A 72,089-nucleotide genomic window follows, 5' to 3' on the forward strand; every position below is an offset into this window, starting at 1 on the left:
CGTTTTCAGCCAATTTTCTGGATTTTTGAAAATTTCACTTTTTTGTGAAAATATCCACTAAATGAGGGAATAATATGTGTGAGGGTACCCCAGGAGAGTTCCAAATGTTTGTGGGTAGAATATATATCCCACGGGGGTAAAATTGAAAAAAGTTGAAAAAAATGTTTTTTTGGACTTAGTCATTTTTCCAGCGTTTATCAGACTTTCACATAGGGGAAATGTCAGTGAGCATTCCGATTTCAGTTCCAGAGCGATTCGCCCAATGAGTATTTCATATTTAGTCGTTTTCAGCCAATTTTCTGGATTTTTGAAAATTTTAATTTTGGTGAAAATATCCACTAAATGAGGGAATAATATGTGTGAGGGTACCCCAGGAGAGTTCCAAATGTGTGTGGTTAGAATATATATCCCACGGGGGTAAAATTGAAAAAAGTTGAAAAAAATTTTTTTTTGGACTTAGACATTTTTCCGGCGTTTATCAGACTTTCAGATAGGGGAAATGTCAGTGAGCATTCCGATTTCAGTTCCAGAGCGATTCGCCGAATGAGTCCTTGATATTTAGTCGTTTTCAGCCAATTTTCTGGATTTTTGAAAATTTCACTTTTTTGTGAAAATATCCACTAAATGAGGGATTAATATGTGTGAGGGTACCCCAGGAGAGTTCCAAATGTGCGTGGGTAGAATATATATCCCACGGGGGTAAAATTGAAAAAAGTTGAAAAAAATGTTTTTTTGGACTTAGTCATTTTTCCAGCGTTTATCAGACTTTCACATAGGGGAAATGTCAGTGAGCATTCCGATTTCAGTTCCAGAGCGATTCGCCCAATGAGTATTTGATATTTAGTCGTTTTCAGCCAATTTTCTGGATTTTTGAAAATTTTAATTTTTGTGAAAATATCCACTAAATGAGGGAATAATATGTGTGAGGGTTCCCCAGGAGATTTCCAAATGTGCGTGGGAAGAAGATATATCCCACGGGGGTAAAATTGAGAAAAGTTGAAAAATTTTTTGGGGGAGATTTAGTCATTTTTCCGGCGTTTATCAGACTTTCAGATAGGGGAAATGTCAGTGAGCGTTCCAATTTCAGTTCCAGAGCGATTCGCCCAATGAGTCCTTGATAATTAGTCATTTTCAGCCAATTTTCTGGATTTTTTAAAATTTCCCTTTTTTGTGAAAATATCCACTAAATGAGGGAATAATATGTGTGAGGGTACCCCAGGAGAGTTCCAAATGTGTGTGGGTAGAATATATATCCCACGGGGGTAAAATTGAAAAAAGTTGAAAAAATTTTTTTGGGGGATTTAGTCATTTTTCCGGCGTTTATCAGACTTTCAGATAGACAAATGTCAGTGAGCGTTCTGATTTCAGTTCCAGAGCGATTCGCCCAATGAGTCCTTGTTATTTAGTTGTTTTCAGCCAATTTTCTGGCTTTTTGAAAATTTTACTTTTTTGTGAAAATATCCACTAAATGAGGGAATAATATGTGTGAGGGTACCCCAGGAGAGTTCCAAATGTGTGTGGATATAATATATATCCCACGGGGGTAAAATTGAAAAAAGTTTAAAAAAAATTTTTTTTGGATTTAGTCATTTTTCCGACGTTTATCAGACTTTCAGATAGGCAAATGTCAGTGAGCGTTCCGATTTCAGTTCCAGAGCGATTCGCCCAATGAGTCCTTGATATTTAGTCGTTTTCAGCCAATTTTCTGGATTTTTGAAAATTTCACTTTTTTGTGAAAATATCCACTAATTGAGGGAATTATATGTGTGAGGGTACCCCAGAAGAGTTCCAAATGTGTGTGGGTAGAATATATATCCCACGGGAGTAAAATTGAAAAAAATTTAAAAATTTCTTTTTTTGGACTTAGTCATTTTTCCGGCGTTTATCAGACTTTCAGATAAGCGAAATGTCAGTGAGCGTTCCGATTTCAGTTCCAGAGCGATTCGCCCAATGAGTCCTTGATATTCGTTTTCAGCCAATTTTCTGGATTTTTGAAAATTTCACTTTTTTGTGAAAATATCCACTAATTGAGGGAATTATATGTGTGAGGGTACCCCGGGAGACTTCCAAATGTGTGTGGGTAGAATATATATCTCACGAGGGTAAAATTGAAAAAAGTTTTAAAAAAATTTTTTTGGGACTTAGTCATTTTTCCAGAGTTTATCAGACTTTCAGATAGGGCAAATGTCAGTGAGCGTTCCGATTTCAGTTCCAGAGCGATTCGCCCAATGAGTCCTTGATATTTAGTCGTTTTCAGCCAATTATCTTGATTTTTGAAAATTTCACTTTTTTGTGAAAATATCCACTAAATGAGGAAATAATATGTGTGAGGGTACCCCAGGAGAGATCCAAATGTGTGTGTGTAGAATATATATCCCACGGGGGTAAAATTGAAAAAAGTTTAAAAACATTTTTTTTTGGACTTAGTCATTTTTCCGGTGTTTAGCAGACTTTCAGATAGGCAAATGTCAGTGATCGTTCCGATTTCAGTTCCAGAGCGATTCGCCCAATGAGTCCTTGATATTTAGTCATTTTCAGCCAATTTTCTGGCTTTTTGAAAATTTCACTTTTTTGTGAAAATATCCACTAAATGAGGGAATAATATGTGTGAGGGTACCCCAGGAGAGATCCAAATGTGTGTGGGTAGAATATATATCCCACGTGGGTAAAATTGAAAAAAGTTTTAAAAAATTTTTTTTGGACTTAGTAATTTTTCCGGCGTTTATCAGACTTTCAGAGAGGGCAGATGTCAGTGAGCGTCCCGATTTCAGTTCCAGAGCGATTCGCCCAATGAGTCCTTGATATTTAGTCGTTTTCAGCCAATTTTCTTGATTTTTGAAAATTTCACTTTTTTGTGAAAATATCCACTAAATGAGGGAATAATATGTGTGAGGGTACCCCAGGAGAGTTCCAAATGTGTGTGGGTAGAATATATATCCCACGGGGGTAAAATTGAAAAAAATTGAAAAATTTTTTTTTTGGACTTAGTCATTTTTCCGGCGTTTATCAGACTTTCAGATAGGGGAAATGTCAATGAGCGTTCCGATTTCAGTTCCAGAGCGATTCGCCCAACGAGTCCTTGATATTTAGTCATTTTCAGCCAATTCCGTGGATTTTTGAAAATTTCACTTTTTTGTGAAAATATCCACTAAATGAGGGAATAATATGTGTGAGGGTACCCCAGGAGATTTCCAAATGTGTGTGGGTAGAATATATATCCCACGGGGGTAAAATTGAAAAAAATTGAAACATTTTTTTTTTTGGACTTAGTCATTTTTCCGGCGTTTATCAGACTTTCAGATAGGGGAAATGTCAGTGAGCGTTCCGATTTCAGTTCCAGAGCGATTCGCCCAAAGAGTCCTTGATATTTAGTCATTTTCAGCCAATTTTCTGGATTTTTGAAAATTTCACTTTTTTGTGAAAATATCCACTAAATGAGGGAATAATATGTGTGAGGGTACCCCAGGAGAGTTCCAAATGTGTGTGGGTAGAATATATATCCCACGGGGGTAAAATTGAAAAAAATTGAAAAATTTTTTTTTTGGACTTAGTCATTTTTCCGCCGTTTATCAGACTTTCAGATAGGGGAAATGTCAATGAGCATTCCGATTTCAGTTCCAGAGCGATTCGCCCAACGAGTCCTTGATATTTAGTCATTTTCAGCCAATTCCGTGGATTTTTGAAAATTTCACTTTTTTGTGAAAATATCCACTAAATGAGGGAATAATATGTGTGAGGGTACCCCAGGAGATTTCCAAATGTGTGTGGGTAGAATATATATCCCACGGGGGTAAAATTGAAAAAAATTGAAACATTTTTTTTTTTGGACTTAGTCATTTTTCCGGCGTTTATCAGACTTTCAGATAGGGGAAATGTCAGTGAGCGTTCCGATTTCAGTTCCAGAGCGATTCGCCCAAAGAGTCCTTGATATTTAGTCATTTTCAGCCAATTTTCTGGATTTTTGAAAATTTCACTTTTTTGTGAAAATATCCACTAAATGAGGGAATAATATGTGTGAGGGTACCCCAGGAGAGTTCCAAATGTGTGTGGGTAGAATATATATCCCACGGGGGTAAAATTGAAAAAAGTTGAAAAATTTTTTTTTTTGGACTTATTCATTTTTCCGCCGTTTATCAGACTTTCAGATAGGGGAAATGTCAGTGAGTGTTCCGATTTCAGTTCCAGAGCGATTCGCCCATTGAGTCCTTGATATTTAGTCGTTTTCAGCCAATTTTCTGGATTTTTGAAAATTTCTCTTTTTTGTGAAAATAACCACTAAATGAGGGAATAATATGTGTGAGGGTACCCCAGGAGAGTTCCAAATGTGTGTGGGTAGAATATATATCCCACGGGGGTAAAATTGAAAAAAATTGAAAAATTTTTTTTTTTGGACTTAGTCATTTTTCCGGCGTTTATCAGACTTTCAGATAGGGGAAATGTCAGTGAGCGTTCCGATTTTAGTTCCAGAGCGATTCGCCCAATGAGTCCTTGATATTTAGTCATTTTCAGCCAATTTTCTGGATTTTTGAAAATTTCACTTTTTTGTGAAAATATCCACTAAATGAGGGAATAATATGTGTGAGGGTACCCCAGGAGATTTCCAAATGTGTGTGGGTAGAATATATATCCCACGGGGGTAAAATTGAAAAAAGTTGAAAAAATTTTTTCTTTGGACTTATTCATTTTTCCGGCGTTTATCAGACTTTCAGATAGGGGAAATGTCAGTGAGTGTTCCGATTTCAGTTCCAGAGCGATTCGCCAAATGAGTCCTTGATATTTAGTTATTTTCAGCCAATTTTCTGGATTTTTGAAAATTTCACTTTTTTGTGAAAATATGCACTAAATGAGGGAATAATATGTGTGAGGGTACCCCAGGAGAGTTCCAAATGTGTGTGGGTAGAATATATATACCACAGGGGTAAAATTGAAAAAAGTTTAATAACATTTTTTTTTGGACTTAGTCATTTTTCCGGCATTTATCAGACTTTCAGAGAGGACAAATGTCAGTGAGCGTTCCGATTTCAGTTCCAGAGCGATTCGCCGAATGAGTACTTGATATTTAGTCGTTTTCAGCCAATGTTCTTGATTTTTGAAAATTTCACTTTTTTTGTGAAAATATCCACTAAATGAGGGAATAATATGTGTGAGGGTACCCCAGGAGATTTCCAAATGTGTGTGGGTAGAATATATATCCCACGGGGGTAAAATTGAAAAAAATTGAAACATTTTTTTTTTTGGACTTAGTCATTTTTCCGGCGTTTATCAGACTTTCAGATAGGGGAAATGTCAGTGAGCGTTCCGATTTCAGTTCCAGAGCGATTCGCCCAAAGAGTCCTTGATATTTAGTCATTTTCAGCCAATTTTCTGGATTTTTGAAAATTTCACTTTTTTGTGAAAATATCCACTAAATGAGGGAATAATATGTGTGAGGGTACCCCAGGAGAGTTCCAAATGTGTGTGGGTAGAATATATATCCCACGGGGGTAAAATTGAAAAAAGTTTAAAAAAATTTTTTTTTTGACTCAGTCATTTTTCCAACGTTTGTCAGACTTTCAGATAGGGGAAATGTCAGTGAGCATTCCAATTTCAGTTCCAGAGCGATTTGCCCAATGATTCCTTGATATTTAGTCGTTTTCAGCCAATATTTTGGATTTTTAAAAATTTAACTTTTTTGTGAAAATATCCACTAAATGAGGGAATAATATGTGTGAGGGTACCCCAGGAGAGTTCCAAATGTGTGTGGGTAGAATATATATCCCACGGGAGTAAAATTGAAAAAAATTGAAAAATTTCTTTTTTTGGACATAGTCATTCTTCCGTCATTTTTCAGACTTTCAGATAGGGGAAATATCAGTGAGCATTCCGATTTCAGGTCCAAAACGATTCGCCCATTGAATCCTTGATATTTAGTCATTTTCAGCCAATTTTCTGGATTTTTGGAAATTTCACTTTTTTGTGAAAATATCCACTAAATGAGGGAATAATATGTGTGAGGGTACCCCAGGAGAGTTCCAAATGTGTGTGGGTAGAATATATATCCTACGGGGGTAAAATTGAAAAAAGTTGAAAAAAAAATTTTTTTTGACTCAGTCATTTTTCCAACGTTTATCAGACTTTCAGATAGGGGAAATGTCAGTGAGCATTCCAATTTCAGTTCCAGAGTGATTCGCCCAATGAGTCCTTGATATTCGTTTTCAGCCAATTTTCTAGATTTTTGAAAATGTCACTTTTTGGTGAAAATATCCACTAAATGAGGGAATAATATGTGTGAGGGTACCCCAGGAGAGTTCGAAATGTGTGTGGGTAGAATATATATCCCACGGGGGTAAAATTGAAAAAAGTTGAAAAAAATTTTTTTTGACTGTCATTTTTCCAACGTTTGGCAGACTTTCAGATAGGGGAAATGTCAGTGAGCATTCCGATTTCAGTTCCAGAGCGATTTGCCCAATGAGTCCTTGATATTTAGTTGTTTTCAGTCAATATTTTGGATTTTTGAAAATTTCACTTTTTTGTGAAAATATCCAGTAAATGAGGGAATAATATGTGTGAGAGTACCCCAGGAGAGTTCCAAATGTGTGTGGGTAGAATATATATCCCACGGGGGTAAAATTGAAAAAAGTTGAAAAAAAATTTTTTTTTGGACAGTCATTTTTCTGACATTTATCAGACTTTCAGATAGGTCAAATGTCAGTGAGCGTTCCGATTTCAGTTCCAGAGCGATTCGCCCAATGAGACCTTGATATTTAGTCGTTTTCAGCCAATTTTCTGGATTTTTGAAAATTTCACTTTTTTGTGAAAATATCCACTAAATGAGTGAATAATATATGTGAGAGTACCCCAGGAGAGTTGTAAATGTGTGTGGGTAGAATATACATCCCACGGGGGTAAAATTGAAAAAAGTTAAAAAAAAATTTTTGTTGGACTTATTCATTTTTACGACGTTTATCAGACTTTCAGATAGGGGAAATATCAGTGAGCATTCCGATTTCAGTTCCAAAACGATTCGCCCATTGAATCTTTGATATTTAGTCATTTTCAGCCAATTTTCTGGATTTTTGAAAATCTCACTTTTTTGTGAAAATATCCACTAAATGAGGGAATAATATGTGTGAGGGTACCCCAGGAGAGTTCCAAATGTGTGTGGGTAGAATATATATCCTACGGGGGTAAAATTGAAAAAAGTTAAAAAAAAAATATTTTTGGACTTATTCATTTTTACGACGTTTATCAGACTTTCAGAAAGGGGAAATAACAGTGAGCGTTCCGATTTCAGTTCCAGAGCGATTCGCCCAATGAGTCCTTGATAATTAGTAGTTTTCAGCCAATTTTCTGGATTTTTGAAAATTTCACTTTTTTGTGAAAATATCCACTAAATGAGGGAATAATATGTGTGAGGGCACCCCAGGAGAGTTCCAAATGTGTGTGGGTAGAACATATATCCCACGGGGGTAAAATTGAAAAAAGTTGAAAAAAATTTTTTTTTTGACTCAGTCATTTTTCCAACGTTTATCAGACTTTCAGATAGGGGAAATGTCAGTGAGCATTCCGATTTCAGTTCCAGAGCCATTCACCCAATGAGTCCTTGATATTTAGTCGTTTTCAGCCAATTTTCTGGATTTTTGAAAATTTCACTTTTTTGTGAAAATATCCACTAATTGAGGGAATTATATGTGTGAGGGTACCCCAGAAGACTTCCAAATGTGTGTGGGTAGAATATATATCCCACGGGAGTAAAATTGAAAAAAATTTAAAAATTTCTTTTTTTGGACTTAGTCATTTTTCCGGCGTTTATCAGACTTTCAGATAAGCGAAATGTCAGTGAGCGTTCCGATTTCAGTTCCAGAGCGATTCGCCCAATGAGTCCTTGATATTCGTTTTCAGCCAATTTTCTGGATTTTTGAAAATTTCACTTTTTTGTGAAAATATCCACTAATTGAGGGAATTATATGTGTGAGGGTACCCCGGGAGACTTCCAAATGTGTTTGGGTAGAATATATATCTCACGAGGGTAAAATTGAAAAAAGTTTTAAAAAAATTTTTTTGGGACTTAGTCATTTTTCCAGAGTTTATCAGACTTTCAGATAGGGCAAATGTCAGTGAGCGTTCCGATTTCAGTTCCAGAGCGATTCGCCCAATGAGTCCTTGATATTTAGTCGTTTTCAGCCAATTATCTTGATTTTTGAAAATTTCACTTTTTTGTGAAAATATCCACTAAATGAGGAAATAATATGTGTGAGGGTACCCCAGGAGAGATCCAAATGTGTGTGTGTAGAATATATATCCCACGGGGGTAAAATTGAAAAAAGTTTAAAAACATTTTTTTTTGGACTTAGTCATTTTTCCGGTGTTTCGCAGACTTTCAGATAGGCAAATGTCAGTGATCGTTCCGATTTCAGTTCCAGAGCGATTCGCCCAATGAGTCCTTGATATTTAGTCATTTTCAGCCAATTTTCTGGCTTTTTGAAAATTTCACTTTTTTGTGAAAATATCCACTAAATGAGGGAATAATATGTGTGAGGGTACCCCAGGAGAGATCCAAATGTGTGTGGGTAGAATATATATCCCACGGGGGTAAAATTGAAAAAAGTTGAAAAAAAATTTTTTTTGGACTTATTCATTTTTCCGGCGTTTATCAGACTTTCAGATAGGGGAAATGTCAGTGAGCATTCCGATTTCAGTTCCAGAGCGATTCGCCAAATGAGTCCTTGATATTTAGTTATTTTCAGCCAATTTTCTGGATTTTTGAAAATTTCACTTTTTTGTGAAAATATGCACTAAATGAGGGAATAATATGTGTGAGGGTACCCCAGGAGAGTTCCAAATGTGTGTGGGTAGAATATATATACCACAGGGGTAAAATTTAAAAAAGTTTAATAAAATTTTTTTTTGGACTTAGTCATTTTTCCGGCATTTATCAGACTTTCAGAGAGGACAAATGTCAGTGAGCGTTCCGATTTCAGTTCCAGAGCGATTCACCGAATGAGTACTTGATATTTAGTCGTTTTCAGCCAATGTTCTTGATTTTTGAAAATTTCACTTTTTTTGTGAAAATATCCACTAAATGAGGGAATAATATGTGTGAGGGTACCCCAGGAGATTTCCAAATGTGTGTGGGTAGAATATATATCCCACGGGGGTAAAATTGAAAAAAATTGAAACATTTTTTTTTTTGGACTTAGTCATTTTTCCGGCGTTTATCAGACTTTCAGATAGGGGAAATGTCAGTGAGCGTTCTGATTTCAGTTCCAGAGCGATTCGCCCAAAGAGTCCTTGATATTTAGTCATTTTCAGCCAATTTTCTGGATTTTTGAAAATTTCACTTTTTTGTGAAAATATCCACTAAATGAGGGAATAATATGTGTGAGGGTACCCCAGGAGAGTTCCAAATGTGTGTGGGTAGAATATATATCCCACGGGGGTAAAATTGAAAAAAGTTGAAAAATTTTTTTTTTTGGACTTATTCATTTTTCCGCCGTTTATCAGACTTTCAGATAGGGGAAATGTCAGTGAGTGTTCCGATTTCAGTTCCAGAGCGATTCGCCCATTGAGTCCTTGATATTTAGTCGTTTTCAGCCAATTTTCTGGATTTTTGAAAATTTCCCTTTTTTGTGAAAATAACCACTAAATGAGGGAATAATATGTGTGAGGGTACCCCAGGAGAGTTCCAAATGTGTGTGGGTAGAATATATATCCCACGGGGGTAAAATTGAAAAAAATTGAAAAATTTTTTTTTTTGGACTTAGTCATTTTTCCGGCGTTTATCAGACTTTCAGATAGGGGAAATGTCAGTGAGCATTCCGATTTTAGTTCCAGAGCGATTCGCCCAACGAGTCCTTGATATTTAGTCATTTTCAGCCAATTTTCTGGATTTTTGAAAATTTCACTTTTTTGTGAAAATATCCACTAAATGAGGGAATAATATGTGTGAGGGTACCCCAGGAGATTTCCAAATGTGTGTGGGTAGAATATATATCCCACTGGGGTAAAATTGAAAAAAGTTGAAAAAATTTTTTCTTTGGACTTATTCATTTTTCCGGCGTTTATCAGACTTTCAGATAGGGGAAATGTCAGTGAGCATTGCGATTTCAGTTCCAGAGCGATTCGCCGAATGAGTCCTTGATATTTAGTCGTTTTCAGCCAATTTTCTGGATTTTTGAAAATTTCACTTTTTTGTGAAAATATCCACTAAATGAGGGAATAATATGTGTGAGGGTACCCCAGGAGATTTCCAAATGTGTGTGGGTAGAATATATATCCCACGGGGGTAAAATTGAAAAAAATTGAAAAATTTTTTTTTTTGAACTCAGTCATTTTTCTGGCGTTTATCAGACTTTCAGATAGGGGAAATGTCAGTGAGCGTTCCGATTTCAGTTCCAGAGCGATTCGCCCAACGAGTCCTTGATATTTAGTCATTTTCAGCCAATTTTCTGGATTTTTGAAAATTTCACTTTTTTGTGAAAATATCCACTAAATGAGGGAATAATATGTGTGAGGGTACCCCAGGAGAGTTCCAAATGTGTGTGGGTAGAATATATATCCCACGGGGTAAAATTGAAAAAAGTTGAAAAATTTTTTTTTTTGGACTTATTCATTTTTCCGGCGTTTATCAGACTTTCAGATAGTGGAAATGTCAGTGAGCATTCCGATTTCAGTTCCAGAGCGATTCGCCGAATGAGTCATTGATATTTAGTTATTTTCAGCCAATTTTCTGGATTTTTGAAAATTTCACTTTTTTGTGAAAATATCCACTAAATGAGGGAATAATATGTGTGAGGGTACTCCAGGAGAGTTCCAAATGTGTGTGGGTAGAATATATATACCACAGGGGTAAAATTGAAAAAAGTTTAATAAAATTTTTTTTTGGACTTAGTCATTTTTCCGGCGTTTATCAGACTTTCAGAGAGGACAAATGTCAGTGAGCATTCCGATTTCAGTTCCAGAGCGATTCGCCCAATGAGTACTTGATATTTAGTCGTTTTCAGCCAATTTTCTTGATTTTTGAAAATTTCACTTTTTTGTGAAAATATCCACTAAATGAGGGAATAATATGTGTGAGGGTACCCCAGGAGATTTCCAAATGTGTGTGGGTAGAATATATATCCCACGGGGGTAAAATTGAAAAAAATTGAAAAATTTTTTTTTTTGGACTTAGTCATTTTTCCGCCGTTTATCAGACTTTCAGATAGGGGAAATGTCAGTGAGCGTTCCGATTTCAGTTCCAGAGCGAATCGACCAATGAGTCCTTGATATTTAGTCATTTTCAGCCAATTTTCTGGATTTTTGAAAATTTCACTTTTTTGTGAAAATATCCACTAAATGAGGGAATAATATGTGTGAGGGTACCCCAGGAGAGTTCCAAATGTGTGTGGGTAGAATATATATCCCACGGGGGTAAAATTGAAAAAAGTTGAAAATTTTTTTTTTTTGGACTTATTCATTTTTCCGCCGTTTATCAGACTTTCAGATAGGGGAAATGTCAGTGAGTGTTCCGATTTCAGTTCCAGAGCGATTCGCCCATTGAGTCCTTGATATTTAGTCGTTTTCAGCCAATTTTCTGGATTTTTGAAAATTTCCCTTTTTTGTGAAAATAACCACTAAATGAGGGAATAATATGTGTGAGGGTACCCCAGGAGAGTTCCAAATGTGTGTGGGTAGAATATATATCCCACGGGGGTAAAATTGAAAAAAATTGAAAAATTTTTTTTTTTGGACTTAGTCATTTTTCCGGCGTTTATCAGACTTTCAGATAGGGGAAATGTCAGTGAGCATTCCGATTTTAGTTCCAGAGCGATTCGCCCAACGAGTCCTTGATATTTAGTCATTTTCAGCCAATTTTCTGGATTTTTGAAAATTTCACTTTTTTGTGAAAATATCCACTAAATGAGGGAATAATATGTGTGAGGGTACCCCAGGAGATTTCCAAATGTGTGTGGGTAGAATATATATCCCACGGGGGTAAAATTGAAAAAAGTTGAAAAAATTTTTTCTTTGGACTTATTCATTTTTCCGGCGTTTATCAGACTTTCAGATAGGGGAAATGTCAGTGAGCATTGCGATTTCAGTTCCAGAGCGATTCGCCGAATGAGTCCTTGATATTTAGTCGTTTTCAGCCAATTTTCTGGATTTTTGAAAATTTCACTTTTTTGTGAAAATATCCACTAAATGAGGGAATAATATGTGTGAGGGTACCCCAGGAGATTTCCAAATGTGTGTGGGTAGAATATATATCCCACGGGGGTAAAATTGAAAAAAATTGAAAAATTTTTTTTTTTGGACTCAGTCATTTTTCTGGCGTTTATCAGACTTTCAGATAGGGGAAATGTCAGTGAGCGTTCCGATTTCAGTTCCAGAGCGATTCGCCCAACGAGTCCTTGATATTTAGTCATTTTCAGCCAATTTTCTGGATTTTTGAAAATTTCACTTTTTTGTGAAAATATCCACTAAATGAGGGAATAATATGTGTGAGGGTACCCCAGGAGAGTTCCAAATGTGTGTGGGTAGAATATATATCCCACGGGGTAAAATTGAAAAAAGTTGAAAAATTTTTTTTTTTGGACTTATTCATTTTTCCGCCGTTTATCAGACTTTCAGATAGGGGAAATGTCAGTAAGTGTTCCGATTTCAGTTCCAGAGCGATTCACCCATTGAGTCCTTGATATTTAGTCGTTTTCAGCCAATTTTCTGGATTTTTGAAAATTTCCCTTTTTTGTGAAAATAACCACTAAATGAGGGAATAATATGTGTGAGGGCACCCCAGGAGAGTTCCAAATGTGTGTGGGTAGAATATATATCCCACGGGGGTAAAATTGAAAAAAATTGAAAAGATTTTTTTTTTGACTTAGTCATTTTTCCGGCGTTTATCAGACTTTCAGATAGGGGAAATGTCAGTGAGCTTTCCGATTTCAGTTCCAGAGCGATTCGCCCAACGAGTCCTTGATATTTAGTAATTTTCAGCCAATTTTCTGGATTTTTGAAGATTTCACTTTTTTGTGAAAATATCCACTAAATGAGGGAATAATATGTGTGAGGGTACCCCAGGAGATTTCCAAATGTGTGTGGGTAGAATATATATCCCACGGGGGTAAAATTGAAAAAAGTTGAAAAAAAATTTTTTTTGGACTTATTCATTTTTCCGGCGTTTATCAGACTTTCAGATAGTGGAAATGTCAGTGAGCATTCCGATTTCAGTTCCAGAGCGATTCGCCGAATGAGTCATTGATATTTAGTTATTTTCAGCCAATTTTCTGGATTTTTGAAAATTTCACTTTTTTGTGAAAATATCCACTAAATGAGGGAATAATATGTGTGAGGGTACCCCAGGAGAGTTCCAAATGTGTGTGGGTAGAATATATATCCCACGGGGGTAAAATTGAAAAAAGTTGAAAATTTTTTTTTTTTGGACTTATTCATTTTTCCGCCGTTTATCAGACTTTCAGATAGGGGAAATGTCAGTGAGTGTTCCGATTTCAGTTCCAGAGCGATTCGCCCATTGAGTCCTTGATATTTAGTCGTTTTCAGCCAATTTTCTGGATTTTTGAAAATTTCCCTTTTTTGTGAAAATAACCACTAAATGAGGGAATAATATGTGTGAGGGCACCCCAGGAGAGTTCCAAATGGGTGTGGGTAGAATATATATCCCACGGGGGTAAAATTGAAAAAAATTGAAAAGATTTTTTTTTGACTTAGTCATTTTTCCGGCGTTTATCAGACTTTCAGATAGGGGAAATGTCAGTGAGCTTTCCGATTTCAGTTCCAGAGTGATTCGCCCAACGAGTCCTTGATATTTAGTAATTTTCAGCCAATTTTCTGGATTTTTGAAGATTTCACTTTTTTGTGAAAATATCCACTAAATGAGGGAATAATATGTGTGAGGGTACCCCAGGAGAGTTCCAAATGTGTGTGGGTAGAATATATATACCACAGGGGTAAAATTGAAAAAAGTTTAATAAAATTTTTTTTTGGACTTAGTCATTTTTCCGGCGTTTATCAGACTTTCAGAGAGGACAAATGTCAGTGAGCATTCCGATTTCAGTTCCAGAGCGATTCGCCCAATGAGTACTTGATATTTAGTCGTTTTCAGCCAATTTTCTTGATTTTTGAAAATTTCACTTTTTTGTGAAAATATCCACTAAATGAGGGAATAATATGTGTGAGGGTACCTCAGGAGATTTCCAAATGTGTGTGGGTAGAATATATACACCACGGGGGTAAAATTGAAAAAAATTGAAAAATTTTTTTTTTTGGACTTAGTCATTTTTCCGCCGTTTATCAGACTTTCAGATAGGGGAAATGTCAGTGAGCGTTCCGATTTCAGTTCCAGAGCGATTCGACCAATGAGTCCTTGATATTTAGTCATTTTCAGCCAATTTTCTGGATTTTTGAAAATTTCACTTTTTTGTGAAAATATCCACTAAATGAGGGAATAATATGTGTGAGGGTACCCCAGGAGAGTTCCAAATGTGTGTGGGTAGAATATATATCCCACGGGGGTAAAATTGAAAAAAGTTAAAATTTTTTTTTTTTTGGACTTATTCATTTTTCCGCCGTTTATCAGACTTTCAGATAGGGGAAATGTCAGTGAGTGTTCGGATTTCAGTTCCAGAGCGATTCGCCCATTGAGTCCTTGATATTTAGTCGTTTTCAGCCAATTTTCTGGATTTTTGAAAATTTCCCTTTTTTGTGAAAATAACCACTAAATGAGGGAATAATATGTGTGAGGGCACCCCAGGAGAGTTCCAAATGGGTGTGGGTAGAATATATATCCCACGGGGGTAAAATTGAAAAAAATTGAAAAGATTTTTTTTTTGACTTAGTCATTTTTCCGGCGTTTATCAGACTTTCAGATAGGGGAAATGTCAGTGAGCTTTCCGATTTCAGTTCCAGAGTGATTCGCCCAACGAGTCCTTGATATTTAGTAATTTTCAGCCAATTTTCTGGATTTTTGAAGATTTCACTTTTTTGTGAAAATATCCACTAAATGAGGGAATAATATGTGTGAGGGTACCCCAGGAGATTTCCAAATGTGTGTGGGTAGAATATATATCCCACGGGGGTAAAATTGAAAAAAGTTGAAAAAATTTTTTCTTTGGACTTATTCATTTTTCCGGCGTTTATCAGACTTTCAGATAGGGGAAATGTCAGTGAGCATTCCGGTTTCAGTTGCAGAGCGATTCGCCGAATGAGTCCTTGATATTTAGTCGTTTTCAGCCAATTCTCTGGATTTTTGAAAATTTCACTTTTTTGTGAAAATATCCACTAAATGAGGGAATAATATGTGTGAGGGTACCCCAGAAGAGTTCCAAATGTGTGTGGGTAGAATTTATATACCACGGGGGTAAAATTGAAAAAAATTTAAAAATTTTTTTTTTGGACTTAGTCATTTTTCCGGAGTTTATCAGACTTTCAGATAGGGGAAATGTCAGTGAGCGTTCCGATTTCAGTTCCAGAGCGATTCGCCGAATGAGTCCTTGATATTTAGTCGTTTTCAGATAATTTTCTGGATTTTTGAAAATTTCACTTTTTTGTGAAAATATCCACTAAATGAGGGAATAATATGTGTGAGGGTACCCCAGTTGAGTTCCAAATGTGTGTGGGTAGAATATATATCCCACGGGGGTAAAATTGAAAAAAGTTGAAAAATTTTTTTTTTTGGACTTATTCATTTTTCCGCCGTTTATCAGACTTTCAGATAGGGGAAATGTCAGTGAGTGTTCCGATTTCAGTTCCAGAGCGATTCGCCCATTGAGTAGTTGATATTTAGTCGTTTTCAGCCAATTTTCTGGATTTTTGAAAATTTCCCTTTTTTGTGAAAATAACCTCTAAATGAGGGAATAATATGTGTGAGGGCACCCCAGGAGAGTTCCAAATGTGTGTGGGTAGAATATATATCCCACGGGGGTAAAATTAAAAAAAATTGAAAAGATTTTTTTTTTGACTTAGTCATTTTTCCGGCGTTTATCAGACTTTCAGATAGGGGAAATGTCAGTGAGCTTTCCGATTTCAGTTCCAGAGTGATTCGCCCAACGAGTCCTTGATATTTAGTAATTTTCAGCCAATTTTCTGGATTTTTGAAGATTTCACTTTTTTGTGAAAATATCCACTAAATGAGGGAATAATATGTGTGAGGGTACCCCAGGAGATTTCCAAATGTGTGTGGGTAGAATATATATCCCACGGGGGTAAAATTGAAAAAAGTTGAAAAAAATTTTTCTTTGGACTTATTCATTTTTCCGGCGTTTATCAGACTTTCAGATAGGGGAAATGTCAGTGAGCATTCCGGTTTCAGTTCCAGAGCGATTCGCCGAATGAGTCCTTGATATTTAGTCGTTTTCAGCCAATTCTCTGGATTTTTGAAAATTTCACTTTTTTGTGAAAATATCCACTAATTGAGGGAATAATATGTGTGAGGGTACCCCAGGAGAGTTCCAAATGTGTGTGGGTAGAATAAATATCCCACGGGGGTAAAATTGAAAAAAGTTAAAAACATTTTTTTTTTTGGACTTATTCATTTTTCCGCCGTTTATCAGACTTTCAGATAGGGGAAATGTCAGTGAGCGTTCCGATTTCAGTTCCAGAGCGATTCGCCGAATGAGTCCTTGATATTTAGTCATTTTCACCCAATTTTCTGGATTTTTGAAAATTTCACTTTTTTGTGAAAATATCCACTAATTGAGGGAATAATATGTGTGAGGGTACCCCAGGATAGTTCCAAATGTGTGTGGGTCGAATATATATCCCACGGGGGTAAAATTGAAAAAAGTTTAAAAAATTTTTTTTTTGGACTTATTCATTTTTCCGCCGTTTAACAGACTTTCAGATAGGGGAAATGTCAGTGAGCGTTCCGATTTCAGTTCCAGAGCGATTCGCCGAATGAGTCCTTGATATTTAGTCATTTTCACCCAATTTTCTGGATTTTTGAAAATTTCACTTTTTTGTGAAAATATCCACTAAATGAGGGAATAATATGTGTGAGGGTACCCCAGGAGATTTCCAAATGTGTGTGGGTAGAATATATATCCCATCGGGGTAAAATTGAAAAAAGTTTGAAAAATTTTTTTTTTCGACGTATTCATTTTTCCGCCGTTTGTCAGACTTTCAGATAGGGGAAATGTCAGTGAGCGTTCCGATTTCAGTTCCAGAGCGCTTCGCCCAACGAGTCCTTGATATTTAGTCATTTTCAGCTAATTTTCTGGATTTTTGAAAATTTCACTTTTTTGTGAAAATATCCACTAAATGAGGGAATAATATGTGTGAGGGTACCCCAGGAGAGTTCCAAATGTGTGTGGGTAGAATATATATCCCACGGGGGTAAAATTGAAAAAAATTGAAAAATTTTGTTTTTTGGACTTAGTTATTTTTCCGACGTTTATCAGACTTTCAGATAGGGAAAATGTCAGTGAGCGTTCCAATTTCAGTTCCAGAGCGGTTCGTCCAACGAGTCCTTGATATTTAGTCATTTTCAGCCAATTTTCTGGATTTTTGAAAATTTCACTTTTTTGTGAAAATATCCAATAAATGAGGGAATAATATGTGTGAGGGTACCCCAGGAGAGTTCCAAATATGTCTGGGTAGAATATATATCCCACGGGGGTAAAATTGAAAAAAGTTGAAAAATTTTTTTTTTTGGACTTATTCATTTTTCCGCCGTTTCTCAGACTTTCAGATAGGGGCAATGTCAGTGAGCGTTCCGATTTCAGTTCCAGAGCGATTTGCCCAATGAGTCCTTGATATTTAGTCGTTTTCAGCCAATTTTCTGGATTTTTGAAAATTTCACTTTTTTGTGAAAATATCCACTAAATGAGGGAATAATATGTGTGAGGGTACCCCAGTTGAGTTCCAAATGTGTGTGGGTAGAATATATATCCCACGGGGGTAAAATTGAAAAAAGTTGAAAAATTTTTTTTTTTGGACTTATTCATTTTTCCGCCGTTTATCAGACTTTCAGATAGGGGAAATGTCAGTGAGTGTTCCGATTTCAGTTCCAGAGCGATTCGCCCATTGAGTAGTTGATATTTAGTCGTTTTCAGCCAATTTTCTGGATTTTTGAAAATTTCCCTTTTTTGTGAAAATAACCTCTAAATGAGGGAATAATATGTGTGAGGGCACCCCAGGAGAGTTCCAAATGTGTGTGGGTAGAATATATATCCCACGGGGGTAAAATTAAAAAAAATTGAAAAGATTTTTTTTTTGACTTAGTCATTTTTCCGGCGTTTATCAGACTTTCAGATAGGGGAAATGTCAGTGAGCTTTCCGATTTCAGTTCCAGAGTGATTCGCCCAACGAGTCCTTGATATTTAGTAATTTTCAGCCAATTTTCTGGATTTTTGAAGATTTCACTTTTTTGTGAAAATATCCACTAAATGAGGGAATAATATGTGTGAGGGTACCCCAGGAGATTTCCAAATGTGTGTGGGTAGAATATATATCCCACGGGGGTAAAATTGAAAAAAGTTGAAAAAAATTTTTCTTTGGACTTATTCATTTTTCCGGCGTTTATCAGACTTTCAGATAGGGGAAATGTCAGTGAGCATTCCGGTTTCAGTTCCAGAGCGATTCGCCGAATGAGTCCTTGATATTTAGTCGTTTTCAGCCAATTCTCTGGATTTTTGAAAATTTCACTTTTTTGTGAAAATATCCACTAATTGAGGGAATAATATGTGTGAGGGTACCCCAGGAGAGTTCCAAATGTGTGTGGGTAGAATAAATATCCCACGGGGGTAAAATTGAAAAAAGTTAAAAACATTTTTTTTTTTGGACTTATTCATTTTTCCGCCGTTTATCAGACTTTCAGATAGGGGAAATGTCAGTGAGCGTTCCGATTTCAGTTCCAGAGCGATTCGCCGAATGAGTCCTTGATATTTAGTCATTTTCACCCAATTTTCTGGATTTTTGAAAATTTCACTTTTTTGTGAAAATATCCACTAATTGAGGGAATAATATGTGTGAGGGTACCCCAGGATAGTTCCAAATGTGTGTGGGTCGAATATATATCCCACGGGGGTAAAATTGAAAAAAGTTTAAAAAATTTTTTTTTTGGACTTATTCATTTTTCCGCCGTTTAACAGACTTTCAGATAGGGGAAATGTCAGTGAGCGTTCCGATTTCAGTTCCAGAGCGATTCGCCGAATGAGTCCTTGATATTTAGTCATTTTCACCCAATTTTCTGGATTTTTGAAAATTTCACTTTTTTGTGAAAATATCCACTAAATGAGGGAATAATATGTGTGAGGGTACCCCAGGAGATTTCCAAATGTGTGTGGGTAGAATATATATCCCATCGGGGTAAAATTGAAAAAAGTTTGAAAAATTTTTTTTTTCGACTTATTCATTTTTCCGCCGTTTGTCAGACTTTCAGATAGGGGAAATGTCAGTGAGCGTTCCGATTTCAGTTCCAGAGCGCTTCGCCCAACGAGTCCTTGATATTTAGTCATTTTCAGCTAATTTTCTGGATTTTTGAAAATTTCACTTTTTTGTGAAAATATCCACTAAATGAGGGAATAATATGTGTGAGGGTACCCCAGGAGAGTTCCAAATGTGTGTGGGTAGAATATATATCCCACGGGGGTAAAATTGAAAAAAATTGAAAAATTTTGTTTTTTGGACTTAGTTATTTTTCCGACGTTTATCAGACTTTCAGATAGGGAAAATGTCAGTGAGCGTTCCAATTTCAGTTCCAGAGCGGTTCGTCCAACGAGTCCTTGATATTTAGTCATTTTCAGCCAATTTTCTGGATTTTTGAAAATTTCACTTTTTTGTGAAAATATCCAATAAATGAGGGAATAATATGTGTGAGGGTACCCCAGGAGAGTTCCAAATATGTCTGGGTAGAATATATATCCCACGGGGGTAAAATTGAAAAAAGTTGAAAAATTTTTTTTTTTGGACTTATTCATTTTTCCGCCGTTTCTCAGACTTTCAGATAGGGGCAATGTCAGTGAGCGTTCCGATTTCAGTTCCAGAGCGATTTGCCCAATGAGTCCTTGATATTTAGTCGTTTTCAGCCAATTTTCTGGATTTTTGAAAATTTCACTTTTTTGTGAAAATATCCACTAAATGAGGGAATAATATGTGTGAGGGTACCCCAGAAGAGTTCCAAATGTGTGTGGGTAGAATTTATATACCACGGGGGTAAAATTGAAAAAAATTGAAAAATTTTTTTTTTGGACTTAGTCATTTTTCCGGAGTTTATCAGACTTTCAGATAGGGGAATGTCAGTGAGCGTTCCGATTTCAGTTCCAGAGCGATTCGCCGAATGAGTCCTTGATATTTAGTCGTTTTCAGCCAATTTTCTGGATTTTTGAAAATTTCACTTTTTTGTGAAAATATCCACTAAATGAGGGAATAATATGTGTGAGGGTACCCCAGGAGAGTTCCAAATGTGTGTGGGTAGAATATATATCCCACGGGGGTAAAATTGAAAAAAGTTGAAAAATTTTTTTTTTTGGACTTATACATTTTTCCGACATTTATCAGACTTTCAGATAGGGGAAATGTCAGTGAGCGTTCCGATTTCAGTTCCAGAGCGATTCGCCCAACGAGTCCTTGATATTTAGTCATTTTCAGCCAATTTTCTGGATTCTTGAAAATTTCACTTTTTTGTGAAAATATCCAATAAATGAGGGAATAATATGTGTGAGGGTACCCCAGGAGAGTTCCAAATGTGTCTGGGTAGAATATATATCCCACGGGGGTAAAATTGAAAAAATTTGAAAAATTTTTTTTTTTGGACTTATTCATTTTTCCGGCGTTTATCAGACTTTCAGATAGGGGAAATGTCAGTGAGCATTCCGGTTTCAGTTCCAGAGCGATTCGCCGAATGAGTCCTTGATATTTAGTCGTTTTCAGCCAATTCTCTGGATTTTTGAAAATTTCACTTTTTTGTGAAAATATCCACTAATTGAGGGAATAATATGTGTGAGGGTACCCCAGGAGAGTTCCAAATGTGTGTGGGTAGAATATATATATCACGGGGGTAAAATTGAAAAAGGTTTAAAAAATTTTTTTTTTGGACTTATTCATTTTTCCGCCGTTTATCAGACTTTCAGATAGGGGAAATGTCAGTGAGCGTTCCGTTTCCAGTTCCAGAGCGATTCGCCAAATGAGTCCTTGATATTTAGTCATTTTCACCCAATTTTCTGGATTTTGGAAAATTTCACTTTTTTGTGAAAATATCCACTAAATGAGGGAATGATATGTGTGAGGGTACCCCAGAAGAGTTCCAAATGTGTGTGGGTAGAATATATATACCACGGGGGTAAAATTGAAAAAAGTTTAAAAAATTTTTTTTTTGGACTTATTCATTTTTCCGACGTTTATCAGACTTTCAGATAGGGGAAATGTCAGTGAGCGTTCCGATTTCAGTTCCAGAGTGATTCGCCCAACGAGTCCTTGATATTTAGTCATTTTCAGCCAATTTTCTGGATTTTTGAAAATTTCACTTTTTTGTGAAAATATCCACTAAATGAGGGAATAATATGTGTGAGGGTACCCCAGGAGAGTTCCAAATGTGTGTGGGTAGAATATATATCCCACGGGGGTAAAATTGAAAAAAGTTGAAAAAATTTTTTTTCTGGACTTATTCATTTTTCCGCCGTTTATCAGACTTTCAGATAGGGGAAATGTCAGTGTGCATTCCGATTTCAGTTCCAAAGCGATTCTCCCAATGAGTCCTTGATATTTAGTCGTTTTCAGCCAAGTTTCTGGATTTTTGAAAATTTCACTTTTTTGTGAAAATATCCACTAAATGAGGGAATAATATGTGTGAGGGTACCCCAGAAGAGTTCCAAATGTGTGTGGGTAGAATATATATCCCACGGGGGTAAAATTGAAAAAAGTTGAAAAATTTTTTTTCTGGACTTATTCATTTTTCCGCCGTTTATCAGACTTTCAGATAGGGGAAATGTCAGTGAGCGTTCCGATTTCAGTTCCAGAGCGATTCGCCGAATGAGTCCTTGATATTTAGTCATTTTCACCCAATTTTCTGGATTTTTGAAAATTTCACTTTTTTGTGAAAATATCCACTAAATGAGGGAATAATATGTGTGAGGGTACCCCAGGAGATTTCCAAATGTGTGTGGGTAGAATATATATCCCATCGGGGTAAAATTGAAAAAAGTTTGAAAAATTTTTTTTTTCGACTTATTCATTTTTCCGCCGTTTGTCAGACTTTCAGATAGGGGAAATGTCAGTGAGCGTTCCGATTTCAGTTCCAGAGCGCTTCGCCCAACGAGTCCTTGATATTTAGTCATTTTCAGCTAATTTTCTGGATTTTTGAAAATTTCACTTTTTTGTGAAAATATCCACTAAATGAGGGAATAATATGTGTGAGGGTACCCCAGGAGAGTTCCAAATGTGTGTGGGTAGAATATATATCCCACGGGGGTAAAATTGAAAAAAATTGAAAAATTTTGTTTTTTGGACTTAGTTATTTTTCCGACGTTTATCAGACTTTCAGATAGGGAAAATGTCAGTGAGCGTTCCAATTTCAGTTCCAGAGCGGTTCGTCCAACGAGTCCTTGATATTTAGTCATTTTCAGCCAATTTTCTGGATTTTTGAAAATTTCACTTTTTTGTGAAAATATCCAATAAATGAGGGAATAATATGTGTGAGGGTACCCCAGGAGAGTTCCAAATGTGTCTGGGTAGAATATATATCCCACGGGGGTAAAATTGAAAAAAGTTGAAAAATTTTTTTTTTTGGACTTATTCATTTTTCCGCCGTTTCTCAGACTTTCAGATAGGGGCAATGTCAGTGAGCGTTCCGATTTCAGTTCCAGAGCGATTTGCCCAATGAGTCCTTGATATTTAGTCGTTTTCAGCCAATTTTCTGGATTTTTGAAAATTTCACTTTTTTGTGAAAATATCCACTAAATGAGGGAATAATATGTGTGAGGGTACCCCAGAAGAGTTCCAAATGTGTGTGGGTAGAATTTATATACCACGGGGGTAAAATTGAAAAAAATTGAAAAATTTTTTTTTTGGACTTAGTCATTTTTCCGGAGTTTATCAGACTTTCAGATAGGGGAAATGTCAGTAAGCGTTCCGATTTCAGTTCCAGAGCGATTCGCCGAATGAGTCCTTGATATTTAGTCGTTTTCAGCCAATTTTCTGGATTTTTGAAAATTTCACTTTTTTGTGAAAATATCCACTAAATGAGGGAATAATATGTGTGAGGGTACCCCAGGAGAGTTCCAAATGTGTGTGGGTAGAATATATATCCCACGGGGGTAAAATTGAAAAAAGTTGAAAAATTTTTTTTTTTGGACTTATTCATTTTTCCGATGTTTATCAGACTTTCAGATAGGGGAAATGTCAGTGAGCGTTCCGATTTCAGTTCCAGAGCGATTCGCCCAACGAGTCCTTGATATTTAGTCATTTTCAGCTAATTTTCTGGATTTTTGAAAATTTCACTTTTTTGTGAAAATATCCACTAAATGAGTGAATAATATGTGTGAGGGTACCCCAGGAGAGTTCCAAATGTGTGTGGGTAGAATATATATCCCACGGGGGTAAAATTGAAAAAAATTGAAAAATTTTGTTTTTTGGACTTAGTTATTTTTCCGGCGTTTATCAGACTTTCAGATAGGGGAAATGTCAGTGAGCATTCCGGTTTCAGTTCCAGAGTGATTCGCCGAATGAGTCCTTGATATTTAGTCGTTTTCAGCCAATTATCTGGATTTTTGAAAATTTCACTTTTTTGTGAAAATATCCACTAATTGAGGGAATAATATGTGTGAGTGTACCCCAGGAGAGTTCCAAATGTGTGTGGGTAGAATATATATCCCACGGGGGTAAAATTGAAAAAGGTTTAAAAAATTTTTTTTTTGGACTTATTCATTTTTCCGCCGTTTATCAGACTTTCAGATAGGGGAAATGTCAGTGAGCGTTCCGATTCCAGTTCCAGAGCGATTCGCCAAATGAGTCCTTGATATTTAGTCATTTTCACCCAATTTTCTGGATTTTGGAAAATTTCACTTTTTTGTGAAAATATCCACTAAATGAGGGAATGATATGTGTGAGGGTACCCCAGAAGAGTTCCAAATGTGTGTGGGTAGAATATATATACCACGGGGGTAAAATTGAAAAAAGTTTAAAAAATTTTTTTTTTGGACTTATTCATTTTTCCGACGTTTATCAGACTTTCAGATAGGGGAAATGTCAGTGAGCGTTCCGATTTCAGTTCCAGAGCGATTCGCCCAACGAGTCCTTGATATTTAGTCATTTTCAGCCAATTTTCTGGATTTTTGAAAATTTCACTTTTTTGTGAAAATATCCACTAAATGAGGGAATGATATGTGTGAGGGTACCCCAGAAGAGTTCCAAATGTGTGTGGGTAGAATATATATCCCACGGGGGTAAAATTGAAAAAAGTTGAAAAAATATTTTTTCTGGACTTATTCATATTTCCGCCGTTTATCAGACTTTCAGATAGGGGAAATGTCAGTGTGCATTCCGATTTCAGTTCCAAAGCGATTCTCCCAATGAGTCCTTGATATTTAGTAGTTTTCAGCCAAGTTTCTGGATTTTTGAAAATTTCACTTTTTTGTGAAAATATCCACTAAATGAGGGAATAATATGTGTGAGGGTACCCCAGAAGAGTTCCAAATGTGTGTGGGTAGAATATATATCCCACGGGGGTAAAATTGAAAAAAGTTGAAAATTTTTTTTTCTGGACTTATTCATTTTTCCGCCGTTTATCAGACTTTCAGATAGGGGAAATGTCAGTGAGCATTCCGATTTCAGTACCAGAGCGATTTGCCCAATGAGTCCTTGATATTTAGTCGTTTTCAGCCAATTATCTGGATTTTTGAAAATTTCACTTTTTTGTGAAAATATCCACTAAATGAGGGAATAATATGTGTGAGGGTACCCCAGAAGAGTTCCAAATGTGTGTGGGTAGAATATATATACCACGGGGATAAAATTGAAAAAAATTGAAAAATTTTTTTTTTTGGACTTAGTCATTTTTCCGGCGTTTATCAGACTTTCAGATAGGGGAAATGTCAGTGAGTGTTCTGATTTCAGTTCCAGAGCGATTCGCCGAACAAGTCCTTGATATTTAGTCATTTTCAGCCAATTTTCTGGATTTTTGAAAATTTCACTTTTTTGTGAAAATATCCACTAAATGAGGGAATAATATGTGTGAGGGTACCCCAGGAGAGTTCCAAATGTGTGTGGGTAGAATATATATACCACGGGGGTAAAATTGAAAAAAGTTTAAAAAATTTTTTTTTTGGACTTATTCATTTTTCCGACGTTTATCAGACTTTCAGATAGGGGAAATGTCAGTGAGCGTTCCGATTTCAGTTCCAGAGCGATTCGCCCAACGAGTCCTTGATATTTAGTCATTTTCAGCCAATTTTCTGGATTTTTGAAAATTTCACTTTTTTGTGAAAATATCCACTAAATGAGGGAATAATATGTGTGAGGGTACCCCAGGAGAGTTCCAAATGTGTGTGGGTAGAATATATATCCCACGGGGGTAAAATTGAAAAAAGTTGAAAAAATTTTTTTTCTGGACTTATTCATTTTTCCGCCGTTTATCAGACTTTCAGATAGGGGAAATGTCAGTGAGCGTTCCGATTTCAGTTCCAGAGCGATTTGCCCAATGAGTCCTTGATATTTAGTCGTTTTCAGCCAATTTTCTGGATTTTTGAAAATTTCACTTTTTTGTGAAAATATCCACTAAATGAGGGAATAATATGTGTGAGGGTACCCCAGAAGAGTTCCAAATGTGTGTGGGTAGAATATATATACCACGGGGGTAAAATTGAAAAAAATTGAAAAATTTTTTTTTTTGGACTTAGTCATTTTTCCGGCGTTTATCAGACTTTCAGATAGGGGAAATGTCAGTGAGCGTTCCGATTTCAGTTCTAGAGCGATTCGCCGAACAAGTCCTTGATGTTTAGTCATTTTCAGCCAATTTTCTGGATTTTTGAAAATTTCACTTTTTTGTGAAAATATCCACTAAATGAGGAAATAATATGTCTGAGGGTACCCCAGGAGATTTCCAAATGTGTGTGGGTAGAATATATATCCCACAGGGGTAAAATTGAAAAAAGTTTGAAAATTTTTTTTTTTCGACTTATTCATTTTTCCGCCGTTTGCCAGACTTTCAGATAGGGGAAATGTCAGTGAGCGTTCCGATTTCAGTTTCAAAGCGATTCTCCCAATGAGTCCTTGATATTTAGTCGTTTTCAGCCAAGTTTCTGTATTTTTGAAAATTTCACTTTTTTGTGAAAATATCCACTAAATGAGGGAATAATATGTGTGAGGGTACCCCAAGAGAGTTCCAAATGTGTGTGGGTAGAATATATATCCCACGGGGGTAAAATTGAAAACAATTGAAAAATTTTGTTTTTTGGACTTAGTCATTTTTCCGGCGTTTATCAGACTTTCAGATAGGGGAAATGTCAGTGAGCGTTCCGATTTCAGTTCCAGAGCAATTCGCCGAATGAGTCCTTGATATTTAGTCATTTTCAGCCAATTTTCTGGATTTTTGAAAATTTCACTTTTTTGTGAAAATATCCACTAAATGAGGGAATAATATGTGTGAGGGTACCCCAGGAGATTTCAAAATGTGTGTGGGTAGAATATATATCCCACGGGGGTAAAATTGAAAAAAGTTAGAAAATTTTTTTTTTTCGACTTATTCATTTTTCCGCCGTTTGTCAGACTTTCAGATAGGGGAAATGTCAGTGAGCGTTCCGATTTCAGTTCCAGAGCGGTTCGCCCAACGAGTCCTTGATATTTAGTCATTTTCAGCCAATTTTCTGGATTTTTGAAAATTTCACTTTTTTGTGAAAATATCCACTAAATGAGGGAATAATATGTGTGAGGGTACCCCAGGAGATTTCCAAATGTGTGTGGATAGAATATATATCCCACAGGGGTAAAATTGAAAAAAGTTTGAAATTTTTTTTTTTTCGACTTATTCATTTTTCCGCCGTTTGCCAGACTTTCAGATAGGGGAAATGTCAGTGAGCGTTCCGATTTCAGTTTCAAAGCGATTCTCCCAATGAGTCCTTGATATTTAGTCGTTTTCAGCCAAGTTTCTGGATTTTTGAAAATTTCACTTTTTTGTGAAAATATCCACTAAATGAGGGAATAATATGTGTGAGGGTACCCCAAGAGAGTTCCAAATGTGTGTGGGTAGAATATATATCCCACGGGGGTAAAATTGAAAACAATTGAAAAATTTTGTTTTTTGGACTTAGTCATTTTTCCGGCGTTTATCAAACTTTCAGATAGGGGAAATGTCAGTGAGCGTTCCGATTTCAGTTCTAGAGCAATTCGCCGAATGAGTCCTTGATATTTAGTCATTTTCACCCAATTTTCTGGATTTTTGAAAATTTCACTTTTTTGTGAAAATATCCACTAAATGAGGGAATAATGTGTGTGAGGGTACCCCAGGAGATTTCAAAATGTGTGTGGGTAGAATATATATCCCACGGGGGTAAAATTGAAAAAAGTTTGAAAAATTTTTTTTTTCGACTTATTCATTTTTCCGCCGTTTGTCAGACTTTCAGATAGGGGAAATGTCAGTGAGCGTTCCGATTTCAGTTCCAGAGCGGTTCGCCCAACGAGTCCTTGATATTTAGTCATTTTCAGCCAATTTTCTGGATTTTTGAAAATTTCACTTTTTTGTGAAAATATCCAAAAAATGAGGGAATAAGATGTGTGAGGGTACCCCAGGAGAGTTCCAAATGTGTGTGGGTAGAATATATATCCCACGGGGGTAAAATTGAAAACAATTGAAAAATTTTGTTTTTTGGACTTAGTCATTTTTCCGGCGTTTATCAGACTTTCAGATAGGGGAAATGTCAGTGAGCGTTCCGATTTCAGTTCCAGAGCGATTCGCTGAATGAGTCCTTGATATTTAGTCATTTTCACCCAATTTTCTGGATTTTTGAAAATTTCACTTTTTTGTGAAAATATCCACTAAATGAGGGAATAATATGTGTGAGGGTACCCCAGGAGATTTCCAAATGTTTGTGGGTAGAATATATATCCCACAGGGGTAAAATTGAAAAAAGTTTGAAAAATTTTTTTTTTCGACTTATTCATTTTTCCGCCGTTTGTCAGATTTTCAGATAGGGGAAATGTCAGTGAGCGTTCCAATTTCAGTTCCAGAGCGGTTCGCCCAACGAGTCCTTGATATTTAGTCATTTTCAGTCAATTTTCTGGATTTTTGAAAATTTCACTTTTTTGTGAAAATATCCAATAAATGAGGGAATAATATGTGTGAGGGTACCCCAGGAGAGTTCCAAATGTGTCTGGGTAGAATATATATCCCACGGGGGTAAAATTGAAAAAAGTTGAAAAATTTTTTTTTCTGGACTTATTCATTTTTCCGCCGTTTCTCAGACTTTCAGATAGGGGCAATGTCAGTGAGCGTTCCGATTTCAGTTCCAGAGTGATTTGCCCAATGAGTCCTTGATATTTAGTCGTTTTGAGTCAATTTTCTGGATTTTTGAAAATTTCACTTTTTTGTGAAAATATCCACTAAATGAGGGAATAATATGTGTGAGGGTACCCCAGGAGAGTTCCAAATGTGTGTGGGTAGAATATATATACCACGGGGGTAAAATTGAAAAAAGTTTAAAAAATTTTTTTTTTGGACTTATTCATTTTTTTGATGTTTATCAGACTTTCAGATAGGGGAAATGTCAGTGAGCGTTCCGATTTCAGTTCCAAAGCGATTCGCCCAATGAGTCCTTGATATTTAGTCGTTTTCAGCCAATTTTCTGGATTTTTGAAAATTTCACTTTTTTGTGAAAATATCCACTAAATGAGGGAATAATATGTGTGAGGGTACCCCAGGAGAGTTCCAAATGTGTGTGAGTAGAATATATATCCCACGGGGGTAAAATTGAAAAAAGTTGAAAAAAAATTTTTTCTGGACTTATTCATTTTTCCGCCGTTTATCAGACTTTCAGATGGGGGAAATGTCAGTGAGCGTTCCGATTTCAGTTCCAGAGCGATTTGCCCAATGAGTCCTTGATATTTAGTCGTTTTCACACAATTTTCTGGATTTTTGAAAATTTCACTTTTTTGTGAAAATATCCACTAAATGAGGGAAAAATGTGTGAGGGTACCCCAGGAGAGTTCCAAATGTGTTTGCGTAGAATATATATCCCACGGGGGTAAAATTGAAAAAAGTTGAAAAATTTTTTTTTCTGGACTTATTCATTTTTCCGCCGTTTATCAGACTTTCAGATAGGGGAAATGTCAGTGAGCGTTCCGATCTCAGTTCCAGAGCGATTTGCCCAATGAGTCCTTGATATTTAGTCGTTTTCACACAATTTTCTGGATTTTTGAAAATTTCACTTTTTTGTGAAAATATCCACTAAATGAGGGAAAAATGTGTGAGGGTACCCCAGGAGAGTTCCAAATGTGTTTGGGTAGAATATATATCCCACGGGGGTAAAATTGAAAAAAGTTGAAAAATTTTTTTTTCTGGACTTATTCATTTTTCCGCCGTTTATCAGACTTTCAGATAGGGGAAATGTCAGTGAGCGTTCCGATTTCAGTTCCAGAGCGATTTGCCCAATGAGTCCTTGATATTTAGTCGTTTTCAGCCAATTTTCTGGATTTTTGAAAATTTCACTTTTTTGTGAAAATATCCACTAAATGAGGGAATAATATGTGTGAGGGTACCCCAGGAGAGTTCCAAATGTGTGTGGGTAGAATATATATCCCACGGGGGTAAAATTGAAAAAAGTTGAAAATATTTTTTTTTTGGATTTATTCATTTTTCCGGCGTTTATCAGACTTTCTGATAGGTGAAATGTCAGTGAGCGTTCAGATTTCAGTTCCAGAACGATTCGCCCAATGAGTCCTTGATATTTAGTCATTTTCAGCCAATTTTCTGGATTTTTGAAAATTTCTCTTTTTTATGAAAATATCCACTAAATGAGGGAATAATATGTGTGAGGGTACACCAGGAGAGTTCCAAAAGTGTGTGGGTAGAATATATATCCCACGGGGGTAAAATTGAAAAAAGTTTAAAAAATTTTTTTTTTGGACTTATTCATTTTTCCAACGTTTATCAGATTTTCAGATAGGGGAAATGTCAGTGAGCATTCCGATTTCAGTTCCAGAGTGATTCGCCCAATGAGTCCTTGATATTTAGTCATTTTCAGCCAATTTTCTGGATTTTTGAAAATTTCACTTATTTGTGAAAATATCCACTAAATGAGGGAATAATATGTTTGAGGGTACCCCAGAAGAGTTCCAAATGTGTGTGGGTAGAATATATATACCATGGGGGTAAACTTGAAAAAAGTTGAAAAATTTTTATTTTGGATTTATTAATTTTTCCGACGTTTATCAGACTTTCAGATAGGGGAAATTTCAGTGAGGGTTCCGATTTCAGTTCCAGAGCGATTCACCCATTGAGTCCTTGATATTTAGTCATTTTCAGCCAATTTTCTGGATTTTTGAAAATTTCACTTTTTTGTGAAAATATCCACTAAATGAGGGAGTAATATGTGTGAGGGTACCCCAGGAGAGTTCCAAATGTGTGTGGGTAGAATATATATCCCACGGGGGTAAAATTGAAAAAAGTTTAAAACATTTTTTTTTGGACTTAGTCATTTTTCCAACGTTTATCAGACTTTCTGATAGGGGAAATGTCAGTGAGCGTTCAGATTTCAGTTCCAGAATGATTCGCCCAATGTATCCTTGATATTTAGTCATTTTCAGCCAATTTTCTGCATTTTTGAAAATATCACTTTTTTGTGAAAATATCCACTAAATGAGGGAATAATATGTGTGAGGGTACCCCAGGAGAGTTCCAAATGTGTGTGGGTAGAATATATATCCCACGGGGGTAAAATTGGAAAAAATTGAAACATTTTTTTTTTTTGGACTTAGTCATTTTTCCGGCGTTTATCAGACTTTCTGATAGGTGAAATGTCAGTGAGCGTTCAGATTTCAGTTCCAGAGCGGTTCGCCCATTGAGTCCTTGATATTTAGTTGTTTTCAGCCAAGTTTCTGGATTTTTGAAAATTTCACTTTTTGGGAAAATATCCACTAAATGAGGGAATAATATGTGTGAGGGTACCCCAGGAGAGTTCCAAATGTGTGTGGGTAGAATATCCCACGGGGATAAAATTGAAAAAAATTGAAACATTTTTTTTTTTTGGACTTAGTCATCTTTCCTGCGTTTATCAGATTTTCAGATAGGGGAAATGTCAGTGAGCGTTCAGATTTCAGTTCCAGAATGATTCGCCCAATGAGTCCTTGATATTTAGTCATTTTCAGCCAATTCTCTGGATTTTTGAAAATTTCACTTTTTTGTGAAAATATCCACTAAATGAGGGAATAATATGTGTGTGGGTACCCCAGGAGATTTCCAAATGTGTGTGGATAGAATATATATCCCACAGGGGTAAAATTGAAAAAAATTGAAACATTTTTTTTTTTTGGACTTAGTCATTTTACCCGCGTTTATCAGACTTTCTGATAGGGGAAATGTCAGTGAGCATTCCTATTTCAGTTCCAGAGCGGTTCGCCCATTGAGTCCTTGATATTTAGTCGTTTTCAGCCAAGTTTCTGGATTTTTGAAAATTTCACTTTTTTGTGAAAATATCCACTAAATGAGGGAGTAATATGTGTGAGGGTACCCCAGGAGAGTTCCAAATGTGTGTGGGTAGAATATATATCCCACGGGGGTAAAAATGAAAAAAGTTTAAAAAATATTTTTTTGGACTTAGTCATTTTTCCAACGTTTATCAGACTTTCTGATAGGGGAAATGTGAGTGAGCGTTCAGATTTCAGTTCCAGAATGATTCGCCCAATGAGTCCTTGATATTTAGTCATTTTCAGCCAATTCTCTGGATTTTTGAAAATTTCACTTTTTTGTGAAAATATCCACTAAATGAGGGAATAATATGTGTGAGGGTACACCAGGAGAGTTCCAAAAGTGTGTGGGTAGAATATATATCCCACGGAGGTAAAATTGAAAAAAGTTTAAAAAATTTTTTTTTTGGACTTATTCATTTTTCCGCCGTTTATCAGACTTTCAGATAGGGGAAATGTCAGTGAGCGTTCCGATTTCAGTTCCAGAGCGATTCGCCCATTGAGTCCTTGATATTTAGTCATTTTCAGCCAAGTTTCTGGATTTTTGAAAATTTCACTTTTTTGTGAAAATATCCACTAAATGAGGGAATAATATGTGTGAGGGTACCCCAGGAGAGTTCCAAATGTGTGTGGGTAGAATATATATCCCACGGGGGTAAAATTGAAAAAAGTTGAAAAAAATTTTTTTTGGGACTTATTCATTTTTCCGACGTTTATCAGAGTTTCAGATAGGGGAAATGTCAGTGAGCGTTCAGATTTCAGTTCCAGAACGATTCGCCCAATGAGTCCTTGATATTTAGTCATTTTCAGCCAATTTTCTGCATTTTTGAAAATTTCACTTTTTTGTGAAAATATCCACTAAATGAGGGAATAATATGTGTGAGGGTACACCAGGAGAGTTCCAAAAGTGTGTGGGTAGAATATATATCCCACGGGGGTAAAATTGAAAAAAGTTTAAAAATTTTTTCTTTTGGACTTATTCATTTTTCCGCCGTTTATCAGATTTTCAGATAGGGGAAATGTCAGTGAGCGTTCCGATTTCAGTTCCAGAGCGGTTCGCCCATTGAGTCCTTGATATTTAGTCGTTTTCAGCCAAGTTTCTGGATTTTTGAAAATTTCACTTTTTTGTGAAAATATCCACTAAATGAGGGAGTAATATGTGTGAGGGTACCCCAGGAGAGTTCCAAATGTGTGTGGGTAGAATATATATCCCACGGGGGTAAAATTGAAAAAAGTTGAAAAAAATTTTTTTTTGGACTTATTAATTTTTCCGACGTTTATCAGACTTTCAGATAGGGGAAATGTCAGTGAGCATTCCGATTTCAGTTCCAGAGCGATTCGCCCAATGAGTTCTTGATATTTAGTCATTTTCAGCCAATTTTCTGGATTTTTGAAAATTTTACTTTTTGTGAAAATATCCACTAATTGAGGGAATAATATGTGTGAGGGTACCCCAGAAGAGTTCCAAATGTGTGTGGGTAGAATATATATCCCACGGGGGTAAAATTGAAAAAAGTTTAAAAAATTTTTTTTTGGACTTATTCATTTTTCCGCCGTTTATCAGACTTTCAGATCGGGGAAATGTCAGTGAGCGTTCCGATTTCAGTTCCAGAGCGGTTCGCGCATTGAGTCCTTGATATTTAGTCATTTTCAGCCAATTTTCTGGATTTTTGAAAATTTCACTTATTTGTGAAAATATCCACTAAATGAGGGAATAATATGTTTGAGGGTACCCCAGAAGAGTTCCACATGTGTGTGGGTAGAATATATATACCACGGGGGTAAAATTGAAAAAAATTGAAAAATTTTTTTTTTGGACTTATTCATTTTTCCAACGTTTATCAGACTTTCAGATAGGGGAAAGGTCAGTGAGCGTTCCGATTTCAGTTCCAGAACGATTCGCCCAATGAGTCCTTCATATTTAGTCATTTTAAGCCAATTTTCTGGATTTTTGAAAATTTCATGTTTTTGCGAAAATATCCACTAAATGAGGGAATAATATGTGTGAGGGTACCCCAGGAGAGTACCAAATGTGTGTGGGTAGAATATATATCCCACGGGGGTAAAATTGAAAAAAGTATAAAAAATTTTTTTTTTGGACTTATTCATTTTTCCGCCGTTTATCAGACTTTCAGATAGGGGAAATGTCAGTGAGCGTTCCGATTTCAGTTCCAGAGCGATTCGCCCAACGAGTCCTTGATATTTAGTCATTTTCAGCCAATTTTCTGGATTTTTGAAAATTTCACTTATATGTGAAAATATCCACTAAATGAGGGAATAATATGTTTGAGGGTACCCCAGAAGAGTTCCAAATGTGTGTGGGTAGAAGATATATACCATGGGGGTAAAATTGAAAGAAATTGAAAAATTTTTTTTTTTGGACTTAGTCATTTTTCCGATGTTTTTCAGACTTTCAGATAGGGTAAATGTCAGTGAGCGTTCAGATTTCAGTTCCAGAACGATTCGCCCAATGAGTCCTTGATATTTAGTCATTTTCAGCCAATTTTCTGCGTTTTTGAAAATTTCACTTTTTTGTGAAAATATCCACTAAATGAGGGAATAATATGTGTGAGGGTACACCCGGAGAGTTCCAAAAGTGTGTGGGTAGAATATATATCCTACGGGGGTAAAATTGAAAAAAGTTTAAAAATTTTTTCTTTTGGACTTATTCATTTTTCCGCCGTTTATCAGATTTTCAGATAGGGGAAATGTCAGTGAGCGTTCCGATTTCAGTTCCAGAGCGGTTCGCCCATTGAGTCCTTGATATTTAGTCGTTTTCAGCCAAGTTTCTGGATTTTTGAAAATTTCACTTTTTTGTGAAAATATCCACTAAATGAGGGAGTAATATGTGTGAGGGTACCCCAGGAGAGTTCCAAATGTGTGTGGGTAGAATATATATCCCACGGGGGTAAAATTGAAAAAAGTTGAAAAAAAATTTTTTTTGGACTTATTAATTTTTCCGACGTTTATCAGACTTTCAGATAGGGGAAATGTCAGTGAGCATTCCGATTTCAGTTCCAGAGCGATTCGCCCAATGAGTCCTTGATATTTAGTCATTTTCAGCCAATTTTCTGGATTTTTGAAAATTTTACTTTTTGTGAAAATATCCACTAAATGAGGGAATAATATGTGTGAGGGTACCCCAGAAGAGTTCCAAATGTGTGTGGGTAGAATATATATCCCACGGGGGTAAAATTGAAAAAAGTTTAAAAAATTTTTTTTTTGACTTATTCATTTTTCCGCCGTTTATCAGACTTTCAGATGGGGGAAATATCAGTGAGCGTTCCGATTTCAGTTCCAGAGCGGTTCGCGCATTGAGTCCTTGATATTTAGTCATTTTCAGCCAATTTTCTGGATTTTTGAAAATTTCACTTATTTGTGAAAATATCCACTAAATGAGGGAATAATATGTTTGAGGGTACCCCAGAAGAGTTCCACATGTGTGTGGGTAGAATATATATACCACGGGGGTAAAATTGAAAAAAATTGAAACATTTTTTTTTTTGGACTTAGTCATTTTTCCAACGTTTATCAGACTTTCAGATAGGGGAAATGTCAGTGAGCGTTCTGATTTCAGTTCCAGAGCGATTCGCCCAATGAGTCCTTGATATTTAGTCATTTTCAGCCAATTTTCTGGATTTTTGAAAATTTCACTTTTTTGTGAAAATATCCACTAAATGAGGGAGTAATATGTGTGAGGGTACCCCAGGAGAGTTCCAAATGTGTGTGGGTAGAATATATATCCCACGGGGGTAAAATTGAAAAAAGTTTAAAAAATATTTTTTTTGGACTTAGTCATTTTTCCAACGTTTATCAGACTTTCAGATAGGGGAAATGTCAGTGAGCGTTCCGATTTCAGTTCCAGAACGATTCGCCCAACGAGTCCTTGATATTTAGTCATTTTCAGCCAATTTTCTGGATTTTTGAAAATTTCACTTATTTGTGAAAATATCCACTAAATGAGGGAATAATATGTTTGACGGTACCCCAGAAGAGTTCCAAATGTGTGTGGGTAGAATATATATACCACGGGGGTAAAATTGAAAAAATTGAAAATTTTTTTTTTTTGGACTTAGTCATTTTTCCGGCGTTTATCAGACTTTCAGATCGGGGAAATGTCAGTGATTGTTCCGATTTCAGTTCCAGAGCGATTCGCCTAATGAGTCCTTGATATTTAGTCATTTTCAGCCAATTTTCTGGATTTTTGAAAATTTCACTTTTTTGTGAAAATATCCACTAAATGAGGGAATAATATGTGTGAGGGTACCCCAGGAGAGTTCCAAATGTGTGTGGGTAGAATATATATACCACGGGGGTAAAATTGAAAAAAATTGAAAAAATTTTTTTTTTCGACTTAGTCATTTTTCCGGCGTTTATCAGACTTTCAGAAAGGGGAAATGTCAGTGAGCATTCCGATTTCAGATCCAGAGCGATTCGCCCAATGAGTCCTTGATATTTAGTCATTTTCAGCCAATTTTCTGGATTTTTGAAAATTTCACTTTTTTGTAAAAATATCCACTAAATGAGGGAATAATATATGTGAGGGTACCCCAGGAGAGTTCGAAATGTGTGTGGGTAGAATATATATCCCACGGGGGTAAAATTGAAAAAAGTTTAAAAAAAATTTTTTTTGGACTTAGTCATTTTTCCAACGTTTTATCAGACTTTCAGATAGGGGAAATGTCAGTGAGTGTTCCAATTTCAGTTCCAGAGCGATTCGCCCAATGAGTCCTTGATATTTAGTCAATTTCAGAAAAATTTTCTGGATTTTTGAAAATTTCACTTTTTTGTAAAAATATCCACTAAATGAGGGAATAATATATGTGAGGGTACCCCAGGAGAGTTCAAAATGTGTGTGGGTAGAATATATATCCCACGGGGGTAAAATTGAAAAAAGTTTAAAAAAAATTGTTTTTTGGACTTAGTCATTTTTCCAACGTTTATCAGACTTTCAGATAGGGGAAATGTCAGTGAGCGTTCCGATTTCAGTTCCAGAGCGATTCGCCCAATGAGTCCTTGATATTTAGTCATTTTCAGCCAATTTTCTGGATTTTTGAAAATTTCACTTTTTTGTGAAAATATCCACTAAATGAGGGAATAATATGTGTGAGGGTACCCCAGGAGAGTTCCAAATGTGTGTGGGTAGAATATATATCCCACGGGGGTAAAATTGAAAAAAGTTTAAAAAAATTTTTTTTTGGACTTATTCATTTTTCCAACGTTTATAAGACTTTCAGATAGGGGAAATGTCAGTGAGCGTTCCGATTTCAGTTCCAGAGCGATTCGCCCAATGAGTCCTTGATATTTAGCCCTTTTCAGCCAATTTTCTGAATTTTTGAAAATTTCACTTTTTTGTGAAAATATCCACTAAATGAGGGAATAATATGTGTGATGGTACCCCAGGAGAGTTCCAAATGTGTGTGGGTAGAATATATATCCCACGGGGGTAAAATTGAAAAAGTTGAAAAGAATTTATTTTGGACTTCTTCATTTTTCCGACGTTTATCAGACTTTCAGATAGGGGAAATGTCAATGAGCGTTCCGATTTCTGTTCCAGAGCGATTGGCCCAATGAGTCCTTGATATTTAGTCATTTTCAGCCAATTTTCTGGATTTTTGAAAATTTCACTTTTTTGTGAAAATATCCACTAAATGAGGGAGAAATATGTGTGAGGGTACCCCAGGAGAGTTCCAAATGTGTGTCTGTAGAATATATATCCCACAGGGGTAAAATTGAAAAAAATTGAAACATTTTTTTTTTTTGGACGTATTCATTTTTCCGGCGTTTATCAGACTTTCAGATAGGGGAAATGTCAGTGAGCGTTCCGATTTCAGTTCCAGAGCGATTCGCCCAATGAGTCCTTGATATTTAGTCAATTTCAGCCAATTTTCGGGATTTTTGAAAATTTCACTTTTTTGTAAAAATATCCACTAAATGAGGGAATAATATATGTGAGGGTACCCCAGGAGAGTTCGAAATGTGTGTGGGTAGAATATATATCCCACGGGGGTAAAATTGAAAAAAATTGAAAAATTTTTTTTTTTGGACTTATTCATTTTTCCAACGTTTATAAGACTTTCTGATAGGGGAAAGGTCAGTGAGCGTTCCGATTTCAGTTCCAGAACGATTCGCCCAATGAGTCCTTCATATTTAGTCATTTTAAGCCAATTTTCTGGATTTTTGAAAATTTCACGTTTTTGCGAAAATATCCACTAAATGAGGGAATAATATGTGTGAGGGTACCCCAGGAGAGTACCAAATGTGTGTGGGTAGAATATATATCCCACGGGGGTAAAATTGAAAAAAGTATAAAAATTTTTTTTTTGGACTTATTCATTTTTCCGCCGTTTATCAGACTTTCAGATAGGGGAAATGTCAGTGAGCGTTCCGATTTCAGTTCCAGAGCGATTCGCCCAACGAGTCCTTGATATTTAGTCATTTTCAGCCAATTTTCTAGATTTTTGAAAATTTCACTTATTTGTGAAAATATCCACTAAATGAGGGAATAATATGTTTGAGGGTACCCCAGAAGAGTTCCAAATGTGTGTGGGTAGAATATATATACCATGGGGGTAAAATTGAAAGAAATTGAAAAATTTTTTTTTTTTGGACTTAGTCATTTTTCCGGCGTTTTTCAGACTATCAGATAGGGGAAATGTCAGTGAGCATTCCGATTTCAGTTCCAGAGCGATTCGTCCAATGAGTCCTTGATATTTAGTCATTTTCAGCCAATTTTCTGGATTTTTGAAAATTTCACTTTTTTGTGAAAATATCCACTAAATGAGGGAATAATATGTGTGAGGGTACCCCAGGAAAGTTCCAAATGTGTGTGGGTAGAATATATATCCCACGGGGGTAAAAATTGAAAAAAGTTTAAAAAAATTTTTTTTTGGACTTAGTCATTTTTCCGGCGTTTATCAGACTTTCAGAAAGGCAAATGACAGTGATCGTTCCGATTTCAGTTCCAGAGCGATTCACCCAATGAGTCCTTGATATTTAGTCGTTTTCAGCCAATTTTCTTGATTTTTGAAAATTTCACTTTTTTGTGAAAATAGCCACTAAATGAGGGAATAATATATGTGAGGGTACCCCAGGAGAGTTCGAAATGTGTGTGGGTAGAATATATATCCCACGGGGGTAAAATTGAAAAAAGTTTAAAAAAAATTTTTTTTGGACTTAGTCATTTTTCCAACGTTTATCAGACTTTCAGATAGGGGAAATGTCAGTGAGCTTTCCGATTTCAGTTCCAGAGCGATTCGCCCAATGAGTCCTTGATATTTAGTCATTTTCAGCCAATTTTCTGGATTTTTGAAAATTTCACTTTTTTGTGAAAATATCCACTAAATGAGGGAATAATATGTGTGAGGGTACCCCAGGAGAGTTCCAAATGTGTGTGGGTAGAATATATATCCCACGGGGGTAAAATTGAAAAAAGTTAAAAAAAATTTTTTTTTGGACTTATTCATTTTTCCAACGTTTATAAGACTTTCAGATAGGGGAAATGTCAGTGAGCGTTCCGATTTCAGTTCCAGAACGATTCGCCCAATGAGTCCTTGATATTTAGTCATTTTCAGCCAATTTTCTGGATTTTTGAAAATTTCACTTTTTTGTGAAAATATCCACTAAATGAGGGAATAATATGTGTGAGGGTACCCCAGGAGAGTTCCAAATGTGTGTGGGTAGAATATATATCCCACGGGGGTAAAATTGAAAAAAGTTTAAAAAAATTTTTTTTTGGACTTATTCATTTTTCCAACGTTTATAAGACTTTCAGATAGGGGAAATGTCAGTGAGCGTTCCGATTTCAGTTCCAGAACGATTCGCCCAATGAGTCCTTGATATTTAGTCATTTTCAGCCAATTTTCTGGATTTTTGAAAATTTCACTTTTTTGTGAAAATATCCACTAAATGAGGGAATAATATGTGTGAGGGTACCCCAGGAAAGTTCCAAATGTGTGTGGGTAGAATATATATCCCACGGGGGTAAAAATTGAAAAAAGTTTAAAAAAATTTTTTTTTGGACTTAGTCATTTTTCCGGCGTTTATCAGACTTTCAGAAAGGCAAATGACAGTGATCGTTCCGATTTCAGTTCCAGAGCGATTCACCCAATGAGTCCTTGATATTTAGTCGTTTTCAGCCAATTTTCTTGATTTTTGAAAATTTCACTTTTTTGTGAAAATAGCCACTAAATGAGGGAATAATATATGTGAGGGTACCCCAGGAGAGTTCAAAATGTGTGTGGGTAGAATATATATCCCACGGGGGTAAAATTGAAAAAAGTTTAAAAAAAATTTTTTTTGGACTTAGTCATTTTTCCAACGTTTATCAGACTTTCAGATAGGGGACATGTCAGTGAGCGTTCCGATTTCAGTTCCAGAGCGATTCGCCCAATGAGTCCTTGATATTTAGTCATTTTCAGAAAATTTTCTGGATTTTTGAAAATTTCACTTTTTTGTGAAAATATCCACTAAATGAGGGAATAATATGTGTGAGGGTACCCCAGGAGAGTTCCAAATGTGTGTGGGTAGAATATATATCCCACGGGGGTAAAATTGAAAAAAGTTTAAAAAAATTTTTTTTTGGACTTATTCATTTTTCCAACGTTTATAAGACTTTCAGATAGGGGAAATGTCAGTGAGCGTTCCGATTTCAGTTCCAGAACGATTCGCCCAATGAGTCCTTGATATTTAGTCATTTTCAGCCAATTTTCTGGATTTTTGAAAATTTCACTTTTTTGTGAAAATATCCACTAAATGAGGGAATAATATGTGTGAGGGTACCCCAGGAGAGTTCCAAATGTGTGTGGGTAGAATATATATCCCACGGGGGTAAAATTGAAAAAAGTTTAAAAAAATTTTTTTTTGGACTTATTCATTTTTCCAACGTTTATAATACTTTCAGATAGGGGAAATGTCAGTGAGCGTTCCGATTTCAGTTCCAGAACGATTCGCCCAATGAGTCCTTGATATTTAGTCATTTTCAGCCAATTTTCTGGATTTTTGAAAATTTCACTTTTTTGTGAAAATATCCACTAAATGAGGGAATAATATGTGTGAGGGTACCCCAGGAGAGTTCCAAATGTGTGTGGGTAGAATAAATATCCCACGGGGGTAAAATTGAAAAAATTGAAAAAATTTTTTTTTTGAACTTAGTCATTTTTCCGGCGTTTATCAGACTTTCAGATAGGGGAAATGTCAGTGAGCGTTCCGATTTCAGTTCCAGAGCGGTTCACGCATTGAGTCCTTGATATTTAGTCATTTTCAGCCAATTTTCTGGATTTTTGAAAATTTCACTTATTTGTGAAAATATCCACTAAATGAGGGAATAATATGTTTGAGGGTACCCCAGAAGAGATCCACATGTGTGTGGGTAGAATATATATACCACGGGGGTAAAATTGAAAAAAGTTTTAAAAAATTTTTTTTGGGACTTATTCATTTTTCCAACGTTTATAAGACTTTCAGATAGGGGAAATGTCAGTGAGCGTTCCGATTTCAGTTCCAGAACGATTCGCCCAATGAGTCCTTGATATTTAGTCATTTTCAGCCAATTTTCTGGATTTTTGAAAATTTCACTTTTTGTGAAAATATCCACTAAATGAGGGAATAATATGTGTGAGGGTACCCCAGGAGACTTCCAAATGTGTGTGGGTAGAATATATATACCACGGGGGTAAAATTGAAAAAAATTGAAAAATTTTTTTTTTTCGACTTAGTCATTTTTCCGGCGTTTATCAGACTTTCAGAAAGGGGAAATGTCAGTGAGCATTCCGATTTCAGTTCCAGAGCGATTCGCCCAATGAGTCCTTGATATTTAGTCATTTTCAGCCAATTTTCTGGATTTTTGAAAATTTCACTTTTTTGTAAAAATATCCACTAAATGAGGGAATAATATATGTGAGGGTACCCCAGGAGAGTTCGAAATGTGTGTGGGTAGAATATATATCCCACGGGGGTAAAATTGAAAAAAGTTTAAAAAAAATTTTTTTTGGACTTAGTCATTTTTCCAACGTTTTATCAGACTTTCAGATAGGGGAAATGTCAGTGAGTGTTCCAATTTCAGTTCCAGAGCGATTCGCCCAATGAGTCCTTGATATTTAGTCAATTTCAGAAAGATTTTCTGGATTTTTGAAAATTTCACTTTTTTGTAAAAATATCCACTAAATGAGGGAATAATATATGTGAGGGTACCCCAGGAGAGTTCGAAATGTGTGTGGGTAGAATATATATCCCACGGGGGTAAAATTGAAAAAAGTTTAAAAAAAATTTTTTTTGGACTTAGTCATTTTTCCAACGTTTATCAGACTTTCAGATAGGGGAAATGTCAGTGAGCGTTCCCATTTCAGTTCCAGAGCGATTCGCCCAATGAGTCCTTGATATTTAGTCATTTTCAGCCAATTTTCTGGATTTTTGAAAATTTCACTTTTTTGTGAAAATATCCACTAAATGAGGGAATAATATGTGTGAGGGTACCCCAGGAGAGTTCCAAATGTGTGTGGGTAGAATATATATCCCACGGGGGTAAAATTGAAAAAAGTTTAAAAAAATTTTTTTTTGGACTTATTCATTTTTCCAACGTTTATAAGACTTTCAGATAGGGGAAATGTCAGTGAGCGTTCCGATTTCAGTTCCAGAGCGATTCGCCCAATGAGTCCTTGATATTTAGCCCTTTTCAGCCAATTTTCTGAATTTTTGAAAATTTCACTTTTTTGTGAAAATATCCACTAAATGAGGGAATAATATGTGTGATGGTACCCCAGGAGAGTTCCAAATGTGTGTGGGTAGAATATATATCCCACGGGGGTAAAATTGAAAAAGTTGAAAAGAATTTATTTTGGAATTCTTCATTTTTCCGACGTTTATCAGACTTTCAGATAGGGGAAATGTCAATGAGCGTTCCGATTTCTGTTCCAGAGCGATTGGCCCAATGAGTCCTTGATATTTAGTCATTTTCAGCCAATTTTCTGGATTTTTGAAAATTTCACTTTTTTGTGAAAATATCCACTAAATGAGGGAGAAATATGTGTGAGGGTACCCCAGGAGAGTTCCAAATGTGTGTGGGTAGAATATATATCCCACGGGGGTAAAATTGAAAAAAGTTGAAAAATTTTTTTTTTTGGACTTATTCATTTTTCCGACGTTTATCAGACTTTCAGATAGGGGAAATGTCAGTGAGCGTTCCGATTTCAGTTCCAGAACGATTCGCCCCATGAGTCCTTGATATTTAGTCATTTTCAGCCAATTTTCTGGATTTTTGAAAATTTCACTTTTTTGTGAAAATATCCACTAAATGAGGGAATAATATGTGTGAGGGTACCCCAGGAGAGTTCCAAATGTGTGTCTGTAGAATATATATCCCACAGGGGTAAAATTGAAAAAAATTGAAACATTTTTTTTTTTTGGACGTATTCATTTTTCCGGCGTTTATCAGACTTTCAGATAGGGGAAATGTCAGTGAGCGTTCCGATTTCAGTTCCAGAGCGATTCGCCCAATGAGTCCTTGATATTTAGTCAATTTCAGCCAATTTTCGGGATTTTTGAAAATTTCACTTTTTTGTAAAAATATCCACTAAATGAGGGAATAATATATGTGAGGGTACCCCAGGAGAGTTCGAAATGTGTGTGGGTAGAATATATATCCCACGGGGGTAAAATTGAAAAAAATTGAAAAATTTTTTTTTTTGGACTTATTCATTTTTCCAACGTTTATAAGACTTTCTGATAGGGGAAAGGTCAGTGAGCGTTCCGATTTCAGTTCCAGAACGATTCGCCCAATGAGTCCTTCATATTTAGTCATTTTAAGCCAATTTTCTGGATTTTTGAAAATTTCATGTTTTTGCGAAAATATCCACTAAATGAGGGAATAATATGTGTGAGGGTACCCCAGGAGAGTACCAAATGTGTGTGGGTAGAATATATATCCCACGGGGGTAAAATTGAAAAAAGTATAAAAATTTTTTTTTTGGACTTATTCATTTTTCCGCCGTTTATCAGACTTTCAGATAGGGGAAATGTCAGTGAGCGTTCCGATTTCAGTTCCAGAGCCCAACGAGTCCTTGATATTTAGTCATTTTCAGCCAATTTTCTGGATTTTTGAAAATTTCACTTTTTTGTGAAAATATCCACTAAATGAGGGAATAATATGTGTGAGGGTACCCCAGGAGAGTTCCAAATGTGTGTGGGTAGAATAAATATCCCACGGGGGTAAAATTGAAAAAATTGAAAAAATTTTTTTTTTGAACTTAGTCATTTTTCCGGCGTTTATCAGACTTTCAGATAGGGGAAATGTCAGTGAGCGTTCCGATTTCAGTTCCAGAGCGGTTCACGCATTGAGTCCTTGATATTTAGTCATTTTCAGCCAATTTTCTGGATTTTTGAAAATTTCACTTATTTGTGAAAATATCCACTAAATGAGGGAATAATATGTTTGAGGGTACCCCAGAAGAGATCCACATGTGTGTGGGTAGAATATATATACCACGGGGGTAAAATTGAAAAAAGTTTAAAAAATTTTTTTTTGGGACTTATTCATTTTTCCAACGTTTATAAGACTTTCAGATAGGGGAAATGTCAGTGAGCGTTCCGATTTCAGTTCCAGAACGATTCGCCCAATGAGTCCTTGATATTTAGTCATTTTCAGCCAATTTTCTGGATTTTTGAAAATTTCACTTTTTTGTGAAAATATCCACTAAATGAGGGAATAATATGTGTGAGGGTACCCCAGGAGAATTCCAAATGTGTGTGGGTAGAATATATATCCCACGGGGTTAAAATTGAAAAAAATTGAAACATTTTTTTTTTTGGACTTAGTCATTTTTCCGGCCTTTATCAGACTTTCAGATAGGGGAAATGTCAGTGAGCGTTCCGATTTCAGTTCCAGAGCGATTCGCCCAATGAGTCCTTGATATTTAGTCATTTTCAGCCAATTTTCTGGATTTTTGAAAATTTCACTTTTTTGTGAAAATATCCACTAAATGAGGGAGTAATATGTGTGAGGGTACCCCAGGAGAGTTCCAAATGTGTGTGGGTAGAATATATATCCCACGGGGGTAAAATTGAAAAAAGTTTAAAAAATATTTTTTTTGGACTTAGTCATTTTTCCAACGTTTATCAGACTTTCAGATAGGGGAAATGTCAGTGAGCGTTCCGATTTCAGTTCCAGAACGATTCGCCCAACGAGTCCTTGATATTTAGTCATTTTCAGCCAATTTTCTGGATTTTTGAAAATTTCACTTTTTTGTAAAAATATCCACTAAATGAGGGAATAATATATGTGAGGGTACCCCAGGAGAGATCGAAATGTGTGTGGGTAGAATATATATCCCACGGGGGTAAAATTGAAAAAGTTGAAAAAAATTTTTTTTGGGACTTAGTCATTTTTCCGGCGTTTATCAGACTTTCAGATAGGCACATGTCAGTGAGCGTTTCAATTTCAGTTCCAGAGCGATTCGCCCAATGAGTCCTTGATATTTAGTCAATTTCAGCTAATTTTCTAGAATTTTGAAAATGTCACTTTTTTGTGAAAATATCCACTAAATGAGGGAATAATATGTGTGAGGGTACCCCAGGAGAGTTCCAAATGTGTGTGGGTAGAATATATATCCCACGGGGGTAAAATTGAAAAAAGTTTAAAAAAAATTTTTTTGGACTTAGTCATTTTTCCGGCGTTTATCAGACTTTCAGATAGGGCAAATGTCAGTGAGCGTTCCGATTTCAGTTCCAGAGCGATTCGCCCAATGAGTCCTTGATATTTAGTCAATTTCAGCCAATTTTCTGGATTTTTGAAAATTTCACTTTTTTGTGAAAATATCCACTAAATGAGGGAATAATATGTGTGAGGGTACCCCAGGAGAGTTCCAAATGTGTGTAGGTAGAATATATATCCCACGGGGGTAAAATTGAAAAAAGTTTAAAAATTTTTTTTTTTGGACTTAGTCATTTTTCCAACGTTTATCAGACTTTCAGATACGGGAAATGTCAGTGAGCGTCCCGATTTCAGTTCCAGAGCGATTCGCCCAATGAGTCCTTGATATTTAGTCGTTTTCAGCCAAGTTTCTGGATTTTTGAAAATTTCACTTTTTTGTGAAAATATCCACTAAATGAGGGAATAATATGTGTGAGGGTACCCCAGGAGAGATCCAAATGTGTGTGGGTAGAATATATATCCCACGGGGGTAAAATTGAAAAAAGTTGAAAAAAAATTTTTTTTGGACTTATTTATTTTTCCGTTGTTTATCAGACTTTCAGATAGGGCAAATGTCAGTGAGCGTTCCGATTTCAGTTCCAGAGCGATTCGCCCAATGAGTCCTTGACATTTAGTCAATTTCAGCCAATTTTCTGGATTTTTGAAAATTTCACTTTTTTGTGAAAATATCCACTAAATGAGGGCATTATATGTGTGAGAGTACCCCAGGAGAGTTCCAAATGTGTGTGGGTAGAATATATATCCCACGGGGGTAAAATTGAAAAAGTTGAAAAAAATTTTTTTTTGGACTTATTCATTTTTCCGACGTTTATCAGACTTTCAGATAGGGGAAATGACAGTGAGCGTTCCGATTTCAGTTCCAGAGCGATTCGCACAATCAGTCCTTGATATTTAGTCGTTTTCAGCCCAGTTTCTGGATTTTTGAAAATTTCACTTTTTTGTGAAAATATCCACTAAATGAGGGAATAATATGTGTGAGGGTACCCCAGGAGAGTTCCAAATGTGTGTGGGTAGAATATATATCTCACGGGGGTAAAATTGAAAAAAGTTGAAAAAATTTTTTTTTTGGACTTATTCATTTTTCCGCCATTTATCAGACTTTCAGATAGGGGAAATGTCAGTGAGCGTTCCGATTTCAGTTCCAGAGTGATTCGCCCAATGAGTCCTTGATATTTAGTCGTTTTCAGCCAAGTTTCTGGATTTTTGAAAATTTCACTTTTTTGTGAAAATATCCACTAAATGAGGGAATAATATGTGTGAGGGGACCCCAGGAGAGTTCCAAATTGTGTGGGTAGAATATATATCCCACGGGGGTAAAATTGAAAAAAGTTTAAAAAAATTTTTTTTTGTACTTAGTCAATTTTTCGGCGTCTACCAGACTTTCAGATAGGGCAAATGTCAGTGATCGTTCCAATTTCAGTTCCAGATTGATTCACCAAATGAGTCCTTGATGTTTAGTCTTTTTCAGCCAAGTTTCTGGATTTTTGAAAATTTCACTTTTTTGTGAAAATATCCACTAAATGAGGGAGTAATATGTGTGAGGGTACCCCAGGAGAGATCCAAATGTGTGTGGGTAGAATATATATCCCACGGGGGTAAAATTGAAAAAAGTTGAAAAAAAATTTTTTTTGGACTTATTTATTTTTCCGACGTTTATCGGACTTTCAGATAGAGGAAATGTCAGTGAGCGTTCCGATTTCAGTTCCAGAGCGATTCTCCCAATGAGTCCTTCATATTTAGTCGTTTTCAGACAATTTTCTTGATTTTTGAAAATTTCACTTTTTTTTGTGAAAATATCCACTAAATGAGGGAATAATATGTGTGAGGGTACCCCAGGAGAGTTCCAAATGTGTGTGGGTAGAATATATATCCCACGGGGGTAAAATTGAATAAAGTTTAAAAAAAATTTTTTTGGACTTAGTCATTTTTCCGACGTTTATCAGACTTTCAGATAGGGCAAATGTCAGTGAGCGTTCCGATTTCAGTTCCAGAGCGATTCGCCCAATCAGTCCTTGAAATTTAGTATTTTTCAGCCAATTTTCTGGATTTTTGAAAATTTCACTTTTTTGTGAAAATATCCACTAAATGAGGGAATAATATGTGTGAGGGTACCCCAGGAGAGTTCCAAATGTATGTGGGTAGAATATATATCCCACGGGGGTAAAATTGAAAAAAATTGAAAAATTTTTTTTTTGGACTTAGTCATTTTTCCGGCGTTTATCTGACTTTCAGATAGAGGAAATGTCAGTGAGCGTTCCGATTTCAGTTCCAGATCGATTCGCCCAATGAGTCCTTGATATTTAGTCATTTTCAGCCAATTTTCTCGATTTTTGAAAATTTCACTTTTTTGTGAAAATATCTACTAAATGAGGGAATAATATGTGTGAGGGTACCCCAGGAGAGTTCCAAATGTGTGTGGGTAGAATATATATCCCACGGGGGTAAAATTGAAAAAAGTTTAAAAATATTTTTTTTTGGACTTATTCATTTTTCCGCCGTTTATCAGACTTTCAGATAGGGGAAATGTCAGTGATCGTTCCGATTTCAGTTCCAGAGCGATTCGCCCAATGAGTCCTTGATATTTAGTCGTTTTCAGCCAAGTTTCTGGATTTTTGAAAATTTCACTTTTTTGTGAAAATATCCACTAAATGAGGGAATAATATGTGTGAGGGTACCCCAGGAGAGTTCCAAATGTGTGTGGGTAGAATATATATCCCACGGGGGTAAAATTTAAAAAAGTTGAAAAAATTTTTTTTTTGGACTTATTCATTTTTCCGCCATTTATCAGACTTTCAGATAGGGGAAATGTCAGTGAGCGTTCCGATTTCAGTTCCAGAGTGATTCGCCCAATGAGTCCTTGATATTTAGTCGTTTTCAGCCAAGTTTCTGGATTTTTGAAAATTTCACTTTTTTGTGAAAATATCCACTAAATGAGGGAATAATATGTGTGAGGGGACCCCAGGAGAGTTCCAAATTGTGTGGGTAGAATATATATCCCACGGGGGTAAAATTGAAAAAAGTTTAAAAAAATTTTTTTTTGTACTTAGTCAATTTTTCGGCGTCTACCAGACTTTCAGATAGGGCAAATGTCAGTGATCGTTCCAATTTCAGTTCCAGATTGATTCACCCAATGAGTCCTTGATGTTTAGTTTTTTTCAGCCAAGTTTCTGGATTTTTGAAAATTTCACTTTTTTGTGAAAATATCCACTAAATGAGGGAGTAATATGTGTGAGGGTACCCCAGGAGAGATCCAAATGTGTGTGGGTAGAATATATATCCCACGGGGGTAAAATTGAAAAAAGTTGAAAAAAAATTTTTTTTGGACTTATTTATTTTTCCGACGTTTATCGGACTTTCAGATAGAGGAAATGTCAGTGAGCGTTCCGATTTCAGTTCCAGAGCGATTCTCCCAATGAGTCCTTCATATTTAGTCGTTTTCAGACAATTTTCTTGATTTTTGAAAATTTCTCTTTTTTTTGTGAAAATATCCACTAAATGAGGGAATAATATGTGTGAGGGTACCCCAGGAGAGTTCCAAATGTGTGTGGGTAGAATATATATCCCACGGGGGTAAAATTGAATAAAGTTTAAAAAAAATTTTTTTGGACTTAGTCATTTTTCCGGCGTTTATCTGACTTTCAGATAGAGGAAATGTCAGTGAGCGTTCCGATTTCAGTTCCAGATCGATTCGCCCAATGAGTCCTTGATATTTAGTAGTTTTCAGCCAATTTACTTGATTTTTGAAAATTTCACTTTTTTGTGAAAATATCCACTAAATGAGGGAATAATATGTGTGAGGGTACCCCAGGAGAGATCCAAATGTGTGTGGGTAGAATATATATCACACAGGGGTAAAATTGAAAAAAGTTTAAAAAAAAATTTTTTTGGACTTAGTCATTTTTCCGGCATTTATCAGACTTTCAGATAGAGGAAATGTCAGTGAGCGTTCCGATTTCAGTTCCAGATCAATTCACCCAATGAGTCCTTGATATTTAGTCATTTTCAGCCAATTTTCTCGATTTTTGAAAATTTCACTTTTTTGTGAAAATATCTACTAAATGAGGGAATAATATGTGTGAGGGTACCCCAGGAGAGTTCCAAATGTGTGTGGGTAGAATATATATCCCACGGGGGTAAAATTGAAAAAAGTTTAAAAATATTTTTTTTTGGACTTATTCATTTTTCCGCCGTTTATCAGACTTTCAGATAGGGGAAATGTCAGTGATCGTTCCGATTTCAGTTCCAGAGCGATTCGCCCAATGAGTCCTTGATATTTAGTCGTTTTCAGCCAAGTTTCTGGATTTTTGAAAATTTCACTTTTTTGTGAAAATATCCACTAAATGAGGGAATAATATGTGTGAGGGTACCCCAGGAGAGTTCCAAATGTGTGTGGGTAGAATATATATCCCACGGGGGTAAAATTTAAAAAAGTTGAAAAAATTTTTTTTTTGGACTTATTCATTTTTCCGCCATTTATCAGACTTTCAGATAGGGGAAATGTCAGTGAGCGTTCCGATTTCAGTTCCAGAGTGATTCGCCCAATGAGTCCTTGATATTTAGTCGTTTTCAGCCAAGTTTCTGGATTTTTGAAAATTTCACTTTTTTGTGAAAATATCCACTAAATGAGGGAATAATATGTGTGAGGGGACCCCAGGAGAGTTCCAAATTGTGTGGGTAGAATATATATCCCACGGGGGTAAAATTGAAAAAAGTTTAAAAAAATTTTTTTTTGTACTTAGTCAATTTTTCGGCGTCTACCAGACTTTCAGATAGGGCAAATGTCAGTGATCGTTCCAATTTCAGTTCCAGATTGATTCACCCAATGAGTCCTTGATGTTTAGTTTTTTTCAGCCAAGTTTCTGGATTTTTGAAAATTTCACTTTTTTGTGAAAATATCCACTAAATGAGGGAGTAATATGTGTGAGGGTACCCCAGGAGAGATCCAAATGTGTGTGGGTAGAATATATATCCCACGGGGGTAAAATTGAAAAAAGTTGAAAAAAAATTTTTTTTGGACTTATTTATTTTTCCGACGTTTATCGGACTTTCAGATAGAGGAAATGTCAGTGAGCGTTCCGATTTCAGTTCCAGAGCGATTCTCCCAATGAGTCCTTCATATTTAGTCGTTTTCAGACAATTTTCTTGATTTTTGAAAATTTCTCTTTTTTTTGTGAAAATATCCACTAAATGAGGGAATAATATGTGTGAGGGTACCCCAGGAGAGTTCCAAATGTGTGTGGGTAGAATATATATCCCACGGGGGTAAAATTGAATAAAGTTTAAAAAAAATTTTTTTGGACTTAGTCATTTTTCCGACGTTTATCAGACTTTCAGATAGGGCAAATGTCAGTGAGCGTTCCGATTTCAGTTCCAGAGCGATTCGCCCAATCAGTCCTTGAAATTTAGTATTTTTCAGCCAATTTTCTGGATTTTTGAAAATTTCACTTTTTTGTGAAAATATCCACTAAATGAGGGAATAATATGTGTGAGGGTACCCCAGGAGAGTTCCAAATGTATGTGGGTAGAATATATATCCCACGGGGGTAAAATTGAAAAAAATTGAAAAATTTTTTTTTTGGACTTAGTCATTTTTCCGGCGTTTATCTGACTTTCAGATAGAGGAAATGTCAGTGAGCGTTCCAATTTCAGTTCCAGATCGATTCGCCCAATGAGTCCTTGATATTTAGTCGTTTTCAGCCAATTTACTTGATTTTTGAAAATTTCACTTTTTTGTGAAAATATCCACTAAATGAGGGAATAATATGTGTGAGGGTACCCAAGGAGGGATCCAAATGTGTGTGGGTAGAATATATATCACACAGGGGTAAAATTGAAAAAAGTTTAAAAAAAAATTTTTTTGGACTTAGTCATTTTTCCGGCATTTATCAGAATTTCAGATAGAGGAAATGTCAGTGAGCGTTCCGATTTCAGTTCCAGATCAATTCACCCAATGAGTCCTTGATATTTAGTCATTTTCAGCCAATTTTCTGGATTTTTGAAAATTTCACTTTTTTGTGAAAATATCTACTAAATGAGGGAATAATATGTGTGAGGGTACCCCAGGAGAGTGTTAGAACCTTGCTGTTAGGTTTTTTTTCCTTTGCTGGTCACATGACCTTGTTGGCCTATTTATCCTGCTCCGCCCTTCTGGCTTTGCTGGACTTCATTGTATAACTACTTTCTAGCTAGCCTGTGCTCTGTGTCTTGCTCTGTTAGTTTGCTTGGTTTACTGACCTCTATGTTCTTTATATTTTGTTTGTTCGTCTGTCTGCTACTATTTCAGTTAGGAGGTGTCCCATATTCCTCCCAGTCCTTAGTACTTGTAGGGATTCCTCCCCCACATCTATAGGTCTTCGTACAGACTAGCTTAGGACTTTAGCAGGTCTGATCGCAGGATCAGGTTCCCTGTTACATCGTAGGGATTCAGCTGAGTTCTATCGTAGGGACAGATCTCCTCTCTTTCCTTAGCTCTGGTAGCAGAACATAACAGAGAGTTCCAAATGTGTGTGGGTAGAATATATATCCCACGGGGGTAAAATTGAAAAAAGTTTAAAAATATTTTTTTTTGGACTTATTCATTTTTCCGCCGTTTATCAGACTTTCAGATAGGGGAAATGTCAGTGATCGTTCCGATTTCAGTTCCAGAGCGATTCGCCCAATGAGTCCTTGATATTTAGTCGTTTTCAGCCAAGTTTCTGGATTTTTGAAAATTTCACTTTTTTGTGAAAATATCCACTAAATGAGGGAATAATATGTGTGAGGGAACCCCAGGAGAGTTCCAAATTGTGTGGGTAGAATATATATCCCACGGGGGAAAAATTGAAAAAAGTTTAAAAAAATTTTTTTTTGTACTTATTCAATTTTTCGGCGTCTACCAGACTTTCAGATAGGGCAAATGTCAGTGATCGTTCCGATTTCAGTTCCAGATTGATTCACCCAATGAGTCCTTGATGTTTAGTCTTTTTCAGCCAATTTTCTGGATTTTTGAAAATTTCACTTTTTTGTGAAAATATCCACTAAATGAGGGAATAATATGTGTGAGGGTACCCCAGGAGAGTTCCAAATGTGTGTGGGTAGAATATATATCCCACGGGGGTAAAATTGAAAAAAGTTGAAAAAATTTTTTTTTGGACTTATTAATTTTTCCGACGTTTATCAAACTTTCAGATAGAGGAAATGTCAGTGAGTGTCCCGATTTCAGTTCCAGATCGATTCGCCCAATGAGTCCTTGATATTTAGTCGTTTTTAGCCAATTTTCTTGATTTTTGAAAATTTCACTTTTTTGTGAAAATATCCACTAAATGAGGGAATTATATGTGTGAGGGTACCCCAGGAGAGATCCAAATGTGTGTGGGTAGAATATATATCACACGGGGGTAAAATTGAAAAAAGTTTAAAAGGTTTTTTTTTTGGACTTAGTCATTTTTCCAACGTTTATCAGACTTTCAGATACGGGAAATGTCAGTGAGCGTTCCGATTTCAGTCCCAGAGCGATTCGCCCAAATGAGTCCTTGATATTTAGTCGTTTTTAGCCAATTTTCTTGATTTTTGAAAATTTCACTTTTTTGCGAAAATATCCACTAAATGAGGGAATTATATGTGTGAGGGTACCCCAGGAGAGTTCCAAATGTGTGTGGGTAGAATATATATCCCACGGGGGTAAAATTGAATAAAGTTTAAAAAAATTTTTTTTGGACTTAGTCATTTTTCCGGCGTTTATCAGACTTTCAGATAGGGCAAATGTCAGTGAGCGTTCCGATTTCAGTTCCAGAGCGATTCGCCCAATGAGTCCTTGATATTTAGTCAATTTCAGCCAATTTTCTGGATTTTTGAAAATTTCACTTTTTTGTGAAAATATCCACTAAATGAGGGAATAATATGTGTGAGAGTACCCCAGGAGAGTTCCAAATGTGTGTGGGTAGAATATATATCCCACGGGGGTAAAATTGAAAAAGTTGAAAAAAATTTTTTTTGGACTTATTCATTTTTCCGACGTTTATCGGACTTTCAGATAGAGGAAATGTCAGTGAGCGTTCCGATTTCAGTTCCAGAGCGATTCTCCCAATGAGTCCTTCATATTTAGTCGTTTTCAGACAATTTTCTTGATTTTTGAAAATTTCACTTTTTTTTGTGAAAATATCCACTAAATGAGGGAATAATATGTGTGAGGGTACCCCAGGAGAGTTCCAAATGTGTGTGGGTAGAATATATATCCCACGGGGGTAAAATTGAATAAAGTTTAAAAAAAATTTTTTTGGACTTAGTCATTTTTCCGACGTTTATCAGACTTTCAGATAGGGCAAATGTCAGTGAGCGTTCCGATTTCAGTTCCAGAGCGATTCGCCCAATCAGTCCTTGAAATTTAGTATTTTTCAGCCAATTTTCTGGATTTTTGAAAATTTCACTTTTTTGTGAAAATATCCACTAAATGAGGGAATAATATGTGTGAGGGTACCCCAGGAGAGTTCCAAATGTATGTGGGTAGAATATATATCCCACGGGGGTAAAATTGAAAAAAATTGAAAAATTTTTTTTTTGGACTTAGTCATTTTTCCGGCGTTTATCTGACTTTCAGATAGAGGAAATGTCAGTGAGCGTTCCGATTTCAGTTCCAGATCGATTCGCCCAATGAGTCCTTGATATTTAGTCGTTTTCAGCCAATTTACTTGATTTTTGAAAATTTCACTTTTTTGTGAAAATATCCACTAAATGAGGGAATAATATGTGTGAGGGTACCCCAGGAGAGATCCAAATGTGTGTGGGTAGAATATATATCACACAGGGGTAAAATTGAAAAAAGTTTAAAAAAAAATTTTTTTGGACTTAGTCATTTTTCCGGCATTTATCAGACTTTCAGATAGAGGAAATGTCAGTGAGCGTTCCGATTTCAGTTCCAGATCAATTCACCCAATGAGTCCTTGATATTTAGTCATTTTCAGCCAATTTTCTGGATTTTTGAAAATTTCACTTTTTTGTGAAAATATCTACTAAATGAGGGAATAATATGTGTGAGGGTACCCCAGGAGAGTTCCAAATGTGTGTGGGTAGAATATATATCCCACGGGGGTAAAATTGAAAAAAGTTTAAAAATATTTTTTTTTGGACTTATTCATTTTTCCGCCGTTTATCAGACTTTCAGATAGGGGAAATGTCAGTGATCGTTCCGATTTCAGTTCCAGAGCGATTCGCCCAATGAGTCCTTGATATTTAGTCGTTTTCAGCCAAGTTTCTGGATTTTTGAAAATTTCACTTTTTTGTGAAAATATCCACTAAATGAGGGAATTATATGTGTGAGGGTACCCCAGGAGAGATCCAAATGTGTGTGGGTAGAATATATATCCCACGGGGGTAAAATTGAAAAAAGTTTAAAAAAATTTTTTTTTTGGACTTATTCATTTTTCCGCCGTTTATCAGACTTTCAGATAGGGGAAATGTCAGTGATCGTTCCGATTTCAGTTCCAGATCAATTCACCCAATGAGTCCTTGATATTTAGTCGTTTTCAGCCAAGTTTCTGGATTTTTGAAAATTTCACTTTTTTGTGAAAATATCCACTAAATGAGGGAATAATATGTGTGAGGGGACCCCAGGAGAGTTCCAAATTGTGTGGGTAGAATATATATCCCACGGGGGTAAAATTGAAAAAAGTTTAAAAAATTTTTTTTGTACTTAGTCAATTTTTCGGCGTCTACCAGACTTTCAGATAGGGCAAATGTCAGTGATCGTTCCGATTTCAGTTCCAGATTGATTCACCCAATGAGTCCTTGATGTTTAGTCTTTTTCAGCCAATTTTCTGGATTTTTGAAAATTTCACTTTTTTGTGAAAATATCCACTAAATGAGGGAATAATATGTGTGAGGGTACCCCAGGAGAGTTCCAAATGTGTGTGGGTAGAATATATATCCCACGGGGGTAAAATTGAAAAAAGTTGAAAAAATTTTTTTTTTGACTTATTAATTTTTCCGACGTTTATCAGACTTTCAGATAGAGGAAATGTCAGTGCGTGTCCCGATTTCAGTTCCAGATCGATTCGCCCAATGAGTCCTTGATATTTAGTCGTTTTTAGCCAATTTTCTTGATTTTTGAAAATTTCACTTTTTTGTGAAAATATCCACTAAATGAGGGAATTATATGTGTGAGGGTACCCCAGGAGAGATCCAAATGTGTGTGGGTAGAATATATATCACACGGGGGTAAAATTGAAAAAAGTTTAAAAGGTTTTTTTTTTGGACTTAGTCATTTTTCCAACGTTTATCAGACTTTCAGATACGGGAAATGTCAGTGAGCGTTCCGATTTCAGTCCCAGAGCGATTCGCCCAAATGAGTCCTTGATATTTAGTCGTTTTTAGCCAATTTTCTTGATTTTTGAAAATTTCACTTTTTTGCGAAAATATCCACTAAATGAGGGAATTATATGTGTGAGGGTACCCCATGAGAGATCCAAATGTGTGTGGGTAGAATATATATCACACGGGGGTAAAATTGAAAAAAGTTTAAAAGTTTTTTTTTTTGGACTTAGTCATTTTTCCAACGTTTATCAGACTTTCAGATACGGGAAATGTCAGAGAGCGTTCCGATTTCAGTTCCAGAGCGATTCGCCCAAATGAGTCCTTGATATTTAGTCGTTTTCAGCCAATTTTCTTGATTTTTGAAAATTTCACTTTTTTTGTGAACATATCCACTAAATGAGGGAATAATATGTGTGAGGGTACCCCAGGAGAGTTCCAAATGTGTGTGGGTAGAATATATATCCCACGGGGGTAAAATTGAATAAAGTTTAAAAAAATTTTTTTTGGACTTAGTCATTTTTCCGTCGTTTATCAGACTTTCAGATAGGGCAAATGTCAGTGAGCGTTCCGATTTCAGTTCCAGAGCGATTCGCCCAATGAGTCCTTGATATTTAGTCAATTTCAGCCAATTTTCTGGATTTTTGAAAATTTCACTTTTTTGTGAAAATATCCACTAAATGAGGGAATAATATGTGTGAGAGTACCCCAGGAGAGTTCCAAATGTGTGTGGGTAGAATATATATCCCACGGGGGTAAAATTGAAAAAGTTGAAAAAAATTTTTTTGGGACTTATTCATTTTTCCGACGTTTATCGGACTTTCAGATAGAGGAAATGTCAGTGAGCGTTCCGATTTCAGTTCCAGAGCGATTCTCCCAATGAGTCCTTCATATTTAGTCGTTTTCAGCCAAGTTTCTGGATTTTTGAAAATTTCACTTTTTTGTGAAAATATCCACTAAATGAGGGAATAATATGTGTGAGGGAACCCCAGGAGAGTTCCAAATTGTGTGGGTAGAATATATATCCCACGGGGGTAAAATTGAATAAAGTTTAAAAAATTTTTTTTTTGTACTTAGTCAATTTTTCGGCGTCTACCAGACTTTCAGATAGGGCAAATGTCAGTGATCGTTCCGATTTCAGTTCCAGATCGATTCGCCCAATGAGTCCTTGATATTTAGTCGTTTTCAGCCAATTTACTTGATTTTTGAAAATTTCACTTTTTTGTGAAAATATCCACTAAATGAGGGAATAATATGTGTGAGGGTACCCCAGAAGAGATCCAAATGTGTGTGGGTAGAATATATATCACACAGGGGTAAAATTGAAAAAAGTTTAAAAAAAAATTTTTTTGGACTTAGTCATTTTTCCGGCATTTATCAGACTTTCAGATAGAGGAAATGTCAGTGAGCGTTCCGATTTCAGTTCCAGATCAATTCACCCAATGAGTCCTTGATATTTAGTCATTTTCAGCCAATTTTCTGGATTTTTGAAAATTTCACTTTTTTGTGAAAATATCTACTAAATGAGGGAATAATATGTGTGAGGGTACCCCAGGAGAGTTCCAAATGTGTGTGGGTAGAATATATATCCCACGGGGGTAAAATTGAAAAAAGTTTAAAAATATTTTTTTTTGGACTTATTCATTTTTCCGCCGTTTATCAGACTTTCAGATAGGGGAAATGTCAGTGATCGTTCCGATTTCAGTTCCAGAGCGATTCGCCCAATGAGTCCTTGATATTTAGTCGTTTTCAGCCAAGTTTCTGGATTTTTGAAAATTTCACTTTTTTGTGAAAATATCCACTAAATGAGGGAATTATATGTGTGAGGGTACCCCAGGAGAGATCCAAATGTGTGTGGGTAGAATATATATCCCACGGGGGTAAAATTGAAAAAAGTTTAAAAAAATTTTTTTTTTGGACTTATTCATTTTTCCGCCGTTTATCAGACTTTCAGATAGGGGAAATGTCAGTGATCGTTCCGATTTCAGTTCCAGATCAATTCACCCAATGAGTCCTTGATATTTAGTCGTTTTCAGCCAAGTTTCTGGATTTTTGAAAATTTCACTTTTTTGTGAAAATATCCACTAAATGAGGGAATAATATGTGTGAGGGGACCCCAGGAGAGTTCCAAATTGTGTGAGTAGAATATATATCCCACGGGGGTAAAATTGAAAAAAGTTTAAAAAATTTTTTTTGTACTTAGTCAATTTTTCGGCGTCTACCAGACTTTCAGATAGGGCAAATGTCAGTGATCGTTCCGATTTCAGTTCCAGATTGATTCACCCAATGAGTCCTTGATGTTTAGTCTTTTTCAGCCAATTTTCTGGATTTTTGAAAATTTCACTTTTTTGTGAAAATATCCACTAAATGAGGGAATAATATGTGTGAGGGTACCCCAGGAGAGTTCCAAATGTGTGTGGGTAGAATATATATCCCACGGGGGTAAAATTGAAAAAAGTTGAAAAAATTTTTTTTTTGACTTATTAATTTTTCCGACGTTTATCAGACTTTCAGATAGAGGAAATGTCAGTGCGTGTCCCGATTTCAGTTCCAGATCGATTCGCCCAATGAGTCCTTGATATTTAGTCGTTTTTAGCCAATTTTCTTGATTTTTGAAAATTTCACTTTTTTGTGAAAATATCCACTAAATGAGGGAATTATATGTGTGAGGGTACCCCAGGAGAGATCCAAATGTGTGTGGGTAGAATATATATCACACGGGGGTAAAATTGAAAAAAGTTTAAAAGGTTTTTTTTTTGGACTTAGTCATTTTTCCAACGTTTATCAGACTTTCAGATACGGGAAATGTCCGTGAGCGTTCCGATTTCAGTCCCAGAGCGATTCGCCCAAATGAGTCCTTGATATTTAGTCGTTTTTAGCCAATTTTCTTGATTTTTGAAAATTTCACTTTTTTGCGAAAATATCCACTAAATGAGGGAATTATATGTGTGAGGGTACCCCATGAGAGATCCAAATGTGTGTGGGTAGAATATATATCACACGGGGGTAAAATTGAAAAAAGTTTAAAAGTTTTTTTTTTTGGACTTAGTCATTTTTCCAACGTTTATCAGACTTTCAGATACGGGAAATGTCAGTGAGCGTTCCGATTTCAGTTCCAGAGCGATTCGCCCAAATGAGTCCTTGATATTTAGTCGTTTTCAGCCAATTTTCTTGATTTTTGAAAATTTCACTTTTTTTGTGAACATATCCACTAAATGAGGGAATAATATGTGTGAGGGTACCCCAGGAGAGTTCCAAATGTGTGTGGGTAGAATATATATCCCACGGGGGTAAAATTGAATAAAGTTTAAAAAAATTTTTTTTGGACTTAGTCATTTTTCCGTCGTTTATCAGACTTTCAGATAGGGCAAATGTCAGTGAGCGTTCCGATTTCAGTTCCAGAGCGATTCGCCCAATGAGTCCTTGATATTTAGTCAATTTCAGCCAATTTTCTGGATTTTTGAAAATTTCACTTTTTAGTGAAAATATCCACTAAATGAGGGAATAATATGTGTGAGAGTACCCCAGGAGAGTTCCAAATGTGTGTGGGTAGAATATATATCCCACGGGGGTAAAATTGAAAAAGTTGAAAAAAATTTTTTTGGGACTTATTCATTTTTCCGACGTTTATCGGACTTTCAGATAGAGGAAATGTCAGTGAGCGTTCCGATTTCAGTTCCAGAGCGATTCTCCCAATGAGTCCTTCATATTTAGTCGTTTTCAGACAATTTTCTTGATTTTTGAAAATTTCACTTTTTTTTGTGAAAATATCCACTAAATGAGGGAATAATATGTGTGAGGGTACCCCAGGAGAGTTCCAAATGTGTGTGGGTAGAATATATATCCCACGGGGGTAAAATTGAATAAAGTTTAAAAAAAATTTTTTTGGACTTAGTCATTTTTCCGACGTTTATCAGACTTTCAGATAGGGCAAATGTCAGTGAGCGTTCCGATTTCAGTTCCAGAGCGATTCGCCCAATCAGTCCTTGAAATTTAGTATTTTTCAGCCAATTTTCTGGATTTTTGAAAATTTCACTTTTTTGTGAAAATATCCACTAAATGAGGGAATAATATGTGTGAGGGTACCCCAGGAGAGTTCCAAATGTATGTGGGTAGAATATATATCCCACGGGGGTAAAATTGAAAAAAATTGAAAAATTTTTTTTTTGGACTTAGTCAATTTTTCGGCGTCTACCAGACTTTCAGATAGGGCAAATGTCAGTGATCGTTCCGATTTCAGTTCCAGATTGATTCACCCAATGAGACCTTGATGTTTAGTCTTTTTCAGCCAATTTTCTGGATTTTTGAAAATTTCACTTTTTTGTGAAAATATCCACTAAATGAGGGAATAATATGTGTGAGGGTACCCCAGGAGAGTTCCAAATGTGTGTGGGTAGAATATATATCCCACGGGGGTAAAATTGAAAAAAGTTTAAAAAAAATTTTTTTGGACTTAGTCATTTTTCCGACGTTTATCAGACTTTCAGATAGGGCAAATGTCAGTGAGCGTTCCGATTTCAGTTCCAGAGCGATTCGCCCAATCAGTCCTTGAAATTTAGTATTTTTCAGCCAATTTTCTGGATTTTTGAAAATTTCACTTTTTTGTGAAAATATCCACTAAATGAGGGAATAATATGTGTGAGGGTACCCCAGGAGAGTTCCAAATGTATGTGGGTAGAATATATATCCCACGGGGGTAAAATTGAAAAAAATTGAAAAATTTTTTTTTTGGACTTAGTCATTTTTCCGGCGTTTATCTGACTTTCAGATAGAGGAAATGTCAGTGAGCGTTCCGATTTCAGTTCCAGATCGATTCGCCCAATGAGTCCTTGATATTTAGTCGTTTTCAGCCAATTTACTTGATTTTTGAAAATTTCACTTTTTTGTGAAAATATCCACTAAATGAGGGAATAATATGTGTGAGGGTACCCCAGGAGAGATCCAAATGTGTGTGGGTAGAATATATATCACACAGGGGTAAAATTGAAAAAAGTTTAAAAAAAAATTTTTTTGGACTTAGTCATTTTTCCGGCATTTATCAGACTTTCAGATAGAGGAAATGTCAGTGAGCGTTCCGATTTCAGTTCCAGATCAATTCACCCAATGAGTCCTTGATATTTAGTCATTTTCAGCCAATTTTCTGGATTTTTGAAAATTTCACTTTTTTGTGAAAATATCCACTAAATGAGGGAATAATATGTGTGAGGGAACCCCAGGAGAGTTCCAAATTGTGTGGGTAGAATATATATCCCACGGGGGTAAAATTGAAAAAAGTTTAAAAATATTTTTTTTTGGACTTATTCATTTTTCCGCCGTTTATCAGACTTTCAGATAGGGGAAATGTCAGTGATCGTTCCGATTTCAGTTCCAGAGCGATTCGCCCAATGAGTCCTTGATATTTAGTCGTTTTCAGCCAAGTTTCTGGATTTTTGAAAATTTCACTTTTTTGTGAAAATATCCACTAAATGAGGGAATAATATGTGTGAGGGTACCCCAGGAGAGTTCCAAATGTGTGTGGGTAGAATATATATCCCACGGGGGTAAAATTTAAAAAAGTTGAAAAAATTTTTTTTTTGGACTTATACATTTTTCCGCCGTTTATCAGACTTTCAGATAGGGGAAATGTCAGTGAGCGTTCCGATTTCAGTTCCAGAGCGATTCGCCCAATGAGTCCTTGATATTTAGTCGTTTTCAGCCAAGTTTCTGGATTTTTGAAAATTTCACTTTTTTGTGAAAATATCCACTAAATGAGGGAATAATATGTGTGAGGGAAACCCAGGAGAGTTCCAAATTGTGTGGGTAGAATATATATCCCACGGGGGTAAAATTGAAAAAAGTTTAAAAAAATTTTTTTTTGTACTTAGTCAATTTTTCGGCGTCTACCAGACTTTCAGATAGGGCAAATGTCAGTGATCGTTCCGATTTCAGTTCCAGATTGATTCACCCAATGAGTCCTTGATGTTTAGTCTTTTTCAGCCAATTTTCTGGATTTTTGAAAATTTCACTTTTTTGTGAAAATATCCACTAAATGAGGGAATAATATGTGTGAGGGTACCCCAGGAGAGTTCCAAATGTGTGTGGGTAGAATATATATCCCACGGGGGTAAAATTGAATAAAGTTTAAAAAAAATTTTTTGGGACTTAGTCATTTTTCCGACGTTTATCAGACTTTCAGATAGGGCAAATGTCAGTGAGCGTTCCGATTTCAGTTTCAGAGCGATTCGCCCAATCAGTCCTTGAAATTTAGTATTTTTCAGCCAATTTTCTGGATTTTTGAAAATTTCACTTTTTTGTGAAAATATCCACTAAATGAGGGAATAATATGTGTGAGGGTACCCCAGGAGAGTTCCAAATGTATGTGGGTAGAATATATATCCCACGGGGGTAAAATTGAAAAAAATTGAAAAAATTTTTTTTTGGACTTAGTCATTTTTCCGGCGTTTATCTGACTTTCAGATAGAGGAAATGTCAGTGAGCGTTCCGATTTCAGTTCCAGATCAATTCACCCAATGAGTCCTTGATATTTAGTCGTTTTCAGCCAAGTTTCTGGATTTTTGAAAATTTCACTTTTTTGTGAAAATATCCACTAAATGAGGGAATAATATGTGTGAGGGGACCCCAGGAGAGTTCCAAATTGTGTGGGTAGAATATATATCCCACGGGGGTAAAATTGAAAAAAGTTTAAAAAATTTTTTTTGTACTTAGTCAATTTTTCGGCGTCTACCAGACTTTCAGATAGGGCAAATGTCAGTGATTGTTCCGATTTCAGTTCCAGATTGATTCGCCCAAATGAGTCCTTGATATTTAGTCGTTTTTAGCCAATTTTCTTGATTTTTGAAAATTTCACTTTTTTGTGAAAATATCCACTAAATGAGGGAATTATATGTGTGAGGGTACCCCAGGAGAGATCCAAATGTGTGTGGGTAGAATATATATCACACGGGGGTAAAATTGAAAAAAGTTTAAAAGTTTTTTTTTTTGGACTTAGTCATTTTTCCAACGTTTATCAGACTTTCAGATACGGGAAATGTCAGTGAGCGTTCCGATTTCAGTTCCAGAGCGATTCGCCCAAATGAGTCCTTGATATTTAGTCGTTTTCAGGGAATTTTCTTGATTTTTGAAAATTTCACTTTTTTTGTGAACATATCCACTAAATGAGGGAATAATATGTGTGAGGGTACCCCAGGAGAGTTCCAAATGTGTGTGGGTAGAATATATATCCCACGGGGGTAAAATTGAATAAAGTTTAAAAAAATTTTTTTTGGACTTAGTCATTTTTCCGGCGTTTATCAGACTTTCAGATAGGGCAAATGTCAGTGAGCGTTCCGATTTCAGTTCCAGAGCGATTCGCCCAATGAGTCCTTGATATTTAGTCAATTTCAGCCAATTTTCTGGATTTTTGAAAATTTCACTTTTTTGTGAAAATATCCACTAAATGAGGGAATAATATGTGTGAGAGTACCCCAGGAGAGTTCCAAATGTGTGTGGGTAGAATATATATCCCACGGGGGTAAAATTGAAAAAGTTGAAAAAAATTTTTTTTGGACTTATTCATTTTTCCGACGTTTATCAGACTTTCAGATAGGGGAAATGACAGTGAGCGTTCCGATTTCAGTTCCAGAGCGATTCGCACAATCAGTCCTTGATATTTAGTCTTTTTCAGCCAATTTTCTGGATTTTTGAAAATTTCACTTTTTTTGTGAAAATATCCACTAAATGAGGGAATAATATGTGTGAGGGTACCCCAGGAGAGTTCCAAATGTATGTGGGTAGAACATATATATCCCACGGGGGTAAAATTGAAAAAAATTGAAAAATTTTTTTTTTTGGACTTAGTCATTTTTCCGGCGTTTATCTGACTTTCAGATAGAGGAAATGTCAGTGAGCGTTCCGATTTCAGTTCCAGATCGATTCGCCCAATGAGTCCTTGATATTTAGTCGTTTTCAGCCAATTTACTTGATTTTTGAAAATTTCACTTTTTTGTGAAAATATCCACTAAATGAGGGAATAATATGTGTGAGGGTACCCCAGGAGAGATCCAAATGTGTGTAGGTAGAATATATATCACACGGGGGTAAAATTGAAAAAGTTGAAAAAAAATTTTTTTTTTGGACTTAGTCATTTTTCCAACGTTTATCAGACTTTCACATAGGGAAAATGTCAGTGAGCGTTCCAATTTCAGTTCCAGATCAATTCACCCAATGAGTCCTTGATAGTTAGTCATTTTCAGCCAATTTTCTGGATTTTTGAAAATTTCACTTTTTTGTGAAAATATCCACTAAATGAGGGAATAATATGTGTGAGGGTACCCCAGGAGAGTTCCAAATGTGTGTGGGTAAAATATATATCCCACGGGGGTAAAATTGAAAAAATTTTTTTTTGGACTTATTCATTTTTCCGACGTTTATCAGACTTTCAGATGGAGGAAATGTCAGTGAGCATCCCGATTTCACTTCCAGATCGATTCGCCCAACGAGTCCTTGATATTTAGTCGTTTTCAGCCAATTTTCTTGATTTTTGAAAATTTCACTTTTTTGTGAAAATATCCACTAAATGAGGGAATAATATGTATGAGGGTACCGCAGGAGAGATCCAAATGTGTGTGGGTAGAATATATATCCCACGGGGGTAAAATTGAAAAAAGTTGAAAAAAATTTTTTTGGGACTTATTCATTTTTCCGACATTTATCAGACTTTCAGATAGGGCAAATGTCAGTGATCGTTCCGATTTCAGTTCCAGAGCGATTCGCCCAATGAGTCCTTGATATTTAGTCGTTTTTAGCCAAGTTTCTTGATTTTTGAAAATTTCACTTTTTTGTGAAAATATCCACTAAATGAGGGAATAATATGTGTGAGGGTACCCCAGGAGAGTTCCAAATGTGTGTGGGTAGAATATATATCCCACGGGGGTAAAATTGAAAAAAGTTTAAAACATTTTTTTTTGGACTTATTCATTTTTCCGACGTTTATCAGACTTTCAGATGGAGGAAATGTCAGTGAGCATCCCGATTTCACTTCCAGATCGATTCGCCCAACGAGTCCTTGATATTTAGTCGTTTTCAGCCAATTTTCTTGATTTTTGAAAATTTCACTTTTTTGTGAAAATATCCATTAAATGAGGGAATAATATGTGTGAGGGTACCCCAGGAGAGATTCAAATGTGTGTGGGTAGAATATATATCACACGGGGGTAAAATAGAAAAAGGTTGAAAAAAATTTTTTTTTGTACTTAGTCAATTTTCCGGCGTCTACCAGACTTTCAGATAGGGGAAATGTCAGTGAGCGTTCCGATTTCAGTTCCAAAGCGATTCGCCCAATGAGTCCTTGATATTTAGTCGTTTTCAGCCAAGTTTCTGGATTTTTGAAAATTTCACTTTTTTGTGATAATATCCACTAAATGAGGGAATAATATGTGTGAGGGTACCCCAGGAGAGATCCAAATGTGTGTGGGTAGAATATATATCACACGGGGGTAAAATTGAAAAAAGTTTTAAAAAATTTTTTCTTTTGTACTTAGTCAATTTTCCGGCGTCTACCAGACTTTCAGATAGGGCAAATGTCAGTGATCGTTCCGATTTCAGTTCCAGATCGATTCACCCAATGAGTCCTTGATGTTTAGTCAATTTCAGCCAATGTTCTGTATTTTTGAAAATTTCACTTTTTTGTGAAAATATCCACTAAATGAGGGAATAATATGTGTGAGGGGACCCCAGGAGAGTTCCAAATGTGTGTGGGTAGAATATATATCCCACGGGGGTAAAATTGAAAAAAGTTAAAAAATTTTTTTTTTGTACTTAGTAAATTTTCCGGCGTCTATCAGACTTTCAGATAGGGCAAATGTAGGTGATCGTTCCGATTTCAGTTCCAGAGCGATTCGCCCAATGAGTCCTTGATATTTAGTCGTTTTCAGCCAAGTTTCTGGATTTTTGAAAATTTCACTTTTTTGTGAAAATTTCCACTAAATGAGGGAATAATATGTGTGAGGGTACCCCAGGAGAGATTCAAATGTGTGTGGGTAGAATATATATCACACGGGGGTAAAATAGAAAAAGGTTGAAAAAAAATTTTTTTGGGACTTATTCATTTTTCCGACATTTATCAGACTTTCAGATGGAGGAAATGTCAGTGAGCATCCCGATTTCACTTCCAGATCGATTCGCCCAACGAGTCCTTGATATTTAGTCGTTTTCAGCCAATTTTCTTGATTTTTGAAAATTTCACTTTTTTGTGATAATATCCACTGAATGAGGGAATAATATGTGTGAGGGTACCCCAGGAGAGTTCCAGATGTGTGTGGGTAGAATATATATCCCATGGGGGTAAAATTGAAAAAAGTTGAAAAAAATTTTTTTTTTGGACTTATTCATTTTTCTGACGTTTATCTGACTTTCAGATAGAGGAAATGTCAGTGAGCGTTCCGATTTCAGTTCCAAAGCGATTCGCCCAATGAGTCCTTGATATTTAGTCAATTTCAGCCAATGTTCTGGATTTTTGAAAATTTCACTTTTTTGTGAAAATATCCACTAAATGAGGGAATAATATGTGTGAGGGGACCCCAGGAGAGTTCCAAATGTGTGTGGATAGAATATATATCCCACGGGGGTAAAATTGAAAAAAGTTTAAAAAATTTTTTTTTGTACTTAGTCAATTTTCCGGCGCCTATCAGACTTTCAGATAGGGCAAATGTCAGTGATCGTTCCGATTTCAGTTCCAGAGCGATTCGCCCAATGAGTCCTTGATATTTAGTCGTTTTCAGCCAAGTTTCTTGATTTTTGAAAATTTCACTTTTTTGTGAAAATATCCACTAAATGAGGGAATAATATGTGTGAGGGTACCCCAGGAGAGTTCCAAATGTGTGTGGGTAGAATATATATCCCACGGGGGTAAAATTGAAAAAAGTTTTAAAAATTTTTTTCTTTTGTACTTAGTCAATTTTCCGGCGTCTACCAGACTTTCAGATAGGGCAAATGTCAGTGATCGTTCCGATTTCAGTTCCAGATCGATTCACCCAATGAGTCCTTGATGTTTAGTCTTTTTCAGCCAATTTTCTGGATTTTTGAAAATTTCACTTTTTTGTGAAAATATCCACTAAATGAGGGAATAATATGTGTGAGGGTACCCCAGGAGAGATTCAAATGTGTGTGGGTAGAATATATCTCACACGGGGGTAAAATAGAAAAAGGTTGAAAAAAAATTTTTTTTGGACTTAGTCATTTTTCCAACGTTTATCAGACTTTCAGATAGAGGAAATGTCAGTGAGCGTTCCGATTTCAGTTCCAGATCGATTCACCCAATGAGTCCTTGATATTTAGTCGTTTTCAGCCAATTTTCTGGATTTTTGAAAATTTCACTTTTTTGTGAAAATATCCACTAAATGAGGGAATAATATGTGTGAGGGGACCCCAGGAGAGTTCCAAATTGTGTGGGTAGAATATATATCCCACGGGGGTAAAATTGAAAAAAGTTTAAAAAATTTTTTTTGTACTTAGTCAATTTTTCGGCGTCTACCAGACTTTCAGATAGGGCAAATGTCAGTGATCGTTCCGATTTCAGTTCCAGATTGATTCGCCCAAATGAGTCCTTGATATTTAGTCGTTTTTAGCCAATTTTCTTGATTTTTGAAAATTTCACTTTTTTGTGAAAATATCCACTAAATGAGGGAATTATATGTGTGAGGGTACCCCAGGAGAGATCCAAATGTGTGTGGGTAGAATATATATCACACGGGGGTAAAATTGAAAAAAGTTTAAAAGTTTTTTTTTTTGGACTTAGTCATTTTTCCAACGTTTATCAGACTTTCAGATACGGGAAATGTCAGTGAGCGTTCCGATTTCAGTTCCAGAGCGATTCGCCCAAATGAGTCCTTGATATTTAGTCGTTTTCAGCCAATTTTCTTGATTTTTGAAAATTTCACTTTTTTTGTGAACATATCCACTAAATGAGGGAATAATATGTGTGAGGGTACCCCAGGAGAGTTCCAAATGTGTGTGGGTAGAATATATATCCCACGGGGGTAAAATTGAATAAAGTTTAAAAAAATTTTTTTTGGACTTAGTCATTTTTCCGGCGTTTATCAGACTTTCAGATAGGGCAAATGTCAGTGAGCGTTCCGATTTCAGTTCCAGAGCGATTCGCCCAATGAGTCCTTGATATTTAGTCAATTTCAGCCAATTTTCTGGATTTTTGAAAATTTCACTTTTTTGTGAAAATATCCACTAAATGAGGGAATAATATGTGTGAGAGTACCCCAGGAGAGTTCCAAATGTGTGTGGGTAGAATATATATCCCACGGGGGTAAAATTGAAAAAGTTGAAAAAAATTTTTTTTGGACTTATTCATTTTTCCGACGTTTATCAGACTTTCAGATAGGGGAAATGACAGTGAGCGTTCCGATTTCAGTTAAAGAGCGATTCGCACAATCAGTCCTTGATATTTAGTCTTTTTCAGCCAATTTTCTGGATTTTTGAAAATTTCACTTTTTTTGTGAAAATATCCACTAAATGAGGGAATAATATGTGTGAGGGTACCCCAGGAGAGTTCCAAATGTATGTGGGTAGAACATATATATCCCACGGGGGTAAAATTGAAAAAAATTGAAAAATTTTTTTTTTTGGACTTAGTCATTTTTCCGGCGTTTATCTGACTTTCAGATAGAGGAAATGTCAGTGAGCGTTCCGATTTCAGTTCCAGATCGATTCGCCCAATGAGTCCTTGATATTTAGTCGTTTTCAGCCAATTTACTTGATTTTTGAAAATTTCACTTTTTTGTGAAAATATCCACTAAATGAGGGAATAATATGTGTGAGGGTACCCCAGGAGAGATCCAAATGTGTGTGGGTAGAATATATATCACACGGGGGTAAAATTGAAAAAGTTGAAAAAAAATTTTTTTTGGACTTAGTCATTTTTCCGGCGTTTATCAGACTTTCAGATAGGGCAAATGTCAGTGAGCGTTCCAATTTCAGTTCCAGAGCGATTCGCCGAATGAGTCCTTGATATTTAGTCAATTTCAGCCAATGTTCTGGATTTTTGAAAATTTCACTTTTTTGTGAAAATATCCATTAAATGAGGGAATAATATGTGTGAGGGTACCCCAGGAGAGTTCCAAATGTGTGTAGGTAGAATATATATCCCACGGGGGTAAAATTGAAAAAAGTTTTAAATAAATTTTTTTTGGACTTAGTCATTTTTCTAACGTTTATCAGACTTTCAGATAGAGGAAATGTCAGTGAGCGTTCCGATTTCAGTTCCAGATCAATTCACCCAATGAGTCCTTGATATTTAGTCATTTTCAGCCAATTTTCTGGATTTTTGAAAATTTCACTTTTTTGTGAAAATATCCACTAAATGAGGGAATAATATGTGTGAGGGTACCCCAGGAGAATTCCAAATGTGTGTGGGTAAAATATATATCCCACGGGGGTAAAATTGAAAAAAGTTTAAAAAATTTTTTTTTTGGACTTAGTCATTTTTCCAACGTTTATCAGACTTTCACATAGGGAAAATGTCAGTGAGCGTTCCAATTTCAGTTCCAGATCAATTCACCCAATGAGTCCTTGATAGTTAGTCATTTTCAGCCAATTTTCTGGATTTTTGAAAATTTCACTTTTTTGTGAAAATATCCACTAAATGAGGGAATAATATGTGTGAGGGTACCCCAGGAGAGTTCCAAATGTGTGTGGGTAAAATATATATCCCACGGGGGTAAAATTGAAAAAATTTTTTTTTGGACTTATTCATTTTTCCGACGTTTATCAGACTTTCAGATGGAGGAAATGTCAGTGAGCATCCCGATTTCACTTCCAGATCGATTCGCCCAACGAGTCCTTGATATTTAGTCGTTTTCAGCCAATTTTCTTGATTTTTGAAAATTTCACTTTTTTGTGAAAATATCCACTAAATGAGGGAATAATATGTATGAGGGTACCGCAGGAGAGATCCAAATGTGTGTGGGTAGAATATATATCCCACGGGGGTAAAATTGAAAAAAGTTGAAAAAAATTTTTTTGGGACTTATTCATTTTTCCGACGTTTATCAGACTTTCAGATAGGGCAAATGTCAGTGATCGTTCCGATTTCAGTTCCAGAGCGATTCGCCCAATGAGTCCTTGATATTTAGTCGTTTTTAGCCAAGTTTCTTGATTTTTGAAAATTTCACTTTTTTGTGAAAATATCCACTAAATGAGGGAATAATATGTGTGAGGGTACCCCAGGAGAGTTCCAAATGTGTGTGGGTAGAATATATATCCCACGGGGGTAAAATTGAAAAAAGTTTAAAACATTTTTTTTTGGACTTATTCATTTTTCCGACGTTTATCAGACTTTCAGATGGAGGAAATGTCAGTGAGCATCCCGATTTCACTTCCAGATCGATTCGCCCAACGAGTCCTTGATATTTAGTCGTTTTCAGCCAATTTTCTTGATTTTTGAAAATTTCACTTTTTTGTGAAAATATCCATTAAATGAGGGAATAATATGTGTGAGGGTACCCCAGGAGAGATTCAAATGTGTGTGGGTAGAATATATATCACACGGGGGTAAAATAGAAAAAGGTTGAAAAAAATTTTTTTTTGTACTTAGTCAATTTTCCGGCGTCTACCAGACTTTCAGATAGGGCAAATGTCAGTGATCGTTCCGATTTCAGTTCCAGATCGATTTACCCATTGAGTCCTTGATGTTTAGTCTTTTTCAGCCAATTTTCTGGATTTTTGAAAATTTCACTTTTTTGTGATAATATCCACTAAATGAGGGAATAATATGTGTGAGGGTACCCCAGGAGAGTTCCAAATGTGTGAGGGTAGAATATATATCCCACGGGGGTAAAATTGAAAAAAGTTGAGAAAATTTTTTTTTTGGACTTATTCATTTTTCCGCCGTTTATCAGACTTTCAGATAGGGGAAATGTCAGTGAGCGTTCCGATTTCAGTTCCAAAGCGATTCGCCCAATGAGTCCTTGATATTTAGTCGTTTTCAGCCAAGTTTCTGGATTTTTGAAAATTTCACTTTTTTGTGATAATATCCACTAAATGAGGGAATAATATGTGTGAGGGTACCCCAGGAGAGATCCAAATGTGTGTGGGTAGAATATATATCACACGGGGGTAAAATTGAAAAAAGTTTAAAAAAAATTTTTTTTGGACTTAGTCAATTTTCCGGCGTCTATCAGACTTTCAGATAGGGCAAATGTCAGTGATCGTTCTGATTTCAGTTCCAGAGCGATTCGCCCAATGAGTCCTTGATATTTAGTCATTTTCAGCCAAGTTTCTGGATTTTTGAAAATTTCACTTTTTTATGAAAATATCCACTAAATGAGGGAATAATATGTGTGAGGGTACCCCAGGAGAGTTCCAAATGTGTGTGGGTAGAATATATATCCCACGGGGGTAAAATTGAAAAAAGTTGAAAAAATTTTTTTTTGGACTTATTCATTTTTCCGACGTTTATCAGACTTTCAGATAGAGGAAATGTCAGTGAGCGTTCCGATTTCAGTTCCAGATCGACTCGCCCAATGAGTCCTTGATATATAGTCGTTTTCAGCCAATTTTCTTGATTTTTGAAAATTTCACTTTTTTGTGAAAATATCCACTAAATGAGGGAATAATATGTGTGAGGGTACCCCAGGAGAGTTCCAAATGTGTGTGGTTAGAATATATATCCCACGGGGGTAAAATTGCAAAAAGTTTCAAAAAAATTTTTTTTGTACCTAGTCAATTTTCCGGCGTCTATCAGACTTTCAGATAGGGCAAATGTCAGTGATCGTTCCGATTTCAGATCCAGAGCGATTCGCTCAATGAGTCCTTGATATTTAGTCGTTTTCAGCCAAGTTTCTGGATTTTTGAAAATTTCACTTTTTTGTGAAAATATCCACTAAATGACGGAATAATATGTGTGAGGGTACCCCAGGAGAGTTCCAAATGTGTGTGGGTAGAATATATATCCCACGGGGGTAAAATTGAAAAAAGTTTAAAACAATTTTTTTTTGGACTTAGTCAATTTTCCGGCGTCTACCAGACTTTCAGATAGGGCAAATGTCAGTGATCGTTCCGATTTCAGTTCCAGATCGATTCACCCAATGTGTCCTTGATGTTTAGTCTTTTTCAGCCAATTTTCTGGATTTTTGAAAATTTCACTTTTTTGTGAAAATATCCACTAAATGAGGGAATAATATGTGTGAGGGTACCCCAGGAGAGTTCCAAATGTGTGTGGGTAGAATATATATCCCACGGGGGTAAAATTGAAAAAAGTTTAAAAAATTTTTTTTTGGACTTATTCATTTTTCCGACGTTTATCAGACTTTCAGATGGAGGAAATGTCAGTGAGCATCCCGATTTCACTTCCAGATCGATTCGCCCAACGAGTCCTTGATATTTAGTCGTTTTCAGCCAATTTTCTTGATTTTTGAAAATTTCACTTTTTTGTGAAAATATCCACTAATTGAGGGAATAATATGTGTGAGGGTACCCCAGAAGAGATTCAAATGTGTGTGGGTAGAATATATATCACACGGGGGTAAAA

Source organism: Phyllobates terribilis, unplaced genomic scaffold (assembly GCF_046119375.1).
Source record: "Phyllobates terribilis strain yellow unplaced genomic scaffold, ASM4611937v1 Scaffold_2__4_contigs__length_985480577, whole genome shotgun sequence".
Classification (NCBI taxonomy): Eukaryota; Metazoa; Chordata; class Amphibia; order Anura; family Dendrobatidae; genus Phyllobates; species Phyllobates terribilis.